Source organism: Oryzias latipes, chromosome 12 (assembly GCF_002234675.1).
Source record: "Oryzias latipes chromosome 12, ASM223467v1".
Classification (NCBI taxonomy): Eukaryota; Metazoa; Chordata; class Actinopteri; order Beloniformes; family Adrianichthyidae; genus Oryzias; species Oryzias latipes.
Window position 1 is genome coordinate 3,220,442 of NC_019870.2, and position 60,948 is coordinate 3,281,389.

At 42.7% G+C, this 60,948-nt stretch overlaps 3 protein-coding genes across 9 annotated transcripts; 1 reads left to right on the forward strand and 2 right to left on the reverse strand.

Annotated features, from left to right (window-relative positions):
* Positions 1 to 11,480: 11,480 nt before the first annotated feature.
* Positions 11,481 to 16,293, reverse strand: gcnt4 (glucosaminyl (N-acetyl) transferase 4, core 2). Its single transcript, XM_004074635.4, has 2 exons — positions 15,528 to 16,293; positions 11,481 to 13,578 (listed from the first exon to the last, which is right to left on the reverse strand). The coding sequence occupies exon 2, from the start codon at positions 13,575 to 13,577 to the stop codon at positions 12,273 to 12,275; it is 1,305 nt and encodes a 434-aa protein (XP_004074683.1). The 5' UTR covers position 13,578; positions 15,528 to 16,293; the 3' UTR covers positions 11,481 to 12,272.
* Positions 16,294 to 25,681: 9,388 nt separating this feature from the next.
* LOC101166888 (3-hydroxy-3-methylglutaryl-coenzyme A reductase) lies at positions 25,682 to 37,743 on the forward strand. Of its 4 annotated transcripts, none has more exons than XM_023960401.1 (21): positions 25,686 to 25,809; positions 26,082 to 26,193; positions 26,477 to 26,686; positions 26,761 to 26,872; positions 27,975 to 28,062; positions 28,653 to 28,737; positions 29,065 to 29,170; positions 30,687 to 30,793; positions 30,870 to 30,989; positions 31,073 to 31,197; positions 31,277 to 31,533; positions 34,066 to 34,172; positions 34,250 to 34,444; positions 34,519 to 34,677; positions 34,762 to 34,919; positions 34,990 to 35,095; positions 35,168 to 35,338; positions 35,410 to 35,550; positions 35,709 to 35,867; positions 37,146 to 37,294; positions 37,364 to 37,743. In XM_023960401.1, exons 3-21 carry the CDS (start codon positions 26,522 to 26,524, stop codon positions 37,413 to 37,415), a joined length of 2,562 nt encoding a protein of 853 aa, XP_023816169.1. In that variant the 5' UTR covers positions 25,686 to 25,809; positions 26,082 to 26,193; positions 26,477 to 26,521; the 3' UTR covers positions 37,416 to 37,743. The 4 variants fall into 4 exon arrangements, with proteins under 4 accessions (XP_023816171.1, XP_023816169.1, XP_023816172.1 ...); XM_023960402.1 differs by having other exon boundaries at positions 25,721 to 25,882; XM_023960403.1 differs by lacking the exon at positions 26,082 to 26,193 and having other exon boundaries at positions 25,682 to 25,809.
* On the reverse strand, positions 37,741 to 57,505 carry LOC101174116 (collagen type IV alpha-3-binding protein). 4 transcript variants are annotated; one of them, XM_011481451.3, is made up of 18 exons: positions 56,868 to 57,505; positions 55,642 to 55,776; positions 45,880 to 45,996; positions 45,738 to 45,803; positions 43,323 to 43,430; positions 43,089 to 43,227; positions 42,044 to 42,127; positions 41,806 to 41,963; positions 41,642 to 41,734; positions 41,462 to 41,548; positions 41,292 to 41,384; positions 41,113 to 41,169; positions 39,565 to 39,660; positions 39,352 to 39,484; positions 39,210 to 39,280; positions 39,006 to 39,134; positions 38,493 to 38,622; positions 37,741 to 38,418 (listed from the first exon to the last, which is right to left on the reverse strand). In XM_011481451.3, exons 1-18 carry the CDS (start codon positions 56,976 to 56,978, stop codon positions 38,291 to 38,293), a joined length of 1,935 nt encoding a protein of 644 aa, XP_011479753.1. In that variant the 5' UTR covers positions 56,979 to 57,505; the 3' UTR covers positions 37,741 to 38,290. The 4 variants fall into 4 exon arrangements, with proteins under 4 accessions (XP_011479753.1, XP_011479755.1, XP_011479754.1 ...); XM_011481453.3 differs by lacking the exon at positions 45,738 to 45,803; XM_011481452.3 differs by lacking the exon at positions 41,113 to 41,169.
* Positions 57,506 to 60,948: the final 3,443 nt, after the last annotated feature.

Here is a 60,948-nt window from a genome sequence, read left to right on the forward strand (position 1 = left end):
CAGTATAGCTTAGTCAGTTTGTTAGTTCATTTTAGTATTTTTCTATTGAACTCTTTGTATTCGTGATCCTTTTGATTTCATGTTTTACTTCGAAGCCCATCGAGACGACTGTTGTTGTGATTTTGGGCTATACAAATAAAATTGAATTGAATTGAATTGAATTGAATTGAATTAAAAAGAAACACCTTTTTGTATTTATGTTTTTCTCACTATTATGATAAATATAAATGAAATATCATTTTTAAAGGGCCTTGCATGCTATTCTTTAGCCTTTTGTAGCAAACATTATCCATGTAAATCACGTGTCAAACTCAAGGCCCGCGGGCCAAATGTGACCCACCATGTTATTTTATGTGGCCTGCGAGAGAATTAAAGTTTTTAATTTCTTAAAATAAAATGTTTCTTTAGTTGATTACATATCATGTTGAAATTATTCAATGTTTGCAGGTCACGCGTAATACATGTTCTTTGCAGCTCAGTTTTATGTTATTTTTCTTTATTCACCTGGATAGTTTGATCCTTTATTAATGGAGTTATGTGGGTTTTGATAAGCGGACAAAATTAAGAAGGATTTATGCTAAAGAAACCAGTAAACATATGTTTTCTATGCATCTGTAATAGTCACTTTAAAGCATTATAATAAATAAATAATGAGTTTTTTAACATTAAGGAGTAGTTACATTTTTTTTTTCATTACATTTAGTTACATCTATAAGTTATGTTTGGCCCTTTGAGGCCATCACTATGCTGATGTGGCCCTCGGTGGAGTTTGACACCCCTGATGTAAATGGTCATTTATTACCTTTGGAACACAAAAGACGTTTTTTTTTTCATTAAATATGAGTTATTTTCGCACTTCGTTTTCCTACCCCGAAGTAAGACGACTTGATCTCTGAGGCTCCGCCTTCCTCCCCTTGTGGGTGTCGCCCATTTCTTGACATCAACCTGGAGCCTGCTTCGGCAGCGTTTCTGCGTTTCGTCAACAAAAACAGACAACGTCCAAACTTTTACAAAGATGGATTTGAATATTGTGCATAACATGGGACAGAGTTTTTACCAAACACCGCTAGCTCTGTGTAGAAAGTGTGTGTGTGTTAGCCTGGGGGCGGTGCTGGCAGCGCAGACTCTTCCTGGAAGGGGCTGTTCCTCACTTTGTGATGTCATCATGTGAGGACCCACTTGTTTTCGTGGATTGGGAGGGGCTGCTGCTCAGAGCGCAGGTTTTTAGAGGAATGCTCAGAAATTCATGAATGGCTCAAGATACGGCTTTGGGCTGTCTTTTCGTGAGCAATGAAAATTATAATGCGCTTAAAAGCTAAAAAAAAAAAGGTCTCGCATGGTATAGGCCCTTTGAGGCAAAAATAAAATATAAAACATAAAGAGAAAATTTCCTTTTTTCAAAGCACAAGCTGGTTTATAACTATCAACACAGGTTCAAATGACCACCTTTCAAAATAAAATATCCTCTGTGCCACATAGGATCATCTGTAGTAGTATGTAGTGTTATGTCAGAGGGGATTTTAGAAAAAAACATGGATTATTTCACCATTTGTGGTCCATATTAGCCAGAAATTCATAAATCTCACTAACAGAGCTAATTAAGTGAGCCTTACCATATTTTTCAGACCATAAGGTGCACTAAAAACCTTGAATTACAAATTTTCCAATTGTTTTTCTGTGGTACACTAGCTCAAAAATCGGTCTAAATGTTTTAGTGCAACTCATTTTTATCCCTCTTTGCTTTCAGTATCAATTTACAGTTTTTGAACTGTTTTCAATTTTGCAATCTGGTTTTTTATTTACTTTAAACTGATCCTGATTGGACCTCATGGGAGATTTACAGGCAAACATTTCTAAAAGATCCAAATGTGTCCAAAACTCCAAAAATTACACAAGCATAACTGGCCACGTTTTTAAAAAAAAAGTCCCATTGTTGCGAAAAACTACACTTCTACCTCATTTTTTGTTTAATTTCTTCATCATTCAAAGTGTCTTGGTTTGGGGGAGGAACCCACTTCTCACTGCCTCTCCACATGTTTCACAGGACTCTAGAACCTCTTTCTTCTCCAACTAAACAAAACAAAAGAAAAAATCTGTTTATTTTCTTATAATCGCTATGCTTTTTACACGTTTCCATATGTTTGCTCATCTGTTTGAAATCTCTGCTTGAATGAAAGACATGTCTTCAAATAAATCTTACTAGTAAGTTCCAGTTATAGTTCTTTTCCAAGTTTACTTGCAACATGGCTGTGCTATTAAACTTCATCCATTGACTGTATGTGAGAACTGGACTGAGTGGCCCCTCCTCCCCTGGAATTCCGACAGGAAGTTGGAATTCCAAACCAAACTAAAAAATGTGTTTACATGCTCTCCCGCTACCTTAAAGCCCCTCTCACCCCCAACCTAACATAAGGGGTGCGACAAAAACGAAGATGTACATGGATCTACTCATCTACGAGTGGATGCATCGGAATAGAGCCGAGCAGGGAGTTCATGGCCCACCTGGCATATTTTCTGTGTCACAAATATGCTCTTTTTCAAATGGCATTATTTTGTCTGCTCCTGATTCACAACACTCTGAATAGAGAAATAGTCAGAAATGCAATTTTGTGCTTAATTTTGTTTGTTTGTCCACCATCATGAGATGTCTCTGCATCAGTCTCTGAACCAGGGGTGTCCAAATCCAGGCCTCAAGGGCTGGCAACCTGCTGGTTTTCCAGAAACCCTGCCTCATCTGCTGCTGATTACCTGGATCAGGTGTGTTTAGCCAATAAGGAGCTTCAACGGCAGGTTGACTGAAAAACATATAGGACACCGGCCCTTGAGGCCTAGAATTGGACACCCCTGCTCTAAACCATCAACTCAGCTGGTCTCTATAGTCCTGTACACCGTTCCTTTCATTCTTGGTGACACTCTTGTCACGAATCACACTTGAAATCTACCCGTTTGATCCTCCTTGCCCACACTTCTTCACCCCTTTCCTACCCTCAGTCATCCACCTTGTTCTCCTTTGCTCCTGTAACCTCACTGTTCCTCTTGAGTTTTTCTCATTTCCACACAGATACTCTGTCCTGCTGTTGCTGACCTTCATTCCTCTCCTTCCCAGATTAAACCTCCACCTCTCAAGATGATCCTCCACCTGCTCTCTGCTCTCACTGCAGATCACAGTGTCATCTGCAAACGTCATGGTCCTCAGAGATTCCTGTCTAACCTCATGTCTCAGTCTGTTCATCACCACAGCAAACAAGAAGCTGATCCTTGGTGCAGTCCACCTTCACACACCTACAGAACATCTCACCCCCCCCTTCCAGCTCTCGCTCTTTAACATCTCCAACATTGATCTCCATCACCCCAGATTTCCTCATCCGAACCAGAGCACCTCTGTCTGGATCCTGTTACATACTTTAGATCTACAAAGACACAATTCAGCCCCTCTTCCCTTCTTTGTTCTTCTGTGGTTCTCTTCCTCAGCAAGAAAGGAAACTGTTTTTCACCATTGTTCACTTCTGACCTTAGTCTAGTTTCCACTACTGTTTTCCATAACTTCATTGTGACTCATCAGCTCTATGTCTCTGTAGTTTCCATAACTACACATCTACAACCTACTAAGCAGCAAAACATCTGTCTATTCTTCAAATATTTTCTCACTTTCCAAGATCTTGTTAAACAAACGCGTCAGGAATTATGTCGATCAAACTCTTCCGTACTTTAATAGATGAGTAACTCATAACACTGGACCAGTTTTTCTTTTTTGCCTTTTGCTTCTGACAGTCGGTAGAAGTTGCAACATCTTTTCATTACTGTGACACTAACCATAATTAATATAGTTAACAAATAAACACCTACTTGTTTTTTCTGTCCTTGTCAAGTTTCTGTCCCTCATCTACTGGATGAGCACCTTTGGGACGTGACATTCACTGTTTTCAAACAGTTCTAGTTGTTCCAGTCCAGTAAGGTTCAGATTGACGGTGAGATAGCAGCAAAACCACATCTTGCTGACACTAGAAAAAAACAATAGTAGGAAGGACTTGGGTTTATCCTTAAAAAAAAGCAAAGTAGAAAAAAAAAATTCTGCCCAAGCTTGTTGAAATATTTCAGGTCTAGAGATTAAAATGTATCAAAGCAGAAACTATGTGGGTTTTCTAGTGGCTGCACAACAATTTGGCGTGGTTGTTTTTCTGTCGGCTGGCTCACTAGATCAATGTGTGGAGTAACCAAGTATGGTCTTTGAAGCAAAAAAACACAATGAATACTGCCTTTCATCTAACCACGAGGGACAGAATCTGTTTCCTTATTTTGTATTTGCATGCCACTGAATGCTGACAAGCTGTTGCAGCCAAATGCCAAGAGGTTTCACGGCATATCAGCCTCATGTAGGCGATTATGTCATCTTCTTGCACGGTTTCCTGAATTACTGACTGTCGGGACGCCATCTGGATGGAAATGTCCTGACCATATCTGCTTTGCAGTTTTTCAATGTGTAGCTACTGTGATGAAACAGTTTCTTTCATGATCATTTTAGTCCCAGTCCGATCTTCGGATCTATCTTCAAAGCGTTCCCAGCTGTCTTTTAATTAGAGTTATGTCCTAAAAAACCTTTGCTGTTTTCTGGGACATAGTCACTGCAGAGCAGCAGGAGTTCAGCAGAAATTTGCCTCTGATTTATGGAGACTGTTGGGGTGAAGCAACCCGGCCCCCTTCCCATCACCCATAACTGAGCTATCTTTTTACACTCTCCTGCAAGCTTACAGTCCTTCATAATCTTAACCTAACATTACAGTTGCAACAAAAATGGCGATCAATATCAGAGCTGTCCAGCCGTCCAGTTCTAATCCAGATTCCAACTCAGAAAAGGAAAACAAAAACGTTCATGGATCTATTTGTCTGACAGTGGATGCATCAGAATAGAGCAGAGAAGAGCAACCTGTGGCCAGCATATTTTCTACGTAGCAAATACTATCTTTTTCATCTGCTCCTGATTCACCTTGATTTGAATAAACAAATACTGCATTTTATATTTATTTATTTTATCGTAATTTTCTTTTTGTGTGTTCCTGAGTCTCCGGAGCTACGTGCAGCTCTTTTATCTCTCTGTTAAGGCTCCTTGAAGAAAATTACTAACAACCTCAATTATTTAAGTCATTTATGTTTCCCTAACGTGGCAAAAAACTTAGCAAAATGATAGTAAAAGGTTTAATTTATGGTCACTTTGGTTTATTATCAGAATAAGCTTGAACTGCATAATTGAATCTTCTGCTGCAGAATATTGTTGTTTCTGTTCAGAACCAAAGTCCTTAAAGTGCAAAATTCCATAATAATTCTAATAGCAAGTAAATCTACTGCAGCAGGAGAATTTTATGCACAGGATGCATTTTATTTAAATAATGCATGTCTATGTTAACAACAAGGACTGAGCGATTATTGACCGGAAATAAATCCCACTTAAAAAAGGTGATGTAGTAAAGAAGATGAAACCCTTTTACAAAAATGTGTCACTATTAAAATCTTAAATATTTAGTTGACTACCAGAACATGGTTTATGTAGGTAATATTTATTATTAGGTTTCAGATATTTGTTAAATGATTTAACTCTGGAGAACCCACACTGCAAAAACTGAATATTAAAAAGGACCCTTATTTTAATAAATGATCTCATCAAGAAAGATTTTCAATAGCATAATAATAATATTAGCTTAGAAAAAACATGTCTCAGTGATTAATCTTCTTCTTAAAATAAGATTTCTTGGAAATTTCTCCCCCATTTAAAGTGCATATTTCAAATTTTAAGAATTTTGAACTTATTTCTATGGTATCCTGTTTTTGTAGTGCAAGAACAATTATCTTTTGGGCTTTTAATGTTAATTTGACTTTTTTTTTTAAATTGTTCATTTTGGAAACAGGAGCAATTAACAGCAACTACAAAATTACAAATAAATAATTTTTTTTTTAATAACCATAAATTTGACCCCCTGGGTTCTCCAGGATTAGTAGAACATTGCTGCACAGTAATGGAACATTATCTTTTGACAGTAAACTGTCTAATCTTTGTTGAGATACTGATGGGAAATAGTTGGACTCGGACCCCGAAGTAAACGTCTGTTGGCCACGCAATCTTCTTTACTGCTTCCTAGTAATGAGACTTAATTCTGTGTTTCTGGAATGTACTTATCTCAAAGACATTTCCACTGAGTAAAGTTAGTAAAGTTTGGTCTTAATATTATTTTAAGCAGCGTCAAGATGAGACTTTTTCTTTTGCTGCACTAAACCATGAAAAAAAACCCAAAGAGAAGACTTTTCAAGGTTCAGTTACATGCCAGTTCCAAGACTAAGATCTGAGCCCACAGCTAAAGACCGGTCCCTCTGCTTTGACCTTTATTTTGTTCAGTCGACACGTTTTTTACTCCTTTTCTGTAAACAGAACCCGATCTGTGGGAGGCCCACTGCTGCTTACTCACCGGGAACAAATACTGAGCAACTGAAGGAAATGAACACCTGACACTACTTCAGCTGCCCAGATGCTGGCTTCTCATGCAAAGTTTAAACACACACACATTAAACACACACACACGGACAGAAGACCGGACCATCTGAGAACATTAATGATTTACTAAAGCCCTAAAAAGCTTTTTTAATCTTTATGTACATAGAAAAAAAACATATCGAAATACGTTTTAACCAAAATTACTGTCAATTTTTGGAAGGTGTGACAGAGCTTAACCCTGTCAGGGTTCAACAAAGTGGAATTGCTTTTGGAAATTCCTGTTAATTAGGAGAAATGTTTTTGGTTGGCACTCTCACCTCACAGTTTGAGGGTCCTGGCTCCAATCCTGGCTGGGTTCTTTCTGTATTCTCCTCGTGCAAGTGTGGGTTTTTCCGGGCAGTCTGTTTTCATCCCACGGTCCAAAAACATGCTTCATTGGTTAGCTGGAGATGAAATTGTCTCTAGTTTTGTGTGTGTGTGTGTGTGTGCGCGTGTGTGCATGTGTGTGTGTGTGTGTGGCTCTGCAACCGACTGGTGACCTGTTCAGGGTGTACCCCTCCTTTGCCAAACAGTAGCTGGGAAAGGCTCCGGCAACCCTGTAATCCCAAAGGGATTAAGCAGAATCAGAAGATGGATGGAAGTGAAATGCAAAACCTTCTACCTTAATTTTGTCCTTTGCCAGACTTTACCTCAAAAAAGGTACTTGCCGTATTTTCTGGAGTCACGATAATTTTCATCGTTTGGCAAGGGGTGGGACTTATACTCAGGAGCGACTTATTTGTGATTTCTTTTTTAAACATAAAAAGGCTCGTATATTTATTATCCCACCAACAAGCAGTTGCCCTTTAGTGGTTGTTTCACACTACAACCTCTAGAGGTCATTGTAGATGTGCATATCAGTATTTGCTGTTAACAGCAACACAGAAGAAGAAGTGACGTCCAAAACAAACATGGAATCTGATTATTCTTTTCTTAAGCTTTATGACATTTTTCTTATTTGCATCGAGACACTGTTATTCTTGTTTTTATTTGTTGCTTCCTTGGACTAAAGCGGGACAGCAAGTCATCAAACCTAGAAGGTAAAGTTAAAAAAAAAAGGACTGAATGATCTCATGAGTCCAGACATGGACAAGGTGTTTATGGATACTTTAGCAGAGCCCTTCAAAATAAATAAACCTAATCTCTAAACATCATCCGTGTCTTCTGTACATTGTAAATGAGATATACAGTCAACGTTCCATGCATGATGAGAGATTCTAGCATCTAGTTTGTGAACACATCTTTGGACAATCATCAAGCATCAAATTTGAAGTGCGTCAAGAGGCAGCGGATGTGACTTTAATGAATGGATGTGAATGCAGAATTACGCTGAGCTCGGCAGATTTGTTTATAAGTGTTTGACTTAGAGATGTTTTTTTCTTCCTTTTTGTGAATTTTTGGCTCCGACAACTTATACTCTGAAAAAAAAAGGTAATGTAATTCAGATTGTAACAGGTTAAGTTACTGTTGTTGATTGTCTTATCCTGCAGAGATGTGCAACAGTTGCATTGCCCCTGTGTCTGGACCATTTTAAAAGCTAAGTTGCAGTAATAACCAAATCTGTTTTCATATTTGAACATTTTTAACTGAAAAAAAATACATTTTATTTACCGGTTAGGCTTAGTTAATATTTACACCAAACATTATGTAGCAGAAACTTTTTTTAATTATTAGTATAAATATTTTCTATGTAGTATATATTCTATTTTATAATACTGCTATCAATCGGCAGTATGCAAAGATATATCAATCCATAAATATGTGTACAATTAAATGATTGGTTTTGTATCATTTAGGCTTTTTGCATTTTGAGGACAAACTCATGCTTGCATAACTCTTAGAGACATTTAAATAAAAATAGCTTTATTTTAGTTTATGGAAATGTGCACAATGTGCGCTGCAGATATTAAAGGTTTGACTGATTTATTGCATTGTGGGTTTTTTTCCAAGATCACAGATTTTTCTCCATTCATGCATTTATTCCCAAAGAACAAAACAAACTTCAATTTTACAAAATATATACATATCTGCCATAAGGTTTCACATTAAACAAGCCTACAGTTAGAGTTCTTCATAATGCTAACACCTTCACACCACCACCTAGGCAAACCCGGTATAAAGCTCCTGTGAAAATTTGTTTAGCAATGACTTTTAGTCATTAAACCCATTTTAAATTGCAGAAACTGAAAATAATTTGTGCAATATGAAGTTCAAAACTCTGTGCCTTTAAAACAAGGCCTTTTTTTTTGCTTTTTTGTGCATCATGTTTTAAATAATAAATTAATTCACCATCTTTTAGTGTTTACACAGCAAGATAAAGGTAGGTGTGCCCATTCATTCAGTGTCAAAGCTTGATCTAGATTTTTTATATATTACCTTGAGAAAAGTTAAGCGAAAATTACCTTTAAAGGCAAAGCTTTCCAACCTCAGCCTTGGAATTTATCTTCCTTCTTGTTTTTGCAAGGAACCTGTCAAACATGTTGCTGATTGTTATTTTATAATTACCTGAACACTCCCTAAACCAGGTTATTATCAGTATTTAGGATGGGTAATAATAGAAATCAGAGGACTGGGGTTGGGCAGCCAAGGCCACGTGTACAGAGACAAAATGATTCCTGAAAATTAAGCTTCAAAATGCTGAACTAGTGAAAAACAAAGATTTCCTTATTTTAGAAGACCCTCAGAGTTCTTTCGTTCAGTGATATGATACATTTTTATGCAGATCTCCAAAGGGACTAACCACAGGGAGCCTATTTCTGCAGAAAAAGTCCTCTGAATGTGCGCAGTGACTATATTATTGCCAATGCTTTCATGTTCATGTTCAAGTGAAATAATAAAGAAAAGGTAAATTAGCTGATAAGAAGTACAGAAGAATCTAAGTTGAGTTTGGTTGAACAAAGAAGGCTTTAGCCTTAGCCTTACGGTAATGGTGATTGGTATAGGTATTTGTGTGTTAGTGTCTGCCACTGCATTTCTTAATAGTTAGGTGAAGGCTAGGCCATGCTTACCCAATGATTGTATTTAAAATATGAGAACGTTTCACAGTCATAATTTTATCCATCCAGCCATCCATTTATTTCCTGTTATGTCCCTTTCAGGGTCACAGGGTTCTGATGGGAGAAGGCACGGGGTACACCCTAAACAGGTTCCCAGTCTGTTGCAGGGGCACACACTCACACTCACACCTAGAAACAATTTAGAGTCTGCAAGCAACCTAAAAAATGCAATTCTTTTTTACTTTAGAAGGTTTAAATAAATTAATGTGAACAAAAACGGGCACATTGCGGGGGAATGCCAACACACAAGTACGGGACAGAAAAAGCTTATAAATTTGACATCTTTATTTCTTTCACATTGCACTTTTAACTATAGATCATCCATAGTTAGAGAAAAGGAAGCCCAACTAGTACATAGTGCTAGTCTGTAGATCCCTGACTATCATCACAGCTTCATGTCATCGTCTTCATATGACATTTTTCAACTTTTCATCTACCATATTTTTCAGGGTATAATATATTATAAAATATAAAATATATACATATTCATATACATATATACATATTTTGCATAGTTTGATTGAGGGTGCGACTTATACTCAGGTACAAGTTATATGTGATTTTTTTTTAAAAAGAAAAGGCTTATTTTTTCGTTATATTCCTTCTAACAGCCACTGTAGGTGTGTGTATCAGTATTTGGTACTGACACAAACGCAGAAGAAGAAGCACTGGCCTTGGCGTAGATGTTCAAAACGGACACCGACGATGAAAGGTTTAAAGGATTTAGTGATTTAATGTGTTATAAAGAGTTTAGTTGACTTTGTTAACATGTTCTCTATGCCAGTGATTTTCAACCTTTTTTGAGCCACGGCACACTTCAACCTTGACAAAAATCCCGCGGCACACCGGCATTCAAAAAAAAAAAAAAAAAGGAGAAACTCGGTCTGTATTGATCTACAGTCCCTCCATGATCTCACATGCATTTTTGTGATAATTTTGGCAGAAAAAGCTGGAAGCTGTAGCTGTTTTATTTTTAAGATGTAATAAAAGTTAAGTTAAAATATTTAAAAACTGATTTGTGGTCGTTGTGGTTTCACGACGTTAAGAGGAGAGAGTCGCGCACCCAGACCCTCACGCTGTCACCCAATGCATCATGGGAGATGTAGTTGAATAATCCGCCGAGCGCAGACAGACTAGCGTCTCTGAGCTTCATTGTTTTGTTCACTTGTTCCACGGTCTGACACCGGATTCTGTGGAAAGCTACACCGCTAAAGACGAGCTTTAGCTGGTATTTTTCTTAGAACTGAGCAACGTTTTCAGCAGAATTTAGAACAAGGAAGTGAAGACTGTAACCACATCTGATTGGTCAGGCTGATGACATGTGATTAAGAATCCAAGAATGATTGGTGGAGACAGTTAAAGGGGCGGGACTTTTCCTAACAGCTGAAGCTGCGGCTAAATCGCGGTACTATTCTTATCAAAATGTATTTCATAGAATTAAATAAACACAAAGAAAAAGTATTTTATGATCTTTCATATTCCTAATTTCGTAGTGTTTTATCAGGGCCTGTTTGGATGAACAAAGAGCTGAATCCTGGAGATGGAAAATGTTGTTAAATCAGTTAATGAGGGCAATTTCCCAAGGCACACTTGACCATCTCTCACGGCACACTAGTGTGCCGCGGCGCACTGGTTGAAAAACACTGCTCTATGCTACTGTTCTCTGAATAATTGTTTGTATGTATGTATAAGTGTTATACTAGACACTTATTCAGTTGTGTTACATATGGTGTTCACACAGGTCTGTTGTTGCTAGCACTTGTACTAGCACTTGTATCTGCAGCTAGAACAGTGTGAAATGTTTAAACGGTGCAATTCTTGTGAACCTCCAGGCTTTTTCCTCCAACACTTGTCATGTAATTCCAGCCAGACACAAACCGCAAGTATTAATAATTTCTCCTTCATTATTGAGTTTCAAACGATTGGTACTTCTCCTTCATGATCAATTTAGGCACTTCGTGAATTAAAAAGGACGCCATCTACTGTATACGTCACTACCAAAGCCAATTCCCTGAGAGGTCAAAGTTCAACCGGTTAAACTTTCAGTGCACGTTTTGTACATAAAGCCCACAAATGGACTTAAAAACTTGCGTAGCAACGCGTGAACACAAGAATTTTGATCGTGGAAGCCTGAAACGCACATTTCCGTGTGTTTACACAAACTTTTGGTTGGAAGCAGTCGCTCGAAGACGCGTTTTTGAGCCTGGTGTGAGAGTAGCATTATACTCAAGTGCGACTTACATACAATTTTATTTCTTATTTACTATGCATATTTTGGTGTCTGTGAATTATACTCCTGAGCGACTTATAGTCCAAAAAATATGATAATTACCTTCTGACACATTGTCTCTGAAGGTGACTCTCTTTGGTTTGCGTCACCTAGTTTTTTAGCTCAAAGATCTGTCTGCATTTCCACTGTAGTGAACCACCATAAGAGTTAGTTAAATGCAAACCAATACCCCTTTTATTCAGGCAAACCCAATTTTGCCAATTTGATCGTCCAAAACAAAGTGGACCATCCAAAGAAACAAACTCTGGACCACACTAGACCCTCAAAATACACCCAAAAAAACATAAAAATGACATCCAGTCCTTTTGGTTTTTTCAACCAAATGTAAAAATTTAAAACTTTTGAAAAATGTGCCAAAAACAGATAGAAAAAGCAGCTGGCTTACAGTTGTTTGCGATCAGTTCCTTTAAGTTGTACTCTTATGACAAGTTAAGGAAGTCCTTGTGAATAGAGATCTCTGCTTTTCTTCTAGCCTCTCTTCAAGGCACTGAATGAGGACGGGGTCCACTTTTGGTTCAAACTTATTGGCGAACCAGTGGCCGTAGTTGAGTAACCAGCGCAATTCACCACAACCATAAATACAAACGCTGCGAACATGTTCCCCGGTACACAGTGGGTATAGACTCCCCTCCAAATAGGACCACTTCACCAGCCTGGTCTTACTCATCAGATCTGTGATATCTGGCTTTTCTCTGGCCACTTCCCCGGGAAAACCCGGCACCCGCACAAGTGTGGCCCAGAAGTGTTCGTCTGGGGAATATGTGTCCTTGGACCAGTCAAAGAAATCCATGGCAATGACAGAGGAGGTCATGTGTAGTATGAATTCTCGTGAAAGCACAAAGTAGGCATTCCCGATGAACATCTCTATGCCATGAGGTGGCGGACTTTTAGCCTGATCCGTTCTTACTGGCAGCTTTTGGTATTCAAAGCTGGCGTCCTTCAGCTCATGGTGGAAACTGAATCTATCCTTCTTGATATTGGACGGTCGGCTCGTTTCTAACATGTTGGAGCCATTGAGCTTCCTTAGCTCTGACACCAGCTCCATGTTGGACTTGAGTGGGAAATCCTGGCCGCAAAGGTTGATGACGTATTTCCACTTGACCTCTGACTCCACAAGGTCATGAAGACAGTTGAGATCAGCTTGCAGTCGACTGATGCTGGCATAAAAGACAGACTCTCGCTTGCTGGCGATGAAGACGTTGGGCAGGCAGCGGGCCAAGCCCTCCATTGCGGCGGTAAACTGAGGCGTGGACTTCTGATCATAGTGTATACAGTAGACATTGACAGGCGAGTATGTGGCCCTGAGCAGTCTTTCTACCATCCACGCATTTTTATGCACAACTAAGGAATAAGCCAGAGGAAAGTCTTTCTCTTGGTCTGAAAAACACACGTCATCATAGCCTCTAATTTTGATGAATGACGGGCAATTTTCGGTGAACTCTGCAAGACTTTCATCTGTGTCTTCTCTTTCTTTGTTCTTCCTGATGATAAGAGCTTTACCAATCTCCACTGGGTCCATGTCATAAACAGCTGAACAGTTAATGTGATACTTGTGGAACGGGAGGCTCTTCAAGACTTCTGGTTGGTCCGTGGGTTCAGGAATGTTGCTGTGCTTGATGTTGACCAACAGCAGAGCAATTATGGTCAGCAGGAGGAGGGATGGGATGAACCGGTTTCTTTTTAGGCGCTGCCATGACCGTCGTGCTTTCATTCTGCAGCAAGAGAGAAGGTGGTTTAAGAGAACTGAAACTTAGCTGTGCACAGCCAATGTCCACCAATAAATAAACCCCTTTCCTTGATCTTTACGACTCATAAAACAAACTTTTAACAAAACATCAATAAACTTGAAACCTGGTCAGATTAATGCTTACAATGTAGCGTCTGCCAAATAACTAAACAAGCTGAAGACCAAAAGGAGAAACCTGAGGATTAAGATTTAGTAATATGAGAAAAAAAGCAAAGAGCCGAATGACAAATCACAACTAATTTATTAACCTCTACTAGAAATGGATGTGCTATAGAAACGTGTCATTTTACCTGTAAAAATGCTTTATTTTTTGGTTGATTCCAATTAGAGATTTTTAAATGAATGACCGATTGTGGTATTTGTATGATTTATTGCAATTTTAGATGATCAACTTTGTCCTTTGTTTGACACACATGAATAAATACACAATGCACTTTTCATGTGCTATTTATTATACGTAGTACGTCATGTGTAGTATGAACTTTCAGGGAAACACATTTATTTTAGTCCTACGTTCTACCAGGAAAATTGTTGCACGTACCAAGAAGCACTGCTATAATTTTATAGTTCTTGTGACATTTACAGTAAGGATCTGTCTATCTCTCTATAAAACAAAAAATGATTACAGATTTTTCCTCAAAAAAAAGTTTTTATCTGATAGAAAAAAAATATTTTATGCGATCTTATCACCGATATGGCTTTCAAAATAAAAAACAAGTTGGATTAACTCTAGATGACGAATGACACCTAAAAAAGGGTTTTAACAAGAAACCCAAGAATTTAAAGGTGACAAACGTTAAAATTTAATATACGAAGGATTATGCCCCCCACCCCCCCACAGTATATAAATGTTAACAGTTTTTCTAAAGGACAAAAATATAGACGTGAAGCTTTAATTACAGGCAGGACTTTGGTTTGTTTTAAATGTTCAAATTATCTGTCATTTGGAGGTTTGCACCACAAAAACAGTCAATTTTGTCATGAACTCCTGCTATAAGGTTTGCTTAAATGCAAGCAGAGAATGCAGCCGAAACTCTGAAGGTAAAGTCATTTTATGAAAAAGTTAAAAGATAAGTGAAAATCTGACCAAGGACTCAGAGAAAAGTCTCTGTAAAAGCTGAAAACGAGATCTGGTTTAGTAGTTAGAACATGGTAAAAAACACTTCTTCCACAAAAAGATACTGTTTCAGGAAATAGACGCAGATTATTTACTAATAGAAAAAAACAAGCTCATGTAAGGAGGAAGTTTGTGCATTTCTCTCTCAGTGGGGTGAACTTTTGGAATAACACGAAGGAAAATATCAAAATGGGAAAAGATCTTTAACAATTACAAACAAAATCATGGAAGTGTATACATCAGAAAACGAGTAGCCTAACGGGACAAATGTAACATGATTTCATGACTTTGTTTTGGTACTTTGATGCTTTGTTATTTCATTCTTCTGTGTCTACATGAATAATTACGTGTTCAGCATGTAAAAGTGATTGAAGTCATTTAAGTCAGATTTTCTACCAACACAGTTTTCGAGCAATGTATCACTTTCTGGTTATTTAACTATTTTGTTTAAATATAAAAAGGAAATCAAATCAAATCAAACCTCCAGATTTCAAAATTAAACGATTTCCCCTTCCTTTTAAAGTCCTTTGTTTTGACAACACAAATGTGTGTAAAGTTAATAAGAGTATTAAGACAACTGTAACTTTATGTGGCCTAGTAGTAGTTTTATTACATTTTTACTAAAAGTTACACGTTTTAGTTCACTACTCGTTACTTACCTCCTCTGATGATCAGATTAATATATTTTACAAAAATAAATCTTCAGCTTTGTATGTTCCGCAAACTTTTGTAAAAATCACTATCGATTTTTAAATGATAAAATACTTTTTTTTTAATTGGAAAAGTTTAACGCTTACCTCTCTGCGCTCGTGCGTCTTTTCCAGACGCCTCGCGCTCCGACTCATCAAGCCACCTTGAAAGTTTTGACGCGGTAGATTTCACTTTTCCTCTCGGGCGATCATCCCTCCCCCTCTGATAAGCGAAGCCGTGTGATGATGATTAGACTGCGAGGTTCGGGAGTCACAACCGAGACCTTCATGCTCCGTGACGCTCAGCCTCAAAGGTGGAGCCGACGGCCCGGATCCAGTTCGGACGGTTCCGAAAGCCGCGCCATCTGAGCCAGAATGACCCCAGCTCCGACGGTCTGACGACAAGGACGGCGCAAAAAAGAAAAGAAAAAAAGCAACCCGGAAAGGGGGAGGGATTTCCTAGACTGGTTGAAATTTACTCAGAAAAGCTGCTCCCGGTTTTGCGCGCCGCTCCAAAGTCCTTAAATGTAAGAGGAGCAGAACCACTCCTCTAAAGGTGGAGAGAGGAGTGGTCCTGCGCTCTGAGGCGCGAAGAATCACCAAGTAAAAGCAGTCAGATCAGGAAATCTGACTTAAACAAAGAAAGAAAAAAGCTGTTACCCAGACTTTGTAGCAGACAGGATGATGAGGAAGGACGTGTGCTTTTTTTTTAAAGCTGACCCTGCAAACTGTTAAGTTTAGATCCCCTGGGATGTAACTGAAATAAACTTTAATGTCCTCTTTGTCTCTGCTGACAAAAACCCAGAGCTTGTGAGGGAGGTGACGCTGACACGCATGAAAGTTCCGACACAGAGCGGAACAAAATGACTTTATCTCACTAAATCTCCAGCCAGAGAGGACTTTTTCATCTGATAACATGTGGAACCAACCACAACTCTTGTCTTTGTCAAACCTAAAACAACAACGACCGGTTATAGTCAGAGATGTCACGATAACTCACAGCAGAGTCTCTGGGACGTCCTGATGTGGTCCTGTGGCGTTCTGGTGAGAGCTCTGGCTGAAGATGAAAGGTCGGGTCAAAGCTCCCGATAGTGATGCAGGCCTGCATGACTTCTTCTTTGATTTATACAGAACACACAGTAAAGAACAATGGACTGCACATCAATTTTCAAGGCCAGGGCGGGTTACAAAAGCAGAAAACAACAAAAGACGATTTATAGGTTGTAACTGCTTTTTGTTTGCACCAGAAGAAAGTGTATAAATAATGTCCAATTTGGGCAGTTCATTCAAAGACATATGCAGTTTTCTTGCTATGTTTTATGAATATAATATTTTGTTAATATAATCAAGTGATTCGTCAGATAGCACTGTGAAGATCATGACAAAATCCAACAGGTTGTCACTAAATTGTTCTTGCTGTACTTCAGTATCACTAATCGCTTATCAGTAGCTATTCAGTGGCAGAAAACAAAATACGTAAAAAATTGATTGAAAAGAGAGAATAGAAGAAGCAAGAAGGCAAAACAGATTTTTTTTTTTCTGGTGGGGGTTTTGGTCGTCCATCATTAAATAAACGAAAAAGTCACATTAAAGGAGCCTCTTTGGGGGAAATGTCACTAAGACATAATTGTATTTATTATTTGTCCCATGTACATAACTCAAAAACAATGAAATGACCCCACACCCACCAATCTGGGCTTTGTCATCCTGTCTCAACTCTGGTTACGCCCTCATGTCGTAAAGGTAATGCTATTGTACGATGCCCGTAAGTCAAACTCAAGATGTTGGTAAGAGTCCAGCTCCTTACCGACTGTGCGCAAACGCTTTGCACACAGGATGTGAAGGTGATACTGTGTGATTGTCTACAAGATGCACACACAAACTACCCTCTGATTGTTTCACTTCCTCATTTCTAATGCCACATACACACTGGGCATGTGCGGCACGTTCAAGAACGCGCTGAATGGAGATTCTCTGACAGGCTTTTAGCATAGGGTGTTGACACTGGACTACCTGATACTAACGCATGTTTGTTGGAAGGTTTGGTACAAACTGTCAAAGCAGTGCAGATCTTGTGAATCTTGCTGCTGGCTTTTTCTTTCCCAGCTCTATTCAGATAATATGTAAGACTTGGTGTCACGTAACTCCAGCCGGGCATAAATCACAATTATTAATTTCTCCTTCATGATCAATTTTGGCATTTCTGTGAATTCAAATAGGGCGCTACCCCAACGTTACCACCACATTTGTCAAAGTTCAACTGGTTTAACTCTCAACGCCTGTTGAATGGTCGCACATTTTGTATGTAGAGCACACAAACGTACTTGAAAACGTTCATAGCGACATGTGAACGCAAGAGGTTTGAGCACAGAAACCTGAAACGTGCGTTTATATAGACCTTTTACTGGTGGTGGTTGCTGACCCCCGGTGTGAACGTGGCATCACAGCCAGGCGGGGTGCAAGAGCTGCACGAGGAGCGTGCACCTTTCACCTCAACAGCACTAGTTAGGGTTAGAGTGGGTTGAAAAAATGATTGTGCCTGCGTCTGAGCCACTTCAACCTTACCTGCCCTCGTGTGTTGCCTACGACCTGTTGTTCGCAGCAGTTTAATTCTGGACTTAGACCTTTGTTGGAGTGGAAGGCGGTCTATCGTCAGGAAGATTTGTTCTCGAGTTGTCCCTCAAACTTCTGAATATTTGAGAAATGAGGAAGGTTTCCTGGATAAGAAACGAAATAACTGTAAAAGGAAAGTTTAATAAGCTTTACGGTTTGCAGACTATTGGACGTTGTCATTGATTGTGTTCTGTTCATGAAGATAATAAAGCTTTAGGGTTCATAGTGGTCTCTAGCTATTTCACGGTTCACCTTTTGTGGGTTATAGAACGTAAATCTTGCGATTTATGTGGGGATGCTTTAAAAAATAGCTTACTGGAGATAAATAGGTGTGTCAAGGTCTGGTTTGGACAAAGTGTCTTGGATCGTCCTAATGGTATTGAGGCGGGAAAAGGCTGCAATACTTTTATTGTGACCCTTAAAGTTGAAATCAGAGTCCATAATTACACCTGGACTTTCAAATTGTTTTCTGGGTTAAAAAAGATGAGAAAAAAAGGTAAATCAGGTTGCTGATTAATCAAATTTGCATAGCAGTTTATAAATATAAAAGGGTTTTGACAAAAGTGGCATTTAAAAGGAGACGCAGAGAAATACAATGGCTGGTTAATGACAAGAACATTCCAAGAATCAGAATAAATAATGGAGGTGGGAATCTTCCCAGAACCCTGATTAGCAACAGTTCTCTGAAAAATGAAGAGACGTAGGAGGCAAATCCAGGAGACGCCATGGATGGAAACTAAATAATGTATTGAATAAACTCAAATATGAATGAATAGCTAACTATTTTTAACATGAAAACCCAAAAAGGAATAAAAAAAAATTAAAAAAATGTTTTAAAAATTACTTAACATCAACTTTAAACTATTTCCAGATCAACTTCAAAATAACCGTCTCTAATACATTAGAGACTTTAAGGAAAGCTAAAGGAAACCTGGTGTTGTTTTAACAAGAGGAAGCTCTGAACCACACACACACACATACAAATAAACACACGCATACAAAAGAACAAACACGCAAATGCAAAAATGCATAACACTTACAAACACACACACACACACACACATACACAAACACGTACACGGACGCACATTGAGACCCAGTACAGTAAATATGAAAACTGTTGCTAAGAGGTTTTCCTGCAGATTCATCTCGTCTTCCATCTGTTGATTATAAAGACGTTTTTAGAGAGACGCCCTGCAGACGTGAAAGCTGTCTGCAAACATCACTCTGTAGACAAAGATTAAAAATAATCTAAAACACATTGAGAAATAAATATCGGTCGCACGTGAAGTTTTATGAATCTGCACAAACTTGTTCATGAATTCATGAATATGAGCATGTTTGTGTTGCACTTCCTTCATTTACTTCTGCACACTATGTAACTTATTACTTTTTTCATTGCAGCTTTTTTACAATTGTTTACGCTCTAAGATAAAAATCTCCACACAATTTTTCAAAATTCGAAATCAAGATTTGCAAAGCGTTACACACAATGTCTGCGTCACTTTTTTGGTAAAACATTGCCCACAGGGATTTGAGAAACAAGACAAACCTTTCAACATTTCAGACACTGATAAGGATTGGGAGGTTACAAAGCCCCGGAGTGCCAACGACCACACAAATGAAACTCACATCCACAAGGTGTGGAAACACACGTGTGCTAATTAGAACACGCAGCACTCAGGTAGGTGTGCTGTAAAAGGCAGCAGGTGAGTTCGGGCCAAATATCTAGCACATGCTATTTTCTAAAAAAAAAAAACATGTTTTCTTTTTACAATTGTGTGTTTTATTTATTACCACAGTGTGAAACTGTCTGCAAAAGTGTCTGATCATTGAGGACTGTGCTGGTTTAAAGAAAACTAACGGCATTTTCACAGATATCTGTATATGTTTTGACTGAAATGTGTCATTTTTCAAACAATCTGGGAATTCTGCAATTTTAGTGTTCTGTTTGGATAATCGTGATTATATATTTTTATAAATGGAACCCGGTTGTCGAAATTGCGTGTAAACAATTGAAATGAACTCTAATGCATCAGCAGTATTTCCCCTTCTTGTTAAATGCCCCACCCAGCTGACTTTAGTGATCTGAAAGCCAAACCAGACTTTGGGTTCAAATGTGCTCAACTGGTGTGTGCAGCCATGCAGACCTCCCAGATCTTTATACAGAACAGACATTCAGTTAGTGCCTGACTGCACAGTGTCAGTGTTTTTTTGTGTTTATTACTGTATTGTTTTTATGGAAACTAAATATTTTCTTTTCTTCTGAACAAATAAAAAACAGAAAAACAAACTCAATCCAATCGGAAAGTCCAAGTGACTTTTAAGAGACTGTAGGCCTTTGTCTCCCCCGGCCTTACAGGTGGATTCAGGTCATTGTTTTCTTACTGAAAGATAGATAGATTGATTGATTGATTGATTGATTGATTGATTGATTGATTGATTTGATTTATTTAAGTGTCATGCACTAATGTGCCCAGCCCACACAGGCTTATATGACACGGAAAAACAAAATACACAATACATAAAGATACATCCCCATCACAAAAAAAATCCAATAACCCCCCTAATCAGAGTCTAACAGAATACAAAGTGTCCATTCTTATTGTCCATGCCTTTGACACAAAATTTGCCAAACAAAAGATTTCATTTTCAAAAACCAACGTAAAATTTTGTCTTCAGATAACCAAAACAAATCAGGACATTTCTTTTCCATGACGTCATACATACAAAGTCTCTGTTTTTCATACAAAGGACAATAAAACAAAAAATGAAATTCACAGACCTCACAGAGTCTTTCCTCCTCAGGAATGCCTTTAAAGCCTGTTCCACCTGTAGGGGGAGCACTCCTGCTCTCAGTTGAGCACATAAGGATCTTTGTCCTCTTTTCAAGTTATATGTAACATATGGCTCAGCCGAAAATGTGTCCTTAATTTGCAAATAACTTTGTAATTTTGGTTGTTGAAGCAGTTTCATTTTCCAGTCTTTTTCATAATAACCAACTAAAGTTTCCTTAACTATTCCTTAAGATAGAACTGAAACAAACATATTATGGTGATAATAGCGTGAAAGCAAATGATAATTACATAACTCTAACACTGTGTATAATTCATTTACAGGGCCTGAAAGACGTACATGATGTTGAGAAATCAGATTTATTTATTTCAAAGGGCTTTAAAAAAAGTGTTTGTAATCACTTCTCCATGTCTGGGTTCATGAAATCAGTCAGAGACTCTCCCAGTCCAGCGAGGTTCACCCCTGCAGCAGGAGCTGCGTCTGAATTATGGACGCTTTCAGCGATACTTCTGTGTCTCTGCGACCAAGGGGCTGGCCCGCATCAATCAAAGAGGGAAAAATAAGGCTAAAATTAGATGTTTTTATCGTTGTTCCAATGCAAATAAGTAAACTATCAGGAGTTCCGAAGGAGAAGGATCGGATTCCCCTCACGTTGATTTTGGACTCCACAAGCTGATCGTGTCATTGAACACGTCACAAGCCCAAAGCGGAGTCCCTGATAGGTTGATGCAACACGTCTTCTTCACCAAAGTTCAGATTTTTGACGTCTGGACATGCTGCTCCATGAAGCTCACACTTGACGGGTTTGACAATGTGCAAAGAAAACCAAAAAAAAACCAATCAATTTATCAACTGGAAAGCTGAAAACTTAACTAAAATTCAATGCTACTTGAATTTTTACTACAGGTGGATTCAGGCTGTCTGCATGTAAAAACGCTGTCAGACCTGTCTGAGGCACACAAGTGACCTGCAGGAAAAATCAAGGTTGTAGACTGCGGGTGAACCCGAACAGAGAAAAGGATCATACACGTTTTTCTACTGGCATGCTGCAGTGGACAAGTCGTATCAACACGTAAAACATACAGATAAGTAAGTGTGAAGTAGGTGAGATGCAGATGTGTCGTACGGGTTTTACATTTTTTAACCCCCTCGATTGAGCCCGTTAGAGCTGTTCATGTGATAAATGCTCAATGCACGCCCCAGACTGACTATTGGAAATGAGGTAATTAGAGTGTAGTTTGTGTGGACATCCTGTGGGCAATTACATATCATGTACACACTTTGTACGTGCATGATTGGCATGCAATCAGTAGTGGCTGCACCTTACCAACAACTTGGAGGTGGCAACACCACCAGTACATAATAAGTGAGAGCAAGTTCCACTAGCCTTAGGCTACGTTCACATCATCCTCTGCAACGTCCTCAGGCGGCTTCTTCCAATGTGCTTTATGTTGCAACAAAGAATTGTCCATCATGACGAACGAGAGTGTACTGAAGCTTTGGAGGACGAATACAAATGTACTGAGCTTCCAGGTCCAGGTTTTTTTTTTGTGTATGATTCATTTACAGGGCATGAAAGACGTAGATGATGTTGTGATACACACATCAAAAAAAAAGAAAAGAAAAAACGCTTTATCAGCTGGAAAATTGAAAACTTAACAAAAATCCAATACTACTTTTTTTCAGTAGCACCTCAACGTTCAGCTGCAGGGACCAGTGAACAAAGCTGATAAAGATAAGCATTTTATAGAAATGACAACAGAAGAAAGTGTATTTTGCAAAATGTTAAAGATTTTGTCCCCTTACTGATAATATTTAGTCTTCAGCAGTCATAAAGGCTTTAAGGTTTGCTGTTGTCCTCCCACTACATCTGTCTGAACCCTGAAACACATACATTATGACTATTTTGTGAAAGGGTCTAATCCAGAACAAACAGCTGCTGAAAACCCGTTTTGCTGTGTTTGCTGAGTATTAGCCGCAGCTCAAGTGTAAAAACGTGCAGTTTGCAGAGAGGACGGACTGAAAATAATTTCAGGTGACAAAGGAGAGAAGCAGAAAGACGGGATGTTGTTTGATGTCAATGATGGGTGGAGCTGTACAAGTTTAGCAAACCAAAATTGCTGAGTCATGTTTTGTATGAAGAATTAATTGTGCTATCTTAGATGACCCCACCCTTACATTGACGTGTTCTCCCTACCATGACAAAGGTGGAAAGATTTCATGTAATCCATGGACACCAGTGAGGTTCACAAATTATTAAAGAAAAAAGGTTCAGAGCACTGTCTAGTGGGTCAAGATGACCCAACTCCCAATGGGAAAGTGCCTAGGATAGACCAAGGGTTACGAAATAAATTAATGGAGTTTTGTGTTTTTCCACCTTCTTCCCCTCTGCTCCCTGTGACCTCACCGTCCTTCTCGGGTTCCTTTCATTTCCACACAGATACTCTTTCCTGCTGCTGCAGCTGACTTTCAATCCTCTCCTTTCCAGATCAAACTTCTTCCTCTCTAGATGTTCCTCCACTTGCTTCCTGTTCTCACTACAGATCACAGTGTCATCTGCAAACATTGTGATCCACAGAGATTCCTGTCTAACCTCATCTGTCAGTCTGTTCATCACCACAGCAAAAAAGAAGCTGATCCGCTGTGGAGTTCCACCTCCACCTTCAACAGGACATCTCACCACTGTCCTCCAGCTTTCATCCAAGTCCAGAATATCTGGAACCTTCTTCTCTGTAATTCCAGACTTCCTCATCCAAACCACAGCTCCTGTCATTGACCTCTAGATCTACAAAGACAAGATGTAGCTCCTACTGACCTCCTTTGACCTTTTCTTCTCCACAAGCTTCCTGAAAGTTAAAGTTCCATTATTTGTCACGCACCTCAGTGTGTGAAATTTGTTCTCCGCATTGGACCTTTAGCTACAGCCACGCTCAGAAACCATTTAGTGGTTTAACCCCCCCAATCGAACCCCTGCATGCTCAATGTCAACCGGGGAGGCATTGGGTCCCATTTTTAGTCTTTGGTATGACTCACAACCTTCAGTCTCAGTCTACACTCTACCACAAAGCCCCTGAGGTAATATTTATATATAGCATCTGTGGTTCTGTTTCTTTGCATGAAACCAAACTGTTGCTCAGAAAAGCTAATTTCTAAACGCAGTGTAACTTTCTTGACTATATTATGACTTCATTGTGGATCTCATCAGCTTTATTCCTCTGTGGTTTCCACAACTCTTCACGTCTATCTTTTTAACCCTTGTGCTATCCCCTGGGGTCAAGATGACCATTGACGTGTTCTCCCTACCATGACAAAGGTGGATTAAGGTGGAGAGGATGTCATGTAATCCATGGACACCAGTGAGGTTCACAAACCATTGAAGAAAAAAGGTTCAGCGCACTGTCTAGTGGGGTCTAGATGACCCAACTCCCAGGTGCCTAGGATAGCACAAGGGTTAAAATGGAATCAGAACGTTTCTCCTCCATTGCTCAGACATCCGTCATTCTCTAAGATCTTGTTTATCAGTCAGAAATTCATCTGCTGAACTCTTCCTAACCTGTGTTGCTTGTTGTCAGGACCAACTGCCTATCCACTCTTTCAACCTCTTCACTGACTTCCTCGCTTCATTCTTACTGATCTTTGCTACGTCCTGCTCCGAAACATCTACCTTTTCTCCTCTGTCCTGTCTAACATGTTCCTCATTCATCAGCTCTTTAAAGTTATACTTCCATCTTTTCATCACACTTGTGGAACCTGTCAAAACATTTCCATTCCTGTCCTTGATCACCCTAACCGGCTGCACTGGTCTTCCGCTTCCCCTGTACAAATCCACCTCTCCCTCTTTTGTGGCCAACCTGTCAAACAAGTCCTCATGCGTCCTCAGTTTGACCTCCACCTTCACCTTGTGGTGCCTCTCCCAGCATACTGATGTATTCAGTCCTCTCAAGCTATAGACACCCCGGGCATATGACGCATCTTCAAAAACACGTTAAACACTCGTTCTCTTGAATTCGCTTTTAGCACACGGTGTTCACCATAGACAAGCAGGGAGGGGCTTCATCTTTTTAATGGTTTACTAGCTCATAATTATGTTACATAATTATCAATGTTGCAGAGTTTAGGAGGGGGAGAATCCCAGAGATTGGGAACCAAGTGGGTGAATGCTCGGCTCCCCATGGTAACAAGCCAAGCCGGGGGACACAAAGCAAAACAGAGCAAGAGGACCGGAGGGAGCGAGAGAGGGTAATAATATGGAGAAGGCTATGAGGTTATGAAGGGCCTTTAAAGTAAACAGGAGGAGGTGGAGTTTGATTCTGGAGTTTATGGGAAGCCAGTGCAGCTGCTGGAGAATGGGGGGGATATGACCAAAGGATGGAGTTCTGGAGATGATGCGGGCAGCATCATGTCCACCATCTATGGTTAGAAGAGACTTGTGTCATTCCAGATGTCACATCATGCACCTTCCTCCCAGCTTCCCAGATTACTATAGCTGCAAAAACAAACAAACAAACAAACAAAAAAAACAACTCCTGATTCACCGAAGCCTGTTTAAACTTTGTGCTTTGAAGCCACACAGCATCCTCTTTCAGCTCCCAAAACTTGGCCTTCTGTTCTGCCCTGATCTTCTTCATCTTCATCACTGCCACAGTCTTTCATGGAATTTTACATATTTAGAGATAAAAACAATACGCTTTCTTGTCTTTGTTATTATTATTTATTACGATTTATAAATAAATTTGTGGAAGAAAAAGCCCCCCCCCCAAGGCTTTTACAGTTTCATAAAGGCACAGAAAACGGGAAAAAGAGGGCGTGCTCTGGGTGACTTCATTGCTGTAGCAGCGCGTGCCCAATACGCAGCCGCCGTGACGGAACACTGACGTCATCAGCCTTCCCCGTATTTCCGCTCGTTGCATCAGGGGTTATGAGTAGTGCCAACACCGGCATGGAGAGAACTGTCTGTTCCCGGTGAAAGTCACCGTTTAAAGTACGTAAATTTTACAAAGAGACCAAACAATAACTTTAGGAATATAATGAGGCCGCAAGACAAATATTTCTCTGTAAGTTACTGCGTATGGTGTTTCGGCTAATGCTAAGTAGGTAATGCTAACGCTAGCTAGTAGCTACAAAATAAAAATCGTACCCTTTCGAGCGCATATATTAAAGGGTTTTGTGTTTTCTACACACTTATTTTTCTGTTTGAATATTTTTGAATATAAATATTTTTTTATTGTGGTGCCAAACTTTAAATATTACCAGGAGATTGGTGGAGTGGGAAGGCTAATGTGGCTAAAGCTGAGGGAGTGGACTGTTACAGAAGAGAAAACCACCACTACAGTATTTTATGGAAGACTGCACAGCTTTAATTGAGGTGAATAGTCATTTAGTATTTTTAATTACTACTCATAGTTCTTAATGATGCAGAGGGGTGGTTTCTAGAAAAGCCCTTTGAGGCTAGCATGGCTAATGCTAGCACAAAAATGATGCTAATGTCAACAATCTATGTTTTACCCTATAGACCTTTTTATTTGTATAAGGTCATTGTACATATACAATTTTTTATTATCATTATATCCTTTCATTTAAATGTTAATTAGATCAGTAAGATGCCGTTTTGTCTTAAGAAGTTTTGCCAATCTTCTGTTCTGTTTTAGTTTAGACTTTTGTAACCTTAAGAAGGGCTAACGACCCCTGGGAACATGCTGGCCCGCCTGTTCAGGCTCCATGGCCTGCTGGTGGCTTCCCACCCATGGGAGGTGATAGTGGGGACCCTGGCTGTGACCGTGTGCCTCTTCTCCATGAACAGCAGCTTCACAGCCAGCAGCCAAGTGTGCAGCTGGAGCGAGTGCCCCAAAGCGCAGGAGGTGATTGCCCCTCACCACCATTGGAAATCTGTGTTTATAGATGTTTACAACAGGAGCTGTGCATTTTCTTTCAGAACGTCCACAGCAATGACTTTATCATCCTGACCATCACTCGCTGCATGGCCATTGTTTACATCTATTTCCAGTTCAAGAATCTGTTGCAGCTGGGATCCAAATATATTCTGGGTCAGTATGTTGGATGCTTTTGAGCTGGGATGCTTCACCCCAGCATTGCTTTAAATAGGTCTTAGATCAGGCATGTCCAAAGTCCGGCCCGCGTGCCAAAATGGGGCCTGCAAGGTCATGTCATTAATTCAATAATCTGTGGCGCCCAGCACCTTCTAAGAACTTTGTGCACGAATGCTTGATAACGATTGGTTTCTAAGAATTGTTTATACGATTGTTTGATCGTGGAAACGAGGGCGGCTGCTTCGAGGACAAATGGAAATTGGCTTTTTAAAATTTTGTTTTTAAATTAAAGCACAACTGTGCGCGCTTAAAATGCCAAACCGTCTGTTTTTAAGGGGTTTATTATCATGAGGCATTGCCAGACGATATCCTAACTTTGACAAACTGGGATGGAACGGTGCGAATAATTAAAGCAACTGGACATTGGTGTAACGGCACAGCAGCGTTTAAACGCCACAAAAGTGAAATACGAGGGAGCGACACTGATTGCCAAGCACGGCAAATATTTCAGCGATGGGGAATTTATTCAAGACTGCGTTGTGAAAGTGGTGGAGGACATTTGAGAAGAAGCCGGAGTTTGATCATGTTTACTTGGCTTTGAACACTGTGGTCCGGAGAATCGAAGACATTTCGTCTGATATTAAGAGACTGGTGGAGCCCAAAGAAGCAGAGTTTGTTTCATAAACCTGCGATGAAAGCACTGACGCGTCCGACACCGCTCATCTTTCTGGGTCAAAATGTATTTAGACGAAATGAAAATAATGCTGCTATAAAAAGGTTAATTTGCATTTAATTTTAGTTCAAAAATGCAGGCCCAATGGTTGGCCCTCACACGGTTACCTCACCAAATCTGGCCCTTAGATCAAATGCAATATGTCCTTGGATTTCCTGTGTGCTTGGATTACATGGATTACTTTTGTGCTGTTTTTTGAGTGCAGATTAAAACGAGATGACTATGCCTCCCCCTAATGAAATTATGTTTTATTATACAGTACAAATTTATCATAGAGTGGCAATAGTACTTAAATTAACCAAAACTATGTAAGAGATTTCTGAAAGTCTTAACAATGACTCAAATGCTTCTGCTTTCTCTCTGCAGGTATTGCAGGGTTATTCACAGTATTTTCCAGCTTTGTTTTCAGCACAGTGGTCATCCATTTCTTTGGAAAAGAGCTCACAGGCCTCAAGTAAGTTTTTTATTTTGTAGATTTAAGCTGATACCTTTGGAGGTCTAGGAGACCTTTGGATTGAAAAATACTTATCAGTTCAGACTTTGTGTTTTATTTAGATTTTATATAGATTTTTGACTTTCTTTGATTAAATTAAAGCTTCTTCAGTTTGGATTTGAGCAGCTGCGTTTCCATCACACATTTCCACAAAACTTGATCAAAATTCTAGAAATGTGGCAAAAAATTCACAATTGCTCAAGTACACCGTTTCCATTAAATCATAACTATGCAAATAAACACAAACCAACTGACACGATAAGTCATTCAAACACACTGCGACGGATGTGATCAATAAATTGTTTTACAGCAGATGCTTTCAAATTTCTGCAATGGCACTAGAGCTCATCATCATCTATCAAAGGAGACATTTTGCTACAGATGAAGCCATATTGCGAAACGGTGGTTGGTGATTTTACTGAAGAGCTGTGGATCAAACATGACACGCTCAACTTTTGATGGCCTGTGTGATGCTGCGGCACGTCTGGTGGCGCCCGCTGTGTAATACCGTCAGTTTTCACGTTCCCTCTGACCTCCTCCTTTTCCTGCAGTGAAGCTTTGCCGTTCTTTCTCCTGCTCATCGACCTGTCCAAAGCCTGCACGCTTGCCAAGTTCGCCCTCAGTTCCAGCTCTCAGGTGGGACAGCAGTCATGTTTTTGCCGCTCGGTCTGTTGACATGCATTCCAGAGATCTGATGGTTAGCTGATGACTTGATTCGGCAAAGATTTCTGGCGATTTTGGCTGCTGCCGTTGTCGGGGTTTCCTGCTGTGAGGCGTTTCACTGAAGCAGACCCCCTTCATGTTCACTGTAATCTGTTGTCCGGGCTCAAACCCACGGCAGGGGTCGACTGTAAAAACAGCCTGAGACGCGTGATGCGGCGTCTTCAACGGTCAGGTTTCTGACGGGCCTGTAAACCTGTCAGATCTGCTATCAGACCGGCTCACTGCTGCGTTTGTGTGCAGGAGGAGGTGAGGGAGAACATCTCGCAGGGAATGGCCATCCTGGGCCCCACCTTCACCCTGGACGCTCTGGTGGAGTGTCTGGTGATCGGAATCGGCACCATGTCAGGTGAGCGTTCCACCGACGATGCCGACGGACGTTGGAAACGTTCCGCTGACGGATCTGAAGTTCTAATCATCGGTTCTGAAGACAAGAGAGAGATGATTTTACCACATCTTCATAATTTTAAACCTTCTCAATGTGTGAGAAACCTGGGCGTACTTTTTGACTCTGAGCTGAATTTTATCCCACACATTAAAAATGTCGTCAAGACAGGATTTTATCATCTTAAAAACATTGCCAGAGTCCGCCCGTTCCTCTCTCTTGCCAGCACAGAAGTGCTAATGCATGCTTTTATTTTCAGTCGTTTAGATTACTGTAATGCCCTGCTCTCTGGTTTACCCAAAAAGTCTATTTCAAATCTACAGCTATTGCAGAACTCAGCGGCACGAGTTCTGACGAGGACCAGGGGGCGGAAACACATTACACCGATTTTAAAGTCGCTGCATTGGCTCCCTGTGCGTTTCAGGATTGATTTTAAAGTTCTTTTAATGGTTTATAAGTGTTTTTATGGTCTTGGGCCTTCTTATTTAAATGATATTCTTTTAAAATATGAGCCCTCGCGGACCCTGAGGTCCTCCGGTGCTGGCCTCTTAGTTGTTCCTAAAGTGAGGACCAAAACTTATGGTGAGGCTTCGTTCTGCCATTACGGTCCTCGCCTGTGGAACGGCCTGCCAGAGGGCCTCAGGGCCATAGAGACTGTAGAGGTTTTTAAGAAGAGGCTCAAGACCCACCTTTTTAATTTAGCTTTTAGTTGATTTTAACTGCTAATTTATTCTATTAGTTTTATTATAGGCTATATTCTATACTATATTTCATTTCATTTTATGCATCTTATTCTCAGTTTTTTTTATATTTATTTATTTATTTTTTATTTATTTATTTATTTTATTTTTTTTATTTTATTTATTTATTATTATTTATATATATATATTTTTAATAAATCTTATAATTTTAGTATCTTATTGTGATTTTAGCCCCAGTGTTTCTTGTGGGAGTCTTTTCTGCCAGGGTTGCCGGCTTGCCCGGTGGCTGTTGTTGCAGTTCTTGCCCTTGCTGGGGCGGCTGGGGTTTAATTTTGCAGCCTCACGGCTGTGAAGTGGACCCTGGTGTTGTCCCGGTCTGGGTTGCCGCTCTGGCGATGCTCCCGTGGCCGGGCTGGCTCCTGGTATGAAGAGATTCCCAAATGCCGTTTCCTCGCAGCAGAGCCGAGCCTTGTTTGTTTGTTTGTTTGTTTGTTTGCTTGCTTGCTTGCTTGTTTGCTTGCTTGCTTTTTTATTTATTTATTCATTTATTTATTTATTTATTTTAACTTGCATTGGTAGTCAACATTCATTGTCGTGGGTCATGTGCTTTAATGGAGGGGAGTGGGAAGGGTGTAGGGTGGGTTGGGTTTTTACTGTAATGTTGTGTGTTTTTTGTTTCTAATGTTAAAGCGCTTCGAGCTGCATGAAATGCATGATAAGCGCTATTTTATAAATAAAGTTTGATTTGATTTGATTTGATTTGATCTGTTGTTTTGCAGGCGTTCCTCAGCTGGAGATCATGTGCTGCTTCGGCTGCATGTCTGTTCTGGCCAATTACTTTGTGTTCGTGACGTTCTTCCCGGCGTGCGTCTCTCTGGTGCTGGAGGTAATGGCGATGCGTGACCTCTGCGGGCGAGGGTGGGGGCGGTGTGAATCTGACTGTTGTGTGTTTGCGTGCACAGCTGTCAAGGGAGAGCAGAGAGGGCCGTCCCATATGGCAGATGAGCCACCTGGCTCACGTCCTGGCAGAAGAGGAGGACAACAAACCCAACCCCGTCACCCAGAGGGTCAAAATCATCATGGTGGGCGCCCCGATTGCCAGTTCGACTGACCAGGTTTTGTGTTTAAACTTGATTTATCCTAATGAAACCATGTCCCCGTCCAGTCTCTGGGCCTGGCCTTGGTTCACGCCCACACCCGCCTCACAGCCGAGTCTCTGGGGAAAAACCGCACAGCTGCCGTGGAAAGACCCGACGCGACTGGATCCCTGTGGCCTCAGAAGCTCTCCAGGTGAAGAGACACACACACACACACGGAGGCGCACACACATGGAGATTGGCAGTAACACTGTCTTGTCTCCGCCCCTCAGCGTGGAGCTAGAACACGTGATAACGCTCGGCCTCGCCCTGCTTCTCGCCGTCAAGTACGTCCTCTTCGAGCAGGCGGAGACAGAGTCCTCTCTGTCTCTCAGGAGTCCCATTAGCAGCTCCCCCCCAGCCCTGAAGCCCCCGGTGGCCGAGGACTGCTGCAGGAGGGACCTCCCAGCTCCGCCGACCCGGAGGAGCTCCAGCGGTGTCCTAGCAACCAGCTCCTCTTCCTCGGAGCTGAGCGCGTCCCCAGGCGAAGGTGAGATTCATAACTGTGTCCTGCAGGTTTAATGAGACTTCAAGGTCCAGTCAGTTTCTGTGCAGTTCTGTTTAATTCTTACGGAGTCCGTGTGCTGACATTAAAAAACTAAAATATGTCTCGTTTTTAATGTCAGGACACAGTCTACAGAAGAAATTCTGCAGATTTATTCAAATAAATTAAGAAAAACATCAAAACGTTTCAGTTCATGTAAAACTTTTGTCACTGCTACTTTAGATAGACTTTATTTAGATATTACAGCCTATCAAACTACACAATGCCATCACAAATTAAACCACAACTGTTCAGTGTCAAGGCTGCAGGGATGGTGGGAAAAGCCTTCATGAAAAAGTTTCCCCAAACAAATCTGAAGATTATACAGTATCTTGCCCCCCCCCCCCTATCAGGTGGAAAAAAAGTTGTTCTGTCGTGAAAACGAGATAGCGTAACGTTTATCCCTTTGCTGCACTGAGATGGCGAGACGTCATCCGTCTTAGTTTTCTTGATTTTGTGTTTGCTGTAACCAACGCGGCACAGCTTACACGACAACTCTCAACAACAGCAAAGGAACAGCTCCCCAAAAAGTCTGTCTTAGTCAGTTCTAGTCTCTGCCTGGTGTGTGGCCGGTGTCTAAAGTAACGAGCATCAGACTAACCAGCAAATCTAATTGAGTGTATTTATGACTCTGCTGTCTTCTGAAGATAAAAACGTTGATGGTTTACCAAAAAAACACATATAAACACAGTTTTTTGGCCAAAATTCTTCACTGGTGCGAATCAACCCTCCTCCCGTTCCCCTCCTCATGCTAAAAGCTCTCTGTTTACGCGCTCTTCTGCTTGCTTACAGCCCCTCACACCCCCCCAGCCTAACACTAGCGGTGCGACAAAAATGGCGAGCGACATCAGAGATGTCCAGCCGCACATTTCTGAGACAGATTCTCCGCTCAGATCAGGGAGACTTTGATCCGGCTGATGCCTTTTCCACGTCTGCTCACTCTGAACCCCGATCTCCGAGCACCAGCCCCTCCCAATCCACGACAACATCACATTGTGATGTCACAAATTGAGGAACCGCCCCTTCAGTCTACGCTGCCAGCACAGACACACCCACTTTCTCCGTTGTGCTAGCGGTGATCGGATAAAAAAACCTCAGGAAAATAACAAAAATGTCATAAAAGATTCATTCTTTAGTGTGCCAAAGGTTAATATTTGATCACATACATGGATATTGTTTAGTATTAAAAGCTTAAGGTTCTCTAAAGGGGAAGCAGAAACAGGTAACAAACAAAAAGCAGAAACGCTCCACGGCTCGCCGTTCTTGTCCTGACGTCCATAACTTTATTTATAAAGCGCTGCTCCTGTTGCAGAACACCTCAAAGTGCTTCACCAGAGACGGTTTGATCCGTTTGAGATGTGGACGACCTCGAGAACTTCATGTCTCCTTTATTCCTTTGCTGTTTATGTTCCTCCAATCGCTGCCGTAATCAGAAGAAAACGTTTCCTGGAAGTTTTGTCCAGGTTAGAGACAAAGAGTGTGGATGACAGAAACAGCTCTGAGGAGAGGTGCTGAGTGGTTTACTGAAGAACCGGGTCCAGTTCTGGTTCTGTTCATGTTTGAGTTAAAAAAAAACATCGCAGCGGCGAAACCAGGAAAAAAATGAATGAGGCCAAAATCTCTTATGCGGCTTAAAGGAAATTGTTCAAAATCCACTAAAGAAATCAAAAGACGCATACAGGGACATCCCAAGGAAGTTTTTGAATTATTATGGGATGGACAAAAATGTGAAATTTGGCTATTTTTCACATTTTCATGCAATACGGGAAAAGAAAACCTTTGATCTAGCGATCTTTACGAAACGTCCCTCCCATGTTTCCAGGTTAAGTCTACAACCTGAACCGAAGTTCCATTGACCTTTGACCTGGGGAAGAGGCAGCCATCTTGAATATAAAAAAAAAACACACCTTCAGTACCTTTTTTACAAATTAAAATTCCTCATAAGAACTTTGATTTATTGCCTTCTAACTCCTTGAACATCACTTGGAAAAAAAAAAATGTTGGAAATAAAGTTTGTAGATTTGAAAGGTAGCGAGCTCCCAAAATGGGGAATCTGTTGCTCGCACGTTTTTTACCGGAACATTCTGGAAATGTAGTACGTGAACTGTTGGCTAAAGCTGAATGAAACCGTATGATATATAATATGAATATGTTAGGAATGTGGGTGGGGTCAACAAAAGACATCTCAGTTGCAGAAATCCAAAAGTTCACTTTCTTCTACAAATCACACAGACCTGTTCATCAGGTGACCAAAAAACAAAATGGTTGCTATGGAGATAAAACCAACAGAAGGTTTTTTTTTGATGAATTTGTCCTGTGCAGCTCTTACAGAGCCTCAGCCTGTAATGGGGGGGTCAAACGGGGACAGGTATGAGCTGCATGCAACACCGCGTTTGGCTTTCACTTCTGTTTTAAGGTGGCACGAACGTGAAGTGAAACATGAAATGACGTTTGAGAACCTCCCGTTTCTTGCTGCAGACTCCATGGAGCCAGAGCAGAGGGAGCCGGCGTCTCCCGAACCTCCGGGCTGCAGGTCGGAGCTGCGACCGCTGGACGAGTGCGCGGCCGTCCTCGCCGATCCTCAGGTGAGTCCACCACCTCGGAAGGCGTCACTCCCCTCTGGGCTTCTCGTTTTAGCGAGCTGCTCGCCTGTGTTTCTCAGAGAGGGCCTCGGATGGTGACCGACGTGGAGGTAATGCAGCTCGTCACCGCGGGTAAAATCCAGAGCTACAAGCTGGAGACGGTCCTGCAGTCTCCGGAGAGGGGCGTGGCCATCAGGAGGGAGCTGCTGTCGCCTAAGCTGCCTGCAGCGTCTGCGCTGGAACAGCTGCCCTTCAAGGATTACGACTACTCCAAGGTACAGGAGGTTCGGTCAGACGCCGCCTCCTCCTCCTCACCAGACTGGTCGGTAACACTCTACCTGGTCTGCAGGTGATGGGCGCCTGCTGTGAAAACGTCATCGGGTACATGCCGGTGCCTGTGGGGGTGGCTGGGCCCCTCCTCTTAGATGGCCGCCAGTTTTACGTTCCCCTGGCAACCACAGAGGGCTGTCTGGTGGCCAGCACCAACAGAGGATGCAGAGCGCTGTCGGTGAGTGCCGCCGGTGTGTGGTTACAGCTTCTGCCGGCGGCTTCTGTCCCGCTAACCCCGCCTCCTCCTGTGCTCCCTGCTCAGCTGAGCGGGGGCTGCAGCAGCAGGATCCTGGCCGACCGCATGACCCGCGGCCCCGTGGTCAGGCTGCCGTCGGCCTGCCGGGCCGCAGAGGTCAAAGTCTGGCTGGAGACCGCGGACGGCTTCAGTCTGATCAAAGAGGCGTTCGACGAGACCAGCAGGTCAGCGGGGAAGCAGGTGGGCGGCGTTGTGGTGACGGACGCGTCGTGAACCGGCGTTTGTGCTCGGCAGGTTCGCTCGTCTGGAGAAGCTGCTGGTCTGCATCGCTGGGAGGAGCCTCTACATCCGCTTCCAGTCCCAGACGGGAGACGCCATGGGCATGAACATGCTGTCTAAGGTCAGAGCTGATCTTCGGCGGGAGTCTTCCTCACCTGTTGCAACTGTGTTGACCGTGCGCCGCGCTCTGCAGGGCACGGAGCAGGCGCTGCACCGACTCCAGCAGCACTTTCCGGACGTGGAGCTGCTGGCGCTCAGCGGCAACTACTGCACCGACAAGAAGCCCGCCGCCATCAACTGGATCCTGGGCAGGGGCAAGTCCGCCGTCTGCGAGGCCACCATTCCCGGCCAGGTGGTCCGAGAGGTGAGGAAGACGTGGCCGGCGCGGCCCGCTCTGGGTCTGCGGTTCGCTGACTTCCTGTGGTTGATGCTCAGGTGCTGAAGAGCAGCGCGGGCGCTCTGGTGGAACTGAACATCAGCAAGAACCTGGTGGGCTCCGCCATGGCTGGAAGTGTGGGAGGCTTCAACGCTCATGCTGCCAACATTGTGGCCGCCATCTTCATCGCCTGTGGACAGGTACCGGATCTCAATCTGCCTTTACATCTTTAAAAAAAAAAAAAAAAAACTAACCAAAGAAAAACGTGGAAATCCCAGAAAAGCATTTTTGTTCCTCAAAGAGCGTTGAGCTTCCTCCAGCTCCTCATCCTCACTGCCAGCCTCCGTTCTGCCTTCAGGACCCGGCACAGGCGGTCAGCAGCAGCAGCTGCATCACCCAGATGGAGCCGTCCGGTCCGGACGGACAGGACCTGTACATCAGCTGCACCATGCCCTCCATAGAGCTGGGCACGGTGGGCGGGGGCACCAACCTGCCGCCACAGCAGGCCTGTCTGCAGGTAACGTTTTTTTTTTTAGAGATTTCTTTCCTGATTGGCTGATGAGCATTGTCAATCAATCCCCTCCATGTCGTGTCTTCTGTTCTCACGTTTCATTCTATAGTTCTGGACTTCTTTTCTTTAAACTTTGAGAGATAAAGTCTCCAAATGTTTGTGTCCGTCTGAGAAAAGTGCAGTGAGGCGTTTACGGCCTGGAAACATCTGTAATCCTATTTCAGCTTGAAATCGTATTTTTAAGCTGTCATGGGTTTGGTTTTTGACAAAATGTTAATATTTAATGACATTTTTATTCTAAAATGAATTTTCTTTGTTTATTTTCTCATGTCATGGGATAGAAACTCAAAAGTTTAAGTTTGTTTCATTAAATCAGTAAATAGTTGAGGTTTACACCAGAACACCTGAGCTGTGGGTCAGAGGTATCGGTCTGTGGGCGGGTCGGTACCGGACTACAGGATTTAAAAAAACAACACGACCCGCATGTCTGTTTTATTTCTAGTCTAATTCTGAAGGAAGTTTTGTTTTGGAAACTCCTGGATTCTCTCCACCACGTGACGCACGCCGTGCCGCCCGGTCATGTGACTAAAGTGGCTGCTGGTGTTGAAACCCCCAAGCGAGCTAAATTAAACAAAAAACAAACGTATTAGGAAGGTTTGTGTTTTTACAGAAAAGAGGAAAAGGAAAGCCTTTGATTTCAAAATAAAATCTGCATTTAACAAACAAAATATGAATTTATTCTGACAGTTGATCCCACAGACCATAATAATGATGCAGAATATTCACCGACCGGCTACGAGTATGCTGCTATTAATAGATTCTGAAAAATACCAGTTTTTTTTATTTATATCTCACCTAAAAAGTCAGTTGAGGCTGAAGTTGGCGTCAGATTTTGTTTTTTCACGTTTTAAGTTTCCTGCAGGAAATCTAGCAAACAAAGTTTAAAGCAGCTGCAGATGTTTTACATGAAGATAAACTTTTCCCTTATACGTTAAGGGAAGCTGGAGGCTAAAATAAACAAATCAGAAACCAACTTCAGCCTGAAACAGGCAGGTTTAAAGTTTTTCTAGATCAGATCTTGTTTATAAAGAGGTCTCACTCTGACGAATTTCTCTGGAAAGAATTCCTGCACTTTGGCGTCACGTGCAAATAATGAAATAGACTCCTCGTTGTTTGGATTGAAGAGCCGTTGACGGTCACCAGTGAGCTCGCCGTCAGCGTCACGCGCTTGAGGTGTTTCTGGCAGCTCGTCTGGCGTTTTCTGATTCCGAATCTGGTTTGCAGATGCTCGGGGTCAGCGGCCCCAACGAGCCGGGCGAGAACGCCCGCCAGCTGGCCCGGGTGGTCTGCGGTGCCGTCCTGGCGGGGGAGCTCTCCCTGATGGCGGCTTTGGCCGCCGGTCACCTCGTCAAAAGTCACATGACCCACAACAGGTTTGTTGTTTCCCATTTTTTTCTTCTCCTAAGATTTCAGTCCTTTCTGATCACGTCTTCGTCTGGCAGATCCAAAACAAACCTGGCAGCGGCCTTTGGGAAGTCGGATCAGACGCCGTGACGTAGGGGCCACCGTGGAAATGCGTCATTTCCTCTTTTTTTACTTGAACTGAATCGCCATGGAAACGAGCCGAACCGAAGCTCCTTTCATCTCCTGAGGAAAACATTTCTCTGCACGGATCAACACTTTTGACCTTAATTTATTTAGAAAAAGCCGGCTCCAGTGTTTGTGGCGTTGGCCCCTCCCCCTCTGAGGGCGCCGCTGTATACTGTGTATACTGACTTAGAGGTTAAGTTATGATGAAGACGGCGTTTTGTGGACGTTGTCTTAAGTGTCCTTAAAGCATGACTAAGCACAAAACCCTGCCAATAAAAGGATCTTCAGCTGATGGAGGCAAATGTTTTATTCTGACCAGAAGCTGAACACATTTACATTCAAGCCCCGCCCCCCTCATCGCCGCCAACGTTCAAGTTCAAGAACTCAAATCCGACGTTCAAGTTTCCCCCGTAGAGAGCAGCGATGACAGAGAACATTAAAAAAATACAGAGAAGCGTCGAGACCCGGATCATCCGTTCACATTTGAAGACGAGGAACCGCCCCTGAGGCACTTCGCTGACCCCGCCCCCATGGTTCCTGTAGAAATGAAGGCGCTTGGATCCGAATAGTCCGTCAGGCTATTTACAAACGGAGCGAACAGAAGTGATGGCGGCGTCTCTCCTTCAGCGCCAGCGGCTTCATCAGAGAGACGCACCGATCATTTCTGACGACTCGCGTTAAAGAATTCTGCAAAAGTAGTGAAATGTTTGAGTCTAAAAGGTCGTTTACGTCGTCTTAAGCAGCACAGCAGCAGCATCTGTTCAGTTTTCGTGGCTTTCAGTGGACGTTCACACAGGTTGAGGGTTCAAGTCCTGCACAGGTGGGAGGTCCGGGTCTCCTCAGAATAAGATGGGTTTGCTGGCGGTTTTTTCCTGCACGTAGGACGTAAAGCGTTTGAGGAATTTGGGGTACTCCCTCTTGGCCACGGCCCGCAGCACGGAGGCGGGCGCCCAGCCGCCTGGGTTCACTGCAAGCAGAGAACAATTCATGAGGGAGGGGGGAGGAAAACCCTCATCAGAGGCGGGAGCAAAGATGACGCACCGTTGGCGACGTAGGTGATTTTACACAGGAGGTTGTCCCTGCTGATCTCTTTGTCGCCCTCTGGTGGACTGACCAGGGTCTGGCAGATCATGGCGATGTTGATTTTGGCGCGGACGCACCTGCTGCTCACCTGTGAGGACGAGACTTCTTTGTTATTTTGGCTGTTGTAAAAGGTTTGAAACCATTGACTGCACATGAGAACTGGACCGAGTGACCCCGCCCCCTGGCATTCCAAACAGGAAGTACCCGCACAATTTAATTCCATAGACTTCTATAGAGAAATAAACAGCTGTTACTGTAATTCTAGTTACAAACTGACCAATCAGAATTGGCGAGAATGGTTGCCATAGAAACTCAGACCGACTCTGCTTACTGATGGCGTTTGGCTTGAACGTGGCAGCGCCCATATGGTGAAAAACTGGCGACTTCTTTTGCTTGTAAACCGTTTTCTACGGATGACGTCGCACTGACCCGGTTCTCATGGACGGTCAACGTTAGGAACCGACTTCTCACCTGAGCGTCGTCGTGATCCACCGAGAAGTTGCAGACCAGCCAGGTGTCGGGATCGTTCTCGTTGTTGGTCACCATCTTCCTCATGGCAGACAGGTAAAGGACGTCCCTCTGAGAGGCGGGCCACACCCTCTGCAACACATCATCATCGTCGTCATCATGGGTTCAGACTCTGCGGTCGGCGCCGCAGCGGCGGATCCGGCTCACCTTGTGCGTCTGGTAGACGATCATGGCGTTGTCGGACAGCGTCTCCACAATGCTGAAGTTCTCGATCGTGGCTGCAGAGAAAGTTTGAAAGTCAGCGTCCGGCTCTGAGGTTCTGACGGGGAAACCTTGTGGGGGGACTCACTCTCCCAGTCGTTGCGGTACGCCGTGTCCCAGAAGAAGTGGCACACCTCGTGACCCGTCACCCCTTTCACCGAGTGCGTGGCCTTCAGCGGGTCCAGCACGATCCCGTTCTCCTCCACCTCCCTCCTGTACACCTGCAGGCAGGTGGAGGCGACGGACGTCAGGTCGGCTAAGACCCGACAGGAGAACGTCTGCGGAAACCGCCGGCACTCACCTTCATCTCTCCCTCCTCCACCACCAGCTGCCAGTTGGCGTCTCCTCCGACGTCCTGCAGGGAGTAGGTCATGTGGTTCTGCACCATCTCCTCCACCTGCAGCGACACCATCGGTTATCAGGGAACAGAACTAGTTCCTCTAGAACGGCACACGTGTCTGTCAAATATTTGTCACATTTCTATCCAACATGCATGTTTTATTTATTTAATAAAAATTGTTTTTTTTATAATTATTTTAACTTTTAATTCAACTAAAATAAATGTGTCCAGTTAAATAGCTGGAAATGTAATTTTTCTATATTTTTACAATAAATCTCCTTTAAATAAAACTGACTCGATTGTTTCACATAAAGATTTAAACTGATTCCAGGATCCCGAGACTGAACAGCTGAAGCAGAAAAGACCGTCAGTGGTTAAATGGCTCCCCCTTGTGGCTCAACCAGCGAGCTGCAGGACAGAAGCTCAACAGTAACGACTGGTTTTAGTTATTGTACATGAGATTTAATATTCTGGTAGCCAATGGGCTCGAAGCCCCGCCCCTAGAGTAAGATCAACTCCAAAAATGAAAAGTTGCGATTGAGAAACAAAAGAATTAAAGCTACAAAACAGCAGCTGTTACTAACAAACATTTTTATTTTAGGTTCTTAGTTGTTTTTTCATATTATCTACATGTAAATAAATGTGTAGTCTTTTTGTCTACGCATGAAGCGGAATTTTGATTCATCGTATGTCGAGCACATATGCAGAACCGACAATACAGTCGACTTTGACTTGTTTTACAATTTTTAAATGTTTTTTTTAATGGTTGTTTTCTCACTTTAAAAACCCACTCAGACAAAAATGGCTTTTTTAACATGTTCTTGTAGCATTTTGTATCATAATGGAGAACGTTTAATTTAAATTTAATGTAACATTAAAATGACATTTCTGAGTATTTCTTTGTTCAAACGATGATGGATCAGATGAAAAAAAGCCGTCAGTTGTGACACGGTAACTGCGGTGGGCGGGGCCAAAGATTGGCTTCAATCCGTTTCTCCGATTCATCCCCTTGCAGACCAACAGATCCATGAACGTCTTTGTTTTCCTGGTCTGAGCTGGAATCTGGATCTAAACTGTACGGTTGGATTTTTCCCATAATGCTCGCTGCTTTTTTGCTACACATGTTAGCTTGAGCTCGTGAGGCGATATTAGGCTAGCAAGATTTTGTACACCAAATCCCACAAAGGTCACCGGAAAAGGAAAGGCATAAAAGATCGATCTGTACTTTTATGAATTGATCATCAAGCTTGGATGGATTCAGATCTATTGATCATAATTAAATAACCACTAGAAAGGCTTTGGAGTGGGACTTTAGTCCGACCCCGTAGTTCTGGTCCTCTCTCACGACTGCAGTGTGAAAGTGAACCCAAAGCAGCTTCAGTTTCAGAAAAATGGTGAAAATGACGGTGTGGGAAGGGGGGAGGGGTTTAATGCGCCTGATGAACATGTCAGGTGTTTGTAGGGGTGGAGGGACACAGCGCCCCCTCCTGGCTCCGCCTGGACAGTTACCTCGGAGCTGAATCTGTGGACCTCGTGAGGAACGGCCCTGACTATGACAGCCTGAGGCTGCAGGAGAGAAGAGCAGATGAGGAGATGAAGGGCAGAGGATGGAGAGAAAGAGGATGATGAATGACGGACAGGTGGTGGTGGTTGGGGGGGGAAAAAGAGGATCAGGAAGCTATAGCCACCTTGTCTGCGAAGCGGTGGGACCCTGAGCTGGAGTACACGTCTCCGGGGGGAACGGGGCTGGACCTCTGGACCCTGGTCTTCTCCGTCTGACACTGTGGACACACGGGAAGACGGTCAGAAGCACGGATGTGGTTTTCTTCCCCTCCGGTTCAGACTCGGCGGTCCTCACCTGCTCCTCCATCTTGTCCTGGCGGTCCAGAGCCGCTTCCACGGCGTCAAAGAACTCGTCCTCGTTGATGAGGCTGTTGGGGCCTTCCTGCAGGAGCAGAACCGAGAAGGTCTTATTTCTGAAACGGGTCCGTCCTCTTCATGTTTTAGCAAATGTGCACTGAGCATGCTCAGTACGCACCTCATAGTCTGGACCTCCAAAGTGAGACTTCTTCTTCAGATCCGTCAGAGCAGACTTGTAGCTCTCCTCGATTCTTCGCCTCTTTTCCATCTCCTGAAATCACGGAGGCACAAACTTCAGACCCGATCGACAGACCGAACGTCTGCAGGAGGAGCGGTGGAGACCTTCTCCAGCCTCTTCTGCCAGCTGTCCTCCCTCTTCACCATAAGGTCGATGCAGTGCGTCAGCGTGGCGAGGATCCCGGCGGTGGTGGCCTTGAACGTGATGGCCTCCCCTTTGAAGTCGATACCGTTGATGCCCTTCAGGCTGAGGGTCTGGAACACTGAGGAAGAGGAGGAGCCACAGACACGTCAGACAGAGGCTCTCCTCGTCTTCGGCGTTCAGACGATCCCGTCGGCTCACGTTTCTCCCGGCTGCCGTTGTTGTTGTGCAGAAACTCTCCGTCTGTTCGCGTGCTGGGAAAGTCGTCTTCGTCATCCTCCATGACTGAAACCACAGCAGAGACTCAGAGAACACAGGTGACGCCCCCGAACGCGCACGCACACGCACACACACACACGCACACACACACGCACACACGCACACACACACACACACACACACACAATGACAATGCTCTGGTTTCTTCTTCAGGACGAACAGAAGAACAAAAGATTCATTTGCAACAGAAACGGACGGAGAGGGAGGAGCTAACAGAGACACTGCTGTCACACATACGCACACACAGGCACACAAGAGCACAGACAAAAGAAAATTGACACATTTACACACACAAACATGCAAACACACATTTACACACACAAAGGTGCACAGACTTGAGTGTAAAGCCTCATTCTCTACTCTTGTTTTCACAGAAACGCTCCGACTCATTTCAGGTTTTTGGTTTTTGAACACCTGAGGTCATGTGACCTGCAGACTTCCTGCACATCAGTTACTGATTACAGTTACTCTGATCAACATTTGAACTTTGGTTGATCACATCCAGGTTTTCTTTGTGCTTCTGGCTGAAGCCGCAGAAGAAAAAACACAAAAAAATGAAAAGGAAAAAAAAAACCTAAAGTGAAACTAAAACATCCTAAAAACTGTGTTTTTTTCACAGATAAAGAACTGCAAACACACAAGAATATTACAAAAACAATGAAATGCGTTTTTGTAAAAAATCATCTTAAATGAAAAATCTCCAAAACTGTAAAACTGAGGAAAAAGGATGATATTTTCCCGCATCAACATTTAGAGTAAACATTTGCTCCTTCATTTGTTTGACTTCCTTCTTCTACCACTAGGAGGCGCTGCGGTCGTAGATCAGTTTAGTGCAGATCTGATAAGTTTTCTTGGAGAAACTCAAACGGTTTCAGATGTGGTGCATCTCCTGCTCTGCTTGTCGCGTTTCTGCGAGAACCTTCAGGAAAATCCTGCAGCTGGAAAATCGCGGAAAAGGTTTTCTTACTTTTGTCTCTCTGGAACTCGTCTCTGGACTCGGCGTCGGCGCAGCTGTCAAAGTACTTCTGCAGCGTGTCCACCTGCCGGCACAGGATGTCCCTGAACGTCTCCATCTCTGCCAGCTTCTCTCGGAGGCTGTGGCCCTTCTGAGGAGGCAAACAGACACCTGGGTTGCTGGTTCAGCGGCCCGCGGGGATCGACCTACTTCATTCACACCAGCAGAACTGGAGGAAACACGGACCTTGAAGGAGGACGTGGAGGTGGCCGAATATCCGCTGGTGGCGGAGATGAGCGACAGCATGGAGCCGTGTCTGCGCAGGCTGGACTCGGAGCCATACCCAGAATCCACCTGGAGAAAAACGAAGCACGGGGGTGAAAACCTCAGAGCTCGTTTTCCTTTACGGGTTTCAGATTCACACGTTTGCTTCACTGAAACAAACTGTGAAGCTGCTGGTTCCTCTTCCTCTTGCACAACAGCCTCCTCTTCCTCACAACGGTCAGGGAACAATCAAGCGCTGTAACATACTTCCCATGTCTGCCAGTAGGGGGCGTGGCCTCCCCATGTACGCGACAGGTCTTTGGAAAGAGCCTGAGGTTACTATCGGTCGTTGACCGGGAGTGACTCCTGGGTTGAGATGGGATGAGCTCTCATGCACACAAATGCACGTGCACACTTGTGCACAAACACACACACACACTGTTGTTGATTTAAAGCGGCGGTGAAACAAACGCAGAGCTCTGTCTGTGGTGGAAATCTAAACTCTTGTACACGTGCGCGGGCTTGAAACGTGCACCAGAGCCCCCCACACACACACACGTGCACATGCAGCGCCGGAGACAGATATTTCGCCGTGTTTTCGTTGCCACGGACCCCACGTGGACTCTAACAGTGAGGCTTTTTTTGTTTCACTGGGGGCTGCTGGGAGACGGCTGGGTTCTGGGTGGTTTGCGTTTCCATGGCGACACAAGCCGCTGTGAGCCACATGGTTTCAGGAAGGGGAAGCACAGCAGTGACTCAGAGGGCGGGCACGGCGGGGGCTCCGGGGCTGAGGATGACTCACTGATGAAGGGGGGAGTATGGGGGGGGGGGGGGGGGGGCAAACCTAACAGACTTTAGCTTTAAGACCCAGAAACCTTCACCTGCGGCTGATCCAGTTCAGAATATTTCTGTTGCACCTAAACTAGGAAGGAAAATATCTTTGCACTGGATCTGCAGACCCCTTTCCCCAGACAAAATAAGAACTACATGGTTACTTACTTTACTGCCATTATTTTGGAAAACTACCTTCGTCTCTGGTTCACTTTTGACGGGGGTCGAGCAGCTTCGTCTTAAATCTGAGAGAGACTTTCTTGAAGCGGCTGCCATGACCGCTAAATTCAGAGCCCAAAGCTAGCAAAGATAACACCAAACAAACGGATTTAGAAAGCTGGTTTTCACAGAAAAGAGCCGGGGAGGAAACAGAAGACGAGACTGACTTCAAAATAAAAGAACTCAGGACTAGACTCAGAACTGGAAATACTTTTAGTGACAGATGTTCCCACACGGCGACTCTCTAACGAAGACGGCTAATAAAGACGCACTTGTTGTGAATGTTTGCCTATTGTTATTGTAAGTAGAAAATACTATTTTTATGGCGTTATCACTTTATTTTCTCGTATTTATCCGCCACACTGCAGGTCTAAACTTCATTTACCAAACCTGACCCCTTTGGGGGTCAACTTGCTGACAACCTGTACAATATTTCTATTCAAAAATGCTATGTTTATGTACTAATAACTCAAAAACTACACAGTCAAAGTACACAAATCTTTGTGACATGACAGGGCAGGATGTGTAGAACGACATACTAGTCGTAGCCTGAAATTATGCACCAAAGTCACTTAATTGAACATCAAAAGTGACAACTTTTAATATATATTTAGTAAAAAAAATCCCAAGTTTATGTACTACTAACTACGCAGGAACTTGTCAAAAAGACATTTCAGAATTTTCCTAAAAGATACTTTACTCCAATGTGTTGAAGAGAAAAGCACAATGAATCCAGATGTAAGAAAAACTAAATGGGATTAATCCTCGGCTTAAAAGATAATCAGAGCCTGGGTTGAGATCTCCTTCATAAATTTGAAACATCTACAAGTTAATCATTTGAATGAATCTTATCCTCTGTGAAATATCTACAGACGGTTTCAAAATATATTCCTTATAGGAGCATTTTAATTTAAAAAAGAAAAGCTGAAGAAAATAAACTTCAGCCTTGTCGGTGATCACTGTGCTAGATGGTTCCAGACGCTCAGAGGAACCACACAAACCAGACGCTCCGTCCAGCTGAACTCGCATCGTCACAGAACCGGCTGACTCGGCTCAAGGTCCCTGCTCTCCGGTTCTCTCATGATCCCCGGACTGTTTTTCAAGCAGCTTCCAGAAAGAATGAGTCATGGGATTAAAGTCGGATGTGGAAAAGGATCACGAGCCCTGAGCCGCCTCCAACCTCGACGCGGCGTTCTGCTGAAATCCCTGACACCAGCTGAAACTGCCTGGAAGATTAGAGCCTCTACGCGGCGGCTTAGTCGCTTCAGCAGAACCAGACGCTCCGGTAAATTATGCTGCAAACATAAAGCGAGGCTCCAGAAAGCTGGGAGACGACAGCAAACGCACCGAAACTGGAGGGATGAGCACTGATCCCAGGACTCCTGACCTCTCTGTCCTCCCTGCCCTGAGGTTCTGACAGAAACACACATGAGGTTCTGAGTCCGGGTGGTTCTGATGCTGGGCGGCAGCTCGTTTCGTAGGCTCTTACTCTGTGCAGCTCGATGGAGTCGATCCACTGGTTCCTGTGGTACGGGTCGTGGGCTCTCAGGTACCACACGCTGTCGTTCACGCTGATGTCCAGCCGGCACTCGTCAAACTCGTGAGGCTGAAACACAAACAGGAGCTTTGGTTAAATCACGGCAGAAGCTTCACTCCAGATTTCCTGGTGAGAAAAAACTGCAAAATCTGTCTGCAAAGACAACGAAGCAGCCGCTTAAACTTAGCAGACGAAGCAGCTGCTTAAACGAAGCAGACGAAGCAGCTGCTTAAACTTAGCAGACGAAGCAGCTGCTTAAATGAAGCAGACGAAGCAGCTGCTTAAACATAGCAGACGAAGCAGCTTCTTAAACATAGCAGACGAAGCAGCTGCTTAAACAAAGCAGACGAAGCAGCTGCTTAAACGAAGCAGACGAAGCAGCTGCTTAAATGAAGCAGACGAAGCAGCTGCTTAAACATAGCAGACAAAGCAGCTTCTTAAAACGAAGCAGACGAAGCAGCTGCTTAAACGAAGCAGATGAAGCAGCTTCTTAAACGAAGCAGCCACTTAAACGAGGCCGATGAAGCAGCTTCTTTAACGAAGCAGACGAAGCAGCTTCCTTAACGAAGCAGACGAAGCAGCTTCTTCAACGAAGCAGACGAAGCTGCTTCTTAAACGATGCAGACAAAGCAGCTTCTTTAACGAAGCAGACGAAGCATCTGCTTAAACGAAGCAGACGAAGCAGCTTCGTTTCCAGTAAGAAGCAGACTGCAGACACTTTGTCACCTTTCCGGTAGCCGTGAATCCTGAAACCCATGAAGATTGCGGGGCAGGAGGCTCCGCCTTTGTTTATACAGACACGTAACGTTAGGCTAGAAAAAATAGTTCCCAACACAAAATCCTCTGGTGGTCGGCCGTGTCGCGCACTTAAGAACGCACGCACCTTGTAACAGAAATGAATACAATGGAAATAAATAATTAGAAAGCAGTAAATCTGTCGTATTTCCTCGTCAGACAGAAACTTCTGTTGTAGAATGAGGATGTGTGCTTCTGAAAGCGCGGCGCCTGTTTGTGTAACTGTAAAGGGAGCCGCGTGTCACGTGCAGCGCAGAGGCAGACAGTGAGAGCGCACGGCTACGAGAGAGAGTGACAGGCGCGGTGGGAGAAAAGGAGACAACAGTCTGAAAGAAAGAAGGAAAGTCTGAACACAGGACTAACAGAAAAAGGAAATTATCAGCAAAGACGAATGCGTTTAATGTGTTTATTATAGTTCCAATCACGCACCTTATGAAAACGTAAAAAAAAAAAAAAAAAGAGCGTAAAAAAAGTGCGGTGATGAGGTCATCACCGCGGTGATGCGGTTATCGTCAGAGCTCTAAGTCGCTTAAATGAAGTAGACAAGGCAGCTTCTTAAACAAAGCAGACGATGATGCTGCTGATCTGCTGTGTGCAGCATGAAGGAGGAAAATCTGCTCTTCTCTGGGTTTAACACCTTTAACATCAGCAGTCGGAATGACCTGAAGCAGACCCGAAATCAAACCAGCTAGAGGCTTCAAGCATGATGTTAGGGTTATGTAATTATCACCATGATATGTTTGTCTCAGTTCTATCTTTCAGTAAGAAAACAATGACCTGAGAAGTTCTGATTATACAAGAATATGATGTTCCTGTACTGCTTGATTGAATGACCCACTTTTCTGTTATCAACCCCGGCCACCAATAAAACCAGACTGGATACACCAAGAAGGCAGAACTCCTCTGTGACAGTTTGTGCTGTCCCAGACCGATTGTCCTTCTGCAGAAGTTCTCATCTCCTGTGTGGTTCTTCTCTTTATTAAACAAAAAGTCAGAACCCTGACAGTGATCTGCAATTTCTGACTGGAGCTAACAGGAAGCTGATGACACATCAACACCGGACCTTTGATCTGGACCAGCCACTGAATGTTCACAGTAGCTATGCAAGTTAGGCAAATCAAGACCCTAATGTAAGCACAGTGCATTATGGGTAACATCCATGTGTGAAAGACAGCAGCTCAGCAAACATCTTCACTGATCAAAACGTTATCAGGTTTTTAGTTTATTACACAAACAAAGATGCATCACTTCCACACAAAAAAAGACAGCAAGAAACCTGAACCAGAACCAGGAGAACTCCTGTTGTTACTCCTGTTCTTAACCCTTGTGCTATCGAAGATGACCCCCCCCCCCCTTCCATTGACGTGTTCTCCCTACCATGACAAAGGTGGATAAAGGTGGAAAGATTTCATGTAATCCATGGACACCAGTGAAGATCACAAATCATTGAAGAAAAAAGGTTCAGCGCACTGTCTAGTGGGTCTAGATGACCCAACTCCCAACGTTAAAGTGCCTAGGATAGCACAAGTCCTCACACTGACTCACACCAGATCAATCCAGAACTACAGGTACAAATACTTTTATTGTTTCCCAGACTCGCTTATGGATCACAAAACCCGCAGAGCTCTGGTAGAACCGAGTCAGAACCAAACAGAGAGAAGCTGCTCTAATGGCCAGATGGAAACCACTTTCTGATGATCTCAGATTTCTGCCTTTAGGTCTAAACTCCAAACGCTGCTCTTTTCTGCTACCTTTGATTACATTTTCATGTTCTTGCTTTCATTTTTCTGAACGCTCAGGACCTTTGGGTTTCTGCTGCTCCTTCATTACTGTATGGAGCCAGAGATCATTAAAACATTTACCATGATCCACAGCTCTCAAATGCCTGTGTATGTGGGGGGTGGGGTGTGGGGGGTGGAGCAGAAGTAGGAGGCGTCATCCATGATTTTTACCAGTTATTCCCCTAATTAGGGCGTCACAGTATGAGGAAAACTCGCGCTATTAGTGATCAATATTGCGATGATGATATGACCTGTGGTACAAGAACAAATAGCAAAACCACCAAAAACATAATTTCTATTTCACTGCAACAGTTTCAAAATTATACTCCAAAGGACCATCGTCTGCATAGAGGCAAACATCTAACATAACAGGGTCCATCTGATGCATATAAGGATTTATTTGATTTGTTAAATGCTCTTGGGCCATAAGATGTTTAAGGGAACCATTTATTGCCATCTTTTGCAATATGTGCATTGCACACATTGATGTCCCGATAACGATAAATAGGCGATTTATCGAGCAGGCCTACCCCTACTGAAGGGGGCCTTCACCATCCTGTGCAGCAAATCCACAACACAGAACCAGAACCAGCAGATGAATGCCCACGGCCCGTTCCGACAGGACCGAGGACGAGCCGAAAAAGCTGAACACACTGAAAACACGTCAAAAACGTCAGACTTAAGAACGCCGTCCGGGGTTTCTTAAGCATCTCCAGAGCGTTTGCAGGACTCTCCGTCTTCTGCTGTTTATGTTAAATATGCTTTAGATAAACTCTGATGACTCATTTTCTATCAAACCCCCCAAATTCCCTCGCCAAGTTTCACTTCAAGTTTGTTTCGGAGGTTTTAAGCCAGACTGTAAGAGACATACCAACTGGCAGTCGTGTCAGATGAAACCCACTCTGCGTAGCAAACGTCTGATCTCCATGGAGACCGTCCCATATACATCAAAACTGACGGCATTAACCAAACACACTAGATGGTCTTCCAGGTTTCTCTGCTCTGTGACTCGGCTTTGGTTCCTGGAGAGGGGGCGGGCCGAGGCCGACAGCAGAAGCTCGGTATGAAGACAGCGTTCCCAGCAGCCCTTGCATCAACTAAATAACCCTTTGTTTCAAGAGTCGGCAAAGAAAAGGAAGTGTGACCGAGGAAGGAAATTAGAATCTGCTTTCTCAATCCTCAAAAAGGGAGCCACTCTCTTCAGCGAAGAACTGAAGGACTTTCCGCCAAAGATTACACGGAACTTCCATCCTCACTGAACCAGGAACCAGAATCCTGGAAAAACCTGGAATCACGTGGAAGTCGAGCAGATCAAGCAATTATGGGATGTTTGGTCTGCTTCAGTTGTGAAAGAATACATAAGCCGACTTGATTAAGAGCACAAAGCTACGACCCGTTTCACAACGTCAAACTGTTTTCACAAGCTGACGGGAAACAGGAAAACAAATCTGAATTCTATTTTAACCAGGCTGTGGATATTTACTTAGGTGGAGATCTGATTTGATTCACGCATCAAACTCAACAATCCACAGATGGAACCACGATTCTAGCTTTCTAATATAAGCCGTTTGTCCAGTTGCCATGTCCTTTTACTGTTTTTGTGTTTTGTTTGTCAACTTAAAAATTGAACATTATTCTGCATTTTAGAGCAATAAATACATTAAGCTTGAATTGAATTTTTATTAGACTATTATATTTATAAAGACCTCGAATCAGCGATCTTGGACGTCGCAAATATTTTAACTCAAATTCTCGGAAGCAGATTACAAGTTTTCAAGTACTCGGATACTCGTTACAGCCCCAATATTAACACATTTGACACTGAATGTAAAGCAGAAACCGTGTCTGATTCCATCCACATGAAGCAAAGCAACAAAAAACCCTGCCGTCACCGTTCAGCTCCAAACTGTGTGGGAAAACTGGACTGAGTGGCCCCTCCCCCCTGGCGTTCCAAACAGGAAGTACCTGCTGGCTCCAAGAAGCCAAAATGCCACAGACTTCTATGGAGAAAGTAGCAGCTGTCACTCGGTTATTCTGTTGGTCAGAGTAACCATTCTTACTCCGATTTCTGTTTGAATATGTTCTTGATGATCCTCTTTTGTTCTGTAGTTCAAGTCATAATCTGGCCAATCAGAAGCATCAATAAAAAAAAGGTGGAGCCTGCTGGCCCCCTCAACATTCAAGCTTTCAGGTGGCTGTGGACTTTCGACAAGCTCACTCCTGATTGGCCGGAGAAACGACTCGACCAACTTGAACCAGCCACTGCTTACTGACGCCGTCTGGCTCCAACATGGCAACATTATCCCAACAAACTGCAACCGAATTGACCTAATTTGATTGGAGCTGGAAGTAAACCATTTTTTATGGCTCCAACACAAACTCCCATCATCCCCCAAAACTGTCTGCTGCCACATAATCAGCTGTTCCAATAATCACTTAAATTGAATGATTTATGGATTGGAAGGTTAGTATTTCAAGGTTTTATTTCACATGTAGAAACTTGAAAACGCTTCAGAAAAAAGCAGTAAGACCCCCCCACTTCCATAGAAATCTGCCTCTGCGGGATAAATGATTTACTGATACTTGGGTGTAAAAGCTGGAAATATAAATTGTAATTTGCGTTTGGTGAGATCTTGGAAAGTGAAAAGGACAAAGCAGCTCTTTGCTGCAGAGAGTCTGTGGAATAAACACGTGAAGCCGGTTTCCTGACACCGCGCTCTGAGGAAGTCACATGCTGCGAGGAAGAGTCACATTTCCTGACGGAGGCCTCCAGCTCTGCGTCCATTTGGCCTGCGACGGTTCAGTTCAACCGTCCATTTGGCCTGCGACGGTTCAGTTCAACCGTCCATTTGGCCTGCGACGGTTCAGTTCAACCGTCGGGGCGCGTTTGGACAGACGACTTCTTTCTGTTGGACAAACGCCAACAACTTCCCTGTTTGCACTCCTCCATGATTCCTGGAAGAGGGGGAATCTCAAGTAGGCCAGAGAGCTGCTGCTGTGGCGCTAAAAATGGCAGCGAGGGATGTCAAGGATGTCAGTCTCTTTTTGGCACAGCTGCAAAAGCCACATCTAAACACAATCACTGGGAGAGAAAAAAAAACACAACATGGGGGCCACAGGAGTCGCTGCTTCCAACTCCAAACTGGACGGGCGAGGAGGAGGAACAAATGACTGATTCTGCGGCAGTGAAAGTGAAAGTTTATCCCCAGCTTTCATTTCTGACCACTGACCTCCTTCAAGCCCTCGGCAACAACCAGAAAGCCTGTGACCTCCTTCAAACGTTTCAGAGGTTCTGGGGGACAGACAGCAAACGGCGTGTGAAATGGTTCCTTCATTTCTCGCCAACCAGAAGATTTCAGACGCCGTCCTCTCCTTAATGCAACAAACGATTGTGGTCGGACGCTCCACACCAGCATGAGTCTCCTCTGGAAAATTGAGAAACGGGGAGAAGCCTCCCATCTTGATCTGGGTCTTTGAAGTCCCTAAACCCAGACGGCATGAACCGTCCACGAGGGGTATCATCCCACTTATATCATGGCCACAAACACAATTAATAATCATTCATTGTTAGTACTTTAATCTTCTTTTCTACTGGTTACATCTTAATTTATCAGACGTTGATATTTACTGCAAACCAATCCAGCTGAACAAACACAGGAGGCAGCAGAAAACCCTCAACCTCCTGTTTGTGTTTGAGCTGCTGTCAGGGAGAGCTCAGCTGAAGCACCACGACGATGAAGAAGCAAACGCAAACCTGGACTGTCATCCAAATGCGTCTCTGAACTTCCTGGAAAACGGGAACGGTTTTGTGCCTCGGTGGCTCTACAGATCTGCTGCATGCAGACGTTATCGGAGTACTGGAGCGGTTCCATGTGAGGAACGAGCGGCGCCTGAAGCCGCACAGACAGTCGTGAGGCTGCAGATTCAAGCCGATAACGAGAACCACGTGGTGGACGTCTGATGGTCCCTCGCTTTGAATCCTCAGCTTTTATTCTCTACGGTTTAGGTGACTGGTTTATTTACTACTAAAGTAGTATTTAAACCATAAATATATCCCATGTAACTTTTATCTGAACACGCACGCTGAACCAGTTTCTGTTGACGGATTGACGGATGGCGGATGGTTGGCGGATGGGATTTCCTAGTAATTAGGGTTGTGCCGATGGACGATATCATCGTCCATCGTGATGGGTGACTGACATCCCGATGGAGAGACCACCATCGTGATGCCACGCCCCCGCCACGTTGCGCGTCGACACCATAAGCCGCGGTTACATGTACAAAATATCTTGATGGGATCAATGGTCGGATTAGAATCCAACCGTGTAGATGGAACCAGAAAAATGTTTTCAGAATATAAAAACGTTCACTAAGGTCACACTTTCCGTCGGAATAAATCATTCGCACATGCGCAGTAGGGTTTGAAAACGGAAGGATATAAATTCCGCCAAGCGGCTTTTTTTTCCAAACTTTATTGAATGTAACAATTCAATACAAAACAATGTTAAATAGCGCCGAGCGGCTATATACATTGACATGTCAGCTCGGTAAAATACGAGACGATCTTCTAAACGTGCTTTTAATAATGTTACGGTTATTATGAAACACCTGTTCGCTCATCATTTGAATTTTAATCCGTGTGGTCAGTGCTTTTTCTGAACGAAGCCAGGATTAGTATGCTAACACGGGCTAACAACATTAGCTTTGGGTGGTGCTGCTTGCTGGCTGCACGTAAACATGTAAGAATAACATCAGCCTTTATTTAGTCGGGACACGACTGGAAACACAAATCCGCGTGATTGTTTGAATGTTTTCTAAGGACTGAGCGACATTTCTGCTTTGAAGCTCAAACCGCTGTGTGTGCTGACGATCCGAGCTGTGCTCTGACACACACTTTTAGACCCGGTTCTGAGTTCGGTTGCTTGTACCCCTAGAGCTGCGGGACGGATCGCAGTCTTAAATCTCCCTCACATAGCGCTCATGTAACAAAGCACCCCCCCCTTCCCCTCAAACACAAAGCTGTAAGTCCGCGCTCCGCCGGTCCACTTCACTACTTAAGTGCGGGAGCGGACTACTTCTTTTCTATTTTGTTTGTTACTTTTTTTGTTAAAGTCACTACCCTCAGTTTATACTGGATCATCGCGGATTAGTCATTAGTTGGGAAATAAAATGAAAAAAGCAAAAAAACGAATAGCAGTTATATAAGAACGAAAAATGTAAAAATACCCCCCCCCCAACGATGTCATCGTCCATCCCGATGGTTGACAGCAAACATCGTCCACGGCCAATTTAAGGGACATCGCCCAACCCTACTAGTAATCAACACTTTCCACAGACCTGATAACAGAAGAGGCGTCATGTTGGAGATGATTTTATGGTTGAAGATGACAACCAATCGAACTCGGGACGTTTTTATTTTTACACTTGGAGAAGAAAACAAACGTGGATGTCGCCTACCGTGTACGTCTGCTGCAGGTGGGAGAAATGCTCTCGAGTTTAGACAGAACTGTTTGTCAGGATAAATGTTTATTAGAAATGTTCCTCTCGAAAACACTTCTGCTCTCAGTAACCAATCCTGAAAGAACACTTGCATCGCTGAACTGTAATTAGTTGGGTTGTCGTTATGTGATGCCTGAAAAACATCAATTACCGATTATTATTGACCAATATTGAATAATTATTACTAGAGATGTCCCGATCTGATCACGTGATCAGAATTCGGAGCCGAATCACCTAGTTTCAGACTACGGGAATATGCATTCTGCCTCTCAATTATGAGATTGGATGTCTGTTTAATTATCATTTTGATCAGTGCTGTTTACGTCTCGCTTATGACAGACACCCTACTGGAAGTCTGATCATCATGAACGGCTCATGACATTTTAGTGCGCAGTAGAATACAGCAACAGTTTGAGCAGGAGGCGCACAGTTTGGTAAATTTAGCAAAAACATTTGTAGAGTCTGACTTTCTGGTTCAATAACTCTTAATAAATGTTTTAACTGACAGCTAGTGTCTTTTTTGGTTTACCTTAACCCAAAAATGAAAAACGTTTTACTAATGAGAACGAAAAAAAACAAAAAAAAAAACCTGGTCGGGACATTTCTAGTAGCCGTTCAGGATACCCGATAATATCGGTTATTGATATTTATCAACCGACTATAAATAATTATCACTCCATCCCTATAATCTCAAAAAATAGACCATTCTGCAGCACAGAGCTTAGAAACCATGAAACCATCACGTGTCCAGACAAAATAAAAGGCGGAAGTTATTCCCACATATTTACGTGCAGCCAAGATGCACATTGCGGCATTGACTGCACAGATTTGAACTACATCTAAAGCTAATGTTGTTGTTGGGACGTAGAAGCCTTATGCTAACGCTTCTTCCAACAATAAAGCGCTGGCTGCACATACTTGGAAAATTATAAGCGAATGGGCCCTCAATAATAATCAGAACAATAATAAAAGCACGTTTAGAGGTGCGTCTCGTTCTGCGCTGCAGCTTTCCGGTATTTTTGATAGTTCTGCGCATGTCACAATGAGTTATTCTGACCCAAAGTGTAAACGTTTGATAGAATCGGATGAAGGTTTTCGGGGCCCAAGCAAACAATTCAATTCTAAACCGATCTTTGATCCGATCATAGATATTTTTCATGTAACCACAGCTATTGATTCACTCACTTCCAGCTGCTGCTAATAGAGCCCCTTTATTAAAAACATGAAATAAATAAAAGCACAAAAAAAGAGCAGTGTTTGTGAAAGATAGACACTTTCTGAAATGTCACAGCTGGAAGCTAATCTGCCAGCTCTTTTGAGCCTCTGTTACTTCGCGTTCAACTAATTTATGCCCAAGCAGAAGTTGGGTCTAAATCCTCCACTCATTTTGTAACAGGAACAAGACGGCATTTTCTTTCACTCGCGCTAACCAGGAATTCCTCAAAATCAAACCAGGACAATGAGCCATTTGTAGTTTATTTTTCTTAGATTCATCAATGAGTCACGTTCTCAGCTAAAGTTCAACCGCCTTGCACAAACATCGACTGCCTCCTTGCGAGACTTTCTGTGGAGACCAGCCTTAAGCTGGGCAGACGAGCGGAGAAGCGGGCGTGAAAAACGCCCTGGCCAGCGTACTCACAGTGATGACAGCCTTGCTCAGACAGAGGGAACCCCGGCAGCCGTACTCCGTCTCATCCTGGGACTTGTAGTAGCTCAGCGTGTTGTTTTTCAGCACAACCCAGCGGTCCTGCCAGCCGTGGATGTAGTTTGTCCACTGAAAAACAAACATTTTTAGATGCTTACAATGGAGCGTAGTCGCAGGGAAAGGCCACATTTGAATGTTAATCACTAAAAAGAGAAGCATTTTATTGTTCATAAATAATATATAAAGTGGATGAATGAAAGAAGCGGAGCAGGGCGACTTTGGTCCACACATTTCAGTTTTATGTCACAAAAAGGTTTTTATCTGCTCCTGATCCATCAGGATTTGAATAAATAAATACTCACAAATACAGTTTTAAATGTTAAAATGTTTTTATGTATGTTCTCCCTCATAAAAAGGCTAGAAGAACGTGTTAAAAACACATTTTTCCCTCCAGTGGGTCTTCAACACAGCACACCAATCATTTTTTTCACTAACAAACATTCCCACCTAATCCCATTTGATTGCATTTCTGGGAAAATCTTGAATAGAATTTGACATTCTCTAGAGCTTCATGCTTGTAATACTGATGACGCATGCGCACCGTGGCATGAACGAACAGGTGAGCCCGTGTGGCTCGGACTAATCTCCCAATTATGCTTGGTTAGCAGGTCAGCCTGCAATCTGTCAGATTGTTGACAAGACTACCAATCTGACATTGTGGCGAGGCTGCCGCCCAAAAAAAAAAAAAGAAGCAGCAGCGAGACCCAAGTCCACTGAAGCATATGGCGAACTGGGTTACAGCGTCTGGTGGTTTGGAACGGGCCCCCCCTCCCCACCCCCACAGCTCACCCACTTCCGGAACCAACAGTTGGAGCCTTTTGAATGGAGCATGTCTTCATTTAAAATAGTCATTTCCACGATGTCACAATGCCAACATGTTTGCACAAACATAAGGAAGCCTAAGTACAAAAAAAAGATGATTGGGTGGGCGTGTCCACGTTGCCATTACACCCACTAGTTTTTCTTTCTCTAGGTTTTCTTAAATTGCTTTTTTTATATATTTACTCATTTTTATTTTTACGGCTCAAACTTTTTTTTATTTCTTTCTGGGAACCTTAATCGAATTTTGTTTGTTTTACCGCCTTAATACATTTTGAAGCGCGAGGCCGCTAACGGATGACGTCACGGCCCGTTAGCTCTCACTTGGAACCGGGACTTACTTTGCTCAGGACTCCGCTGAACTCCGCGACCCCAGCCGCCTGTCCGTACTCCTCCTTGGGCTCCAGGTCCTCCTCAGACCCGGAGGAGTTCCAGCTCTGGTTATCGGACATCTTTTAACGTTTTGACTAATATTTGATTAAAAATAATAATAATAACACACACTTTCAGGAGTATCGCGAGGTCAGACGGACCGTTCTCGTCGGAAATGCAACAGTTCACGGACTTATGCTGCTCCGAGCGACCGGATTAAAGCCTCCGAACCTCGACAGACCCGGCGACAGCGGCTAGCTCGTAGCTTTAGCGTACTGGACTCGTTTAGCGCCCAATCGGTGCAGGTGAACTGAACGGCAGTTGTCAACTTTTTAGCGTTCGCCAAATACCTGAAGCAGCCCTCCGTAAAAAAAAATTTTTTTTTTAAATCGAAAATTTCGGGGTGGAAATGGTTGAGTCGATTATTTACAGTCCAAGAGTCCTTGTCTGCCCTTTCAATTACAGAAACACCGCGGCCCTAACGTCTGTTTCACCCTGAAAAACGGGGGAGAGCTTCGCTGAGTAGCGCAACGCCATCTTCTACAGCCAAACACGGAGCTCCCTGTGATCATGAGGCGCGTGCTCAGACCTGCTGCGCAGGGGCGCTGGCCTGCGTGACGTCACCGGTCCCACTCCTAATATGGAGCCTGACTCCTCCCACTGTTTATACTCCTAAAAAAAGACAGCGGAGGACAAGAATACACCGAGCTTTACTAGAAAAGTCGAAAATACTCCAAGGATTACGATACAACCGCTTTAGGAGATGTAACAGTAGAGTTTTCCAGTTCTTTTGTGGTTTAATTAAAAGGGTTAAAATTATTAAAGTTATTTTTATTTTAGATAGTAACAGAAAATAAAACAAATTGGAAATAAGTATATAAATAAAATAAACGTTCAGTCAGAGGGAACACATTTAAGCACCCATTTTAATTTCTTACCCGCTCCATTTGTAGCTGCCAAATCCCTCTGTTTACTTTAAGTCCCACTCTGATCATATTTTAATTATTTCCAGTGGTCTTTTGAATATTATTATGTCATTTTGAGGTAAAATAAACCAAAAAAAAGGGTCTTTTTCTAGGACATAGTTTCTGCGGAGCGGCAGGCGGGCCCCTTTCCGCTTAAGCATCCCCACCCCCCCTTTTCTCCATCCTGTTACTGAGAGTTCTTGGTTTCTGTGCTCTTCCGCAAACACAAAAAACAGACCCCCAACTACGACGTTTCTTCGACGTTTTAGGGCCACGGTGGGGGGAAAAAATGTATAGATAGATAGATAGATAGATAGATAGATAGATAGATAGATAGATAGATAGATAGATAGATAGATAGATAGATAGATAGATAGATAGATAGATAGATAGATAGATAGATAGATCGTAAAAACACAGAAATTCTGAACCTTTTGGCGACTCAAAAACCAGATTATTGTCAGTGTATCCGGGGTTCGTTGTCGTTAAAGCGTAGTTTCATATGTAAAATAAGGAGCATTTATTAAAAGGACACGTTTGCGTGTAGAGGACCAATACTTTATTCTTTCTTTTCATTCACATACCCAGAAGTCCATTTGTCATCTTACGTCATAAAACTGTCATTTGCAGAACACCAATGTGGAAAACAACACAGACTTGGAAGATCTTCCAAGTCTGTGTTGTTTTCCTCATTGGTGTTCTGCACATGACTAAGAAATACGAAGATGGAGGTCTATAGAATTTAACAGCCTTAATGGCACCTTAAAAATAAACTAGTTAAAATAATAAAAATCAAAATAGTATTTGGTTTATTGTTCCTAATAAAATATTTTCCAGCCTAGGAGGGATCCAATTTTTACTCAGTTGTGATTTTGACAGTAAGAAACTTCCCATCCAACTCTCATCTTCTCATCAGCAAGTTCTTCTATAATGGAAACTCATTTATAAACATAATTACAGTCCACACAAGACTCCCCTATGGAACTGCCGATACATCACTATTACAAACAAATCCCTCTTTGTTCCAAAATGGTTCGACAATGGAATTTGGTCATTAATGCATCTACTTAATGACAATGCTACTCTCGTGTCTTTTGATGATTTCACAGCTAAATAAATAGAAAAGAAACAAATAGAAAAGATTTAGAAAAAATGATTAACGTCATTCCTCAAAATGTTGTAAAATCAGTTTCTGATCTGTTTCATGATGTCATTTACAGACATCCTACTGTCCCCGAGCTTCTGATTAATGGACACAATACAGCAACTGCCAAACTCCCCAACCATCAAGTCAGAGAATATTTTAATGAAGCGTCCTTTCCCTACATCTCAAATCCAAATTGTATAACCCAATATTTTAATAATTCAGAAAAGAAACAAATACAAACTAAATATTTAAAAAATCCCCATTCCTCCTAAAGCCAAGGAAGTCCACTTTAAAACCTTTTCAGTTATTTACCCTTCCAAGGAATTACTAAGAAAACGGTTTGGAATTCCTGAAAAATTGTTGTTCTTTTTGTCATGTGGATGTTCAAACAACTGAACATCTTTTCTTTGAATGTTTTTATTCTAATATCTTTTGGAATCATTTACATTATTGGCTTTTCCCCTAGATTCCACGTTTAGCAGATTTTTCTATTAAGGACATCATTTTTGGGTTTATTTTAGAAAATTATTTAATTTTAATATCTGTTATTTAAGTTTCAATTTTTTCTGTGTTATTGTTTTAATATTTATTTTATCTTGCATTTCTTGTTTGTACATGTCGTTTACATTTTTCTATTTTTCTATACTTGTCATAATTGTAAACAACTGTCAAAAACTGTAAACCTCAAGTTTTTTTTCCAATTAAAAAATAAAATAAAAAAAATCTTCCAAGTCTGTGTGACGCTTCTGTCTGAGGAGGAGGAGCACTTTTTTAGCATTTTCAACGTTCTTCTGCTAATACAACAGACTATTTTCATTCCTCTTTGTTGTTTTATGTTCAAACGGGGCGTCTCATCTGGAGGAGGGGGCGTATGTAACTGTTTACACATTGGTGTTCTGCGCATGACAGGTTCATGACTGAACCTGGACTTCTGGGTATGTGGAGGAAAAGGAGAATAAAGCATTGGTCCTCTACACCTAAACGTGTCTCTGAGCTCCTTATTTTGCAGATGAAACTCTGCTTTGCTGAAAGCTGGATGCACTAACAATAGTCGCCAAAAAGTTCAGGATTTTTTTGTTTTTCAAACTTATCCGAAAATAAAGCCTCCCAGAACGCTTCACATCTTTCGTCTTCAAGCTAGGCTCTGATAAACAGACAACTTTGCTGTTTTTTCCTCGTTAATCTATGACTTTTTCTCGTAAATTTACGAGATGTTAAGTCGTCAAATTTAAGAGAAAAAACTCGTAAATGAACTAGATTTTTCTCATAAATTTATGACTAAAGATCTCGTAGTTTAACAGTTATGACTTTTTTCATAAACTTACGGCTTAAAAGTGGCAATAAAAAAAAAAACTTGTTTGTAAACCTGCCCTAAAACTCTGTCGTACCTGCAAGCAGCCAATCAATGTAAAAACAAAAACATTAATACATCGTAAATAATTCTCGTAATTTTTTTTTTTCTTTTTGGTGGCCCTTAAACTCTGTCGTACCACTGTCGTAACATTACAAATGCAAAAAAAAAAAATAAAAATGGCGGGCAATATAGGAGCTATCCAGCCGTGCAGTTTTGAGTCTCCAAGAGGAGGCATCAGAATGAAGCGGAGCAGGAACCTAGTGACGTATTTTTTACGTCAAAAATGAGCTCTCTTGCAAACCGCATTTTTGTGTCTGCTCGTGATTCACAATGATTTGAACAAAGAAATACCCAGGAAATGCACTTTTTAAGCTTAACGTATGTCCTCCATCATGCCACAAGAACATGGAGCGGGTCTCTAAATGTGCATCATACTCCTGCAAAAAAACAGAGAAAGACAAGCACAATAAATCTAAACAAAAACCCATCTGACATTTGCTGGACTTTAAACATGTAGTTGTAGAGTTAGATAAACTAATTCTCTCTATGAGTTCTGGTACATCGCCTGTCCGTCCTGGGGGAGG

Excerpts from the sequence above, each read along its gene's own strand:
- LOC101174116 (XM_011481451.3), bottom strand. The coding sequence starts at position 56,978 with ATGTCCGATAACCAGAGCTGGAACTCCTCCGGGTCTGAGGAGGACCTG. Across the intron at positions 43,228-43,322 it reads CCTCCACGTCCTCCTTCAAG|AAGGGCCACAGCCTCCGAGA; the intron begins GTCCGTGTTTCC and ends TTGCCTCCTCAG. Across the intron at positions 41,549-41,641 it reads TTGGAGGTCCAGACTATGAG|GAAGGCCCCAACAGCCTCAT; the intron begins GTGCGTACTGAG and ends CTGCTCCTGCAG.
- LOC101166888 (XM_023960403.1), top strand. The coding sequence starts at position 26,522 with ATGCTGGCCCGCCTGTTCAGGCTCCATGGCCTGCTGGTGGCTTCCCAC. Across the intron at positions 26,873-27,974 it reads GGGATCCAAATATATTCTGG|GTATTGCAGGGTTATTCACA; the intron begins GTCAGTATGTTG and ends TTCTCTCTGCAG. Across the intron at positions 34,445-34,518 it reads AGGATTACGACTACTCCAAG|GTGATGGGCGCCTGCTGTGA; the intron begins GTACAGGAGGTT and ends CCTGGTCTGCAG.
- gcnt4 (XM_004074635.4), bottom strand. The coding sequence starts at position 13,577 with ATGAAAGCACGACGGTCATGGCAGCGCCTAAAAAGAAACCGGTTCATC.